At 41.6% G+C, this 69,288-nt stretch overlaps 1 protein-coding gene across 1 annotated transcript; it reads right to left on the minus strand.

The window, feature by feature from the left end:
• Window positions 1-26,349: 26,349 nt before the first annotated feature.
• On the minus strand, window positions 26,350-58,275 carry TNFSF11 (TNF superfamily member 11). The gene is made up of 5 exons (XM_059377463.1): window positions 57,734-58,275; window positions 50,703-50,870; window positions 32,018-32,060; window positions 31,839-31,937; window positions 26,350-27,865 (listed from the first exon to the last, which is right to left on the minus strand). The coding sequence occupies exons 1-5, from the start codon at window positions 57,965-57,967 to the stop codon at window positions 27,444-27,446; spliced, it is 966 nt and encodes a 321-aa protein (XP_059233446.1). The 5' UTR covers window positions 57,968-58,275; the 3' UTR covers window positions 26,350-27,443.
• Between the last annotated feature and the right edge of the window lie 11,013 nt (window positions 58,276-69,288).

Here is a 69,288-nt window from a genome sequence, read left to right on the forward strand (position 1 = left end):
GTGTCTGGCCTCACCCTCTCCCCAGCTCTGTGACTTGCACAGACTTTATTCGGTCAATTCCGGTGACAATTGATCAGGGAAAGGGGAGAGAGCAGCCACCCAAATCTCATCTACCAGTTGAATTGACTTATGATTTGAGCAAATTTGTCGTGAAGACTTTTTTCTAATATAATTGAGTTGTATTAGAAAGTGTCGCTCTCTTTTTTAAGCTCATCACTAGTAATGGGGGGAAAACAAAAGGAGACTGGTCAAAAGCAGGGAACAAAGCCTTTCTAGGGTCTGGAATGTACCAGTGAATAACTCATAATGTGAATAATTTTTCTGTAGTCTGTATAAACCTTTGTCTAATGGAGGTGGTTGCTTGGCCTCTTCAGTTCTCTTCTGCCCCTGTAAACAAGAAGCCGGAAGCACTGAACCTGAAGTTGCAATCTATAGTTTTCTTGCTCTGAATAGTGGGCATGTGGCGAGAGATTGATGAACTATTAAAGATAGTCGAGAAGGAATTCTCTTGCATGGCCAATCTTTATGTTATTGTATTTTCTGTTCACATTTATTTTCTTCTTCAAGCTTCAAATGAAAGTCATTAGAGGCAGAGATTTCATCACTGGGTGTAGGTCAAAGGACAATTGACTTTCTGGTATATTCCTTTTTTGGGCAGTCAGCTAAAAGATGCCAGGTTGGGGGTGTGTGCTCAGACATGATTTGACCAGGCTCTGGGAAGAAAACTGAGTTCCCTTATGCTTATCAGTGATTTATTGCTACTTGAACCAGAACTAGCTTGCCTGCAAAGCTACACTTACAGCTAGGCCATTGAGTCTGACAGGGCCAAAGCAAAAATTATTGATGAAAGAGTAGGGACCACATGTGAGAAGTTTATTCTCTGCTTGGAATTTCTAGATGTGCATGCAAGTGGCTCACACAGAACGTTTACACCCTGCAGCTTTCTCTCGTCAAAGACACAGTGCTTCGGGCTGATGTGTGGCGTGCAGTACAGGGAATTCCCAGTTTTCTTTCCTGCCATTAAGGAGAAATCTTGTAGACATTTTCGTTCTTGTAAGATACCTTCGCAGGAATTCAGTTTGTGGTAGTAGTGGTCCGCTTTGCTCGTAAAGATTCTGGGAGAGCCAGAGAAACAGCATGGTCCTTGTCTCTAAATGTCGAAAAGAAGAATCCTAAAGTATTCAGTGATTTGCTTGAACTCGTTTAGTTGGGAAGAGATGATCACAAGCTAGACCAGAGTTTTCAAGGCCTAAAGAGAACTTCCCAGTACTTTTGAGCTTTTGCATAACTGCGTCCCATTTCATTCATTCCTCACTCACTCAGTAATCCATCCTGTTTGAGAACTGCCATTGACTATTTGCCAGCTGTGTTACGAAATGCTTTATGTGCATTATGTCATTTAATCCGCACAGCAACACAGAGGGTGTTGATGACACCGGTGCACAGTGTAGAAAGTAGTTGCAAGCGAGGCAGATCTGAGCTGATTCCAAAATCCATATTCCAAACCAGCATAAATCTTTGTCTTTTTTGTCAGGCTGAAACAATAACTTTCCACTTCTCTTGTGTTGGTGACATATTTTTTCAAATAACAGAATTTTTGAAGGGAACTTGAAGGCATTTTAAGATTTAAAACTGTACAAATTAAGTTGGAAGTCACTTAGATATCAAAACTAGATTATTTCCATGTGTCACAGATTCCAATGAGAGTACCCACAGTTACAATACCATTCACCTGGCAGATCTTCAACCTTGGGTCAGTCATTGTCTAAACAGAACAGTTGCTGCCCTGCCCAAGAGAACAAATTCACACATACTCCAAGAAGCACTAGGCTCTCTCTGATGTTGCCTTGTTCTGTTGTACCTTGTAAATTATAAGGAGTAAATTAAATTTACTCCTGTAAGTCCAGAGTAAATTATGCTCTGCCCAATGTGTAGCCACTGATGGTCCTCATTGCGACAGGGTATGTTTTTAGTTGTCACAGAACATTTTTTTGACAAAAGGTTGATAAAATTTGACGACCTACCTAAGAACGTAGGAGCGTGCTCCTGCAGACCAAATGAAAACCACTGGAAGTAAGCCAGGCGAGCCCTGCTCCTTGTGTTGCAGGGCAAGCAACACGTGAAATGATCCTTATCAAAACAATGGTCTTACTAAACAAATGCAAAAAGCCCAAGTTTAATAGCTGAGTTGGCTTAGTGGAGAGGCAAGACATTTCTGTGTGTGACTTCTAGCTATAGAACCATTTGGTCAATTCATGAAGAGAGTAAGAAATGCCTTCATTGCTTTGGCATCCCCCTTTCACTCTTCATCCTAGCCATGATTTACAGTTCAGTGATCCTGATGAGATACATGATGTTATTGAAGATTGAATGATGTCTATTTTTAGGATTTATTTATTATTTATTGTCAGAGAGAGAGCAGGGGGAGAAGATGAGGGAAAGAGGGAATCTCAAGCAGATTCCCCACTAGGTGCAGATCCTGATCCCATGATCCTGAGATTATGACCTGAGCTAAAATCAAGAGTCCCCCTTAAGCAACTGAGCAACCCAGGCACCCCTTGAATAATGTCCTTTGAGGCAGCACAACACAGTGGGATGGTGAAGACTTAAAGACAGTATAGCCCTTTAAATTATAGAACCTTGAAATTCTTGGGACCTGGATGGTTTTGTGACATTATAATTATTTAATGTCTCTGAGATGCCATTTCTATATCTGAAAAAAAAAATAGAAGAAATAATGTCTACCTAGTAGAATTGTAATAGGAGTTAGAGTCAAGTGTGATGTCTGACAGTAGAGTAGGTTTTCAAAAGGATGCATAACTGATCAAGTGAGAGAATGAATGAAGTGTGATGGGTTCTACCAGCCAAAGCTCTCATGCCCTGTGTCATTCATTGTGATCATCTCTTCCTAGCTAGGGGAGTCCAAGTAAATCCCTGACAACTGGGGGAACTGTTCGTATTTAAATAACTTGAATTTTTAAAACTTTAGGATTTTTCTCTTCTACATTTATAAACAAGGACCAGCCTGTTTCTCTGGCTTTTAAGGGATCTTTATGAACATAGTGGATTACTAATAATACATATGGAGTTCCTTTGAAGGTAACTAGCACAGTAAGTGATAGCAATTCTATTATAACCTAAGGGTGAAGGCATTCCTAGGTGTGAGAACATCTCTGGGTTTGGGGTGGTGATCAAAGACAATAAAAATGTTCAGTGGGTGAAATGATTCTGAGAACAGATATTCTGAACAGCTATTCTGGATTATTTTTGTATAAAAAAATTAGAAAGTACCAACAACTCTTGGTTAGTTAACAACAGTATTCAATCCTTTATGTGTACAAAGCCTCTGGATGTAGGATGGAAGAAATATAAAAGAAATAAGGATCATGATGACTTCAGAACAGTTCCCAAACAACATAAAATGCCCTTATTTTATAATAAATAGCATTTTATAAATATATTGTGTTTTACATGTATTTTATAATATATGTTACTCCTATGCGTAATATATATGTAATGCTGACATATATGAAAATATACCATACTATAATATTGTAATACATACATTAAATATATTATTACATACATTACTATAATATTGTATATTATATATATATATATAATATTCCTGTGAGATTAGGCAATGCAAGCCAAGTGGCTGTTTATTTGACAGATATTTACTGAGCAACTACTACATGTCAAGGGCTCAGCTATATGGCTGAGATTTGATGATAAGGAAGGCATATCTGGTCACTGACCTCCCTGAGCCCAGAGTTTAATGCAGGATAGAAATAGAGAGCTTAGGACAATACATGATGTGATGCTAGGAGTAGAATAGAATATTGCAGAAGCACAGAGGAGACATACGTAACCCCTGGAAGGTGGGAAGGTCAAGGGATTAGGGCAGACTTCTTGGGAGAAATGATCTCTTGGTTGCAATCTAATGACTGAATAAGAGTTACCAAGGTTGCAAAAGATGGAAGCATGTTCTAGGATATCAGAACAGCATATTTGGAGAACCAAAGATAAGGGATCTAACTAAATGACATTTGAGAAGATAAAAGATATTCAGTAGGTAAAAATATTGATGCAAGAAACCTACACATGAATGTTTATAGTAGCTTTATTCATTATCACCAAAACTAAAAAGGAACCAAATGTCTTTCAGTAGGAGAATAGATAAGCAGACTCTGGTATACCCACACACTGGTAAATAAATAAACAAATAGATAAATACACAAATAAATAAATAAACAAAAAGAAACCCACTGACAAGCCATGAAAAGACTTGGAAGAACCTTAAATTCATAACACTAAGCCAAAGAAGCAACATAGCGTATGTTCTAACTATGTGACATTCTGAAAAAGGCGAAAATATGATGATAGTAAAAGGTCATTGGTTGCCAGGAGCTTAAGGGAGGGGAAGGTTGAATGAGAGGACTCTTGGGTCAGTGAATCTATTTCATATGGTAATTTAATGGTGGATACATGTTTTTGTACATTTTCCAAAACCCATAGAATATACAACATGAACAGCAAACCCTAATGTAAACTGTAGACTTTAATTAATGACAACATATCAAAATTGGCTCATCAATCACAAAAGTGAACCACAATAAGGCAAAATGTTAATAACAGGAGAAACTATGTGTTGGGGTAGCAGTTAGGGGTATATGGGAACTCTGCTCAATTTTTCTGTAAACCTACAATTGCTCTAAAAATTAAGGTCTATTCATGAAAAAAGACATTCAGTGAGCTGAATTACGGAGTGCCAGAAAGGGTGTGTTTGCAGGGGTGGAAGGGGTAGGGAATCATATCTGGAGAGGAGATTGGGAATATAGGCATTTTTCAGATCATGAAGGGTCTGTGAGTCATTAGACTTGGCCTAGAAAGCAAGATTTATCCTTTGGATGGTTGGATATAGGGAGAGAAGAAGAGGATTTTGAGCAGATTATGGTAACTGTTTTTAAAATTAATCATAACAGCCTCATATAAAATGTAAAAAGCATGCTTGCCAAAGAAGCTTCTTAAAGAGGGAGAAAATGTAAGCAAGTTCTTCAAGAGGCCATTTCTCCTCCTCTAACTGCCCACTTGGTTGGTCTTGGTGTGCTTTAGCAGCTGTAAGAAGGCCTCCCCTGGTAATTATTCTTCTAGTTTTCCATGAAATGTGAAGTATTTTGATAGATGTCCAGCGCATGTTGAACAGGTCTTATGGCATTTAAAGATAAGAAAAAGCAGTTAGAGCTTCCTCAGGCATTTATGTGGTCTAATGCTCTTGGCTTTGAAAAAAACTGTGGCTATTAGGCAACATATTAACAGTTAAATGTGAGGAAGAAAAATGAGGAATCTATGCTTATTTATCTTTAAAAGAAAATAGTACATATTGGTGCCTTCATTATAAAAATCATATATATGCAAAGTAAAAAAGTGGAAAATATGGAAAGACACAAAGAAGAAAATACAACTATTCATAATAACACTATTCAGAAATACATGTTTCAGTACTCAGCTTTTCAGGTTTTTTCTATGCACACATGCCTCTTAAAAACTTTTGAGTTCGTGGGGTACCTGGGTGACTCAGTGGGTTAAGCCTTTGCCTTTGGCTCAGGTCATGATCTCAGGGTCCTGGGATCAAGACCTGCATCATGCTTTTTGCTCATCTGGGAGCCTGATTCCCCATCTCTCTCAGCCTGCCTCTCTGCCTCCTTGTGATCTCTCTCTGTCAAATAAATAACTTTTAAAAAATATACCTAAATAATTTTTTTCGAGTTCACTATGTGCTTATTATTTTGTTTTGTTGTGTTTTTACCTGAGCAATTGAGTTTTGGTTTTTTTTTTAAGATTTTATTTATTTATTTGACAGAGAGAGATCACAAGTAGGTAGAGAGGCAGGCAGAGAGCGAGAGGGAAGCAGGCTCCCCGCTGAGCAGAGAGCCCGATGTGGGACTCGATCCCAGGACCCTGAGATCATGACCTGAGCCGAAGGCAGCGGCTTAACCCACTGAGCCACCCAGGCGCCCCCTGAGCAATTGAGTTTTTAGGGTAGTTTGAAAGTACTGTACAAAAAGACCCCGAACTATAGTGGTTCTATCAAGATATAAGCTTTCTTCTCCCTCATGGATAAATGCAGAGGTGGACAGACATTCTTGGGGAGCCAGGCTGTGCCCAGCCCTAGGGAAACTGCTCCCTAGTCCAGGTGGGTGAGGCAGGCCTGACAGCCCCCATCCCATTCCAGCCAAAGGGAAGGAGAGACAGAGTGGATGGAAGGCCCCAGGAATGGCTCACTTCTCTTCTGTCCACATGTCATTTGCCAAAATTTAACCACATGGCTACGCTTAGTTAGAAGGTAGGCTGGGAAATGCTGGTCACCCATTGCCCAGCCACAGCGCTTGCAAAACCACAACATGGGAGAGATTTTACTGAGTGCCAGGAGGACTGAATACTGAGGACAGTTCCAGCCTCTGTCTCAAGTCCCCCAGCTACAAATCTGTGCCCTAAGAATATACTCCTGCCCCCAAGGAAACAGCCTAAACAGGCTTCCAGTTATTAAATCCAACTCAAAGTTTAAGAGTTCTGGGTGACCTCAAGTCTTTTCCATCAGGGTTGAAGGTGCCCCGGTCTGGAGACATTTAAACTAACAGGCAGGTTTTCCGCCTCCTTCTGCATAATTACTCTTCAGTCAAAGAAACAGAGCTGCTATAAAAACTCCTCTTTTGGAAAAAAGGGTGAATGGGACGCAGAATGGTTATCGTCCTTAAGAGTGATGACATCTCACTGGGAAGGAACTATGACAAGTCTGCCACGGCGAATGACAAAAATTCATTGGCCGACAGACACCAACCGGTTCCCCTCTCTGGGAGAAGTTCCTTTGTCCAGTGACCTCTCAGAGACTCTGCTTGTCTATTAAGTTCTGTGGCCACAGCTACAGCGAGTGTGGGAGAGCCTGTCTTCCTTGGGGATGCACGACTTTCCCCGGGGGGTTGCTTTGGGGATCAGAAAATTACAAGCTTTTGCAGGCCAGGTTTGTGGTTTCTTTGATCACATAGTACTTTCAAAGTTCTTAGCCATTTTCTGGACTACTTGCTACCAGTCATTTCCATAAACATGTCAGGATAACCAAAGATATTTTCTGCATAAATCTTAAGTGTATGAGCACTCATTTGTTTACTCATCTCTCGACTAGGACTATTTCCTCTCTAACTCAGTAGCAACTTGGAGGCCATTGAAAATAACAGGGTTGGATGAGTAGACAATATGCCTAATTCTGTATTTGCCTGAGGATTGCCTCCTAGGGTTCCAATAACAGCAAGCCCTGGAGAAAGGTCGTAGACCCAGTATTATTGCTTTCTGTTTATGGTACTGAAACAGTTCAGTTTCCCAGCTCCATGAGGTCTAAGGGACTGCTAGTCAGTTCAGACTGTGGTCCCCCCATACAGGGGACATCCCCATCTGAGCCCTTTTCCCTTTCGTCTCCATCGAGAAGCTGACAAAATTCTTGCTAGACTTCACCTCTCTCTTTTTCATTGCCTACTAAAAGCACCAAGGAGCAGCTGACAGAAATCAACATACTAATTTTGTGTCACTGTTTCCTCCAGAGCTTGAGGCCTGGTAAGTGTGTAAACTACCTTCAAAGTATTACAGGCACCAGTTTTGTTTTGTTTTAAGATTTTTTTTTTAAATTTATTTGAGAAAGAGAGAAAGAGAGCATGGCCAGAGGGAAGGGCAGAGGGAGAGGGAGACACAGGCTCTCCACTGAGCAGGGATCCTGATGGGGGACTCTATCCCAGGATCCTGGGATCATGACCTGAGTCAAAGGCAGACGCTTAACTGACTGAGCCACCCAGGCGCCCCTCACAGAGACCAGTTTTGCCAAATGTGCTGGGATTTGATAAAAGTCTCCAGCTTCTCAAACGTTTCCTTGCTGCCTATCCCATGACTGTTAAAGGATCAATTTTAAGCACAATTGATTCTAATACAATTGTTAAAAAATCACATACTTATTAAAGTGATAGAATTTACATTTTTGTTACCCCTGCAGGATACTACTTCTGATACCAAATTATGTTTTGTTATGATTCAGACTAAGCTACTATTACAAAAGACCCCAAAATATAGCATTACAAAACAGATTGAGAACATCTTTATTGAACAATTTTCATATACATCTCTGGATAATTTAATTAAGAGAGATATACTTAGAAATGGAAATGTTATATGTGAACACTTTAAAGGACTAATTGCCCTCTAGAAAGATTGCAGGAGTTTGTAATTCCAGCTGCAGGATATAAATCTGCCTCCCCACATAACTTCTAATACCTAATTTTTTTTAAAGATTTTATTTATTTATTTGACAGAGAGAGATCACAAGTAAACAGAGAGGCAGGCAGAGAGAGAAAGGGAAGGAAGCAGGCTCCCTGCGGAGCAGAGAGCCTGACTCGGGGCTCGATCCCAGGACCCTGGGATCATGACCCAAGCTGAAGGCAGAGGCTTTAACCCACTGAGCCACCCAGGTGCCCCAATACCTAATACTTTTATATTTTAAAAATCTTCCCCAATTTAACATGTTCTTGCTTTCAGAAGAGATTTTTTACTACAAAAAATGAAATCCTGAACTACACATATTTACTGACCATCTATGTATAATACTTTCACTGAAAGACCAAGCCAAATAGAGTGATTTTTTGAAGAGCTCTTCTTCTTCAAAGGAAATGTTTTGGGAGGAGAGAAGAGTCAGGTTGGAGAATCTTAAATAAATTTATGCTGTGTATGTCCGTGTGCAAACTTGTTCTCTGATTTAAAAAATAAATACAATCTCATTATGAGAAATTTAGGTGGAAAAAAACCAAATATAAATAAAATGAGAAATCACTCCAAATTACACCACAATAGAAAAATCACCTTTTAATGGTTTATTGTCCAACTGTTCTTCTTCCTGAGTATTTATACTTACATTCATATTCATATTATTTACACACTTTCTTTCTTTCTTTCTTTCTTTTAAGATTTTATTTATTTATTTGACAGAGAAAGATACAGTGAGAAAGGGAATACAAGCAGGGGGAGTGGGAAAGGGAGTAGCAGACTTCCTGCTGAGCAGGGAGCCCAATGTGGGACTGGATCCCCGGACCCTGAGAACATGACCTCAGGGGAAGGTAGACACTTAACAACTGAGCCACCCAGGCATCCCCACACACTTATTTTCTCGATGCCTATATCGTTTTAGATCCTTTCTTTTTTACTTAAAAACTTTTAAACATTTTTTTATGATATTAGAAATCCTTCAAAAATCTTCAAATGACCACATTATATGGGCTATAAATGAGCAGAAGTTGTATTTTTAAGTACTTATGAAAGTAGCAGCAATTGAACCTAATCACTGAAAAACCTAATCATTTGAAAAATCAAATAAGGTCAGCAGTATTATAACCCTCAAAGTGACAGACTTAATTACTATACCCAACTCTTCATCCCTCCCTATAGAGTAGTGGTTCTCAACCAGGGACCAATTTTGCCCCCTAAGGAACATTTGGCAGTCTGGAGACATTTTCAGCTGTCATAGTTATGGATGGGTTGCTAATAGCTAGGTTGTAGAGGCCAGGGTTGCTCACTGCTAAACATCTAACAATTCATAGGCCAGCCCCTCCTAAGAAAGAACTATCTGGTCCAAAAGGTCAGTAGTGCAAAGGTTGAGAATCCCTGCTGTGGAATCCTAATCTTAGCTGTGTGGTATTTTTTTACATCTTGATTTGAGATTTGGTCAGTGTGATTCGCTTTAGACAAAAGAGTGAGGTGGAAATTACAGTGCAACCTTGTCTTATGAGTTTTCATGTTTCCCTCTTGGGACTCTTCTAGCACCACATAAAGTACCAGCTTGTCTCTCCCACTAGGATAAGCAAGGATGAGAGACTCCTGGGGCGGGGCCACCACTGGGCACACGGATCTCCAGGGAGGAGCAGAGGCACCCAGCCCAGCCCACCCCCACTCTGGTCTTCACAGAGCCAACTCCAGCCAACCTGCACTCATGGGAGCTATGATAATTAATGAGTGCTGTTTTAAGCGACTGAGTTTGGGGGCAGTTTTTTATTTAGCAATAGCTAAATAACACATTAGATGAGAAAACTGATTACTCCAGGTCACAAAATTAAGCAAGCCAGCCCCATTTCACACTCAGATCTAGTTGTCTCCAAAGCCTATTCTTAACCTTGAGACTATATTGTTTTTCTAATACCATCATTATTATGATTATACCATAATCAATCAATACCATAATCAATCAGTATAATGATTATACCATAATCATTCTTCTGTTGGATAACTAAGTTATTTCCTGTGTTTTGCAGTTGTAAATAACGATTCTTTCTTTTCTTTTCTTTTCTTTTTTTGTAAATAATGATTCTTTGGTAACCATCTTTTTTTTACATGTATGTTTATCTTCCCTTTTGATTACTCCAGGCTAGAATCTCTCTGTCAAAGGATATTGACTTTTTAAAGAACTTTATGTATTTTGATGGAGTAATTTTTTTAATAATATTTTTAAAAGATTTTATTTATTTTTATTTTAGAAAGAGACAGAGAGAGCATGAGCTGCTTGGGGGTGGTGGGTGGGGGGAACACAGGGAGAGGGAGATAATATCCAGCAGACTCCATGCTGAGCACAGAACCCAAGGCAGGGCTACATCCTAGGATGCTGAGATCATGACCTGAGCCAAAACCAAGAGTTGGTCACTCAACTGACTGAGCCACGCAGGCACTCCTTGACTGTGTAATTTTTAAAACATATTTGAATTATCCAAGTAATTTTATTAATTAAAATAGTCTTAGTAATCAAATCACAATATGCATCTGTATGAAATCATCATATTGTGTACCTAAAGCTTACATATGTTCTATGTTAATAATATCAACAAAGAAAAAAATAAAATGAACCTCCCCAGTTCTATTAATTAAGAATTTATATAATATAGCTCATAGCCAACTTTGTAATTTTAGATAAAATATACAATGCATAAGAAATTACTCGTAGGCAATATTTACAGAATTTAAACTGTGGAAGCTCACAGTTCTGTTAAAGGTAACCACGCAGTTTCATGCAAGATACAATGTGTCTGTGCTTCTAAACTATATTATGTCTCATTTGCTGCACCTACAGTCAAACACAAGTTTCTTCTTATGACTGGAAAAATGCAACCCACTTCTATGGAAATTTATTTTGAGGAACCATTTTTAACAATAAATCAGGACTAAAAATGTTTTTTTAATTAAAAAATGGACCTGTCTAAACGAGGCACTCCCTGAAGGGGAAGTTACCAACAGCTGGATGGCAGCACAGGAGTTAAAGCTGACTAGAGGCTATTGTTTTTCAGCCATCCTGTGTCTAATAAAACGCACATCAAACACAGTGGCACCTGAATAATGTTACTTTGCCACTGCAACCCTCGGTAGAAAAAACAGACAGATTGTAAATGGCTCCCTAAAGCCAGCATGTGACCCCAGTGCCTAAGGCAGGATTTATCAGTGTTTATTTTCATTTAGCATAATGCCTTCAGCCTTAGAACATCAGCGCCAAAAGGGTAGTGGTCAGCAAAAAGCAAGGCATGGAAAGAATATCCAGGTCTCCCTACAAAGGGAGGGACAAGGAGGCTGAACAGAAGTTGGGAGGCTGGTAACCTAATCAACGTTGTTTGTACACTGAGACTTGGCTTGAATGCTGCTTTAGAACAGGTCGGGGGCTGCACCAAGCCCACCCCCAGCAGCCAAGCCAGTCTTGCAGGGCACCCGAGAGCAGCATGGTCTCATGGGGCCCTGCCCTCAGCCTGCCTGGGCCTGGGGATCAATTATTTTGTTTTACAGCTGACAGTTGGTGGATCATCGGAGCCTGCACTGGAGCCTGGAGTGTCTGCTGAGCCAGGGTCCCACCTGCCTCTGCCTCCCCTCTCCTGTCCCTTCTGGCTGCTTCATTCTCTCCCACTCTCCACCGGGGACTGCTGCAACCCCCACCCTGAGGACCAGGTCGTGGGAGGAGGGGAAGCCCACTTTTGGCCCTTGGCCCTGGAAGGGGAAGAGCAGGTTAACATGCCCCATTGTCATTTTGTCCTTGACCCCTGTGTGGGAGGTTCTTGTGGCTCTTGCACCCTCTTCTCATACAAGTCACTAAATTTCCTATTTTGGTATCGTCCGTGGTCAGAGAGGTCTGGTCTGAATGTTGTCTTCCTCTGACTGGTTGCTGCCACCTCTCTTGTCTGTCCCAGCAGCGACGGACCTGTCTGTTCGCTCACTCTCTATCCCTCTAACCCCACAGCCTTGAAGATAAGTCCGTCATTCAGTTAAAGTGCTAGGATCTTCATTTTAGAATGCAAAAACTGTACCTAGAGGTTAAATGGTGTGTTGAGGCTCACGCAGAAGCAATGATGGAGCCTAGACCTAAACCAGATCTTGTGAGTAATCCAAATTCAAACCCAGTCTCTTCCCACTGCAACATCTGCTGAGGCCCTTGATGTTGATAAATGATGCTGAAGCCTGGCTTCCATCCGACCTCTCCTGTCTAAACATAATGACTGCATTTTGCTCTCATTAACTTCTGCCATTGGCGTTTAGCCAGGATATGCACAGAAAATGGGAGACCGTGTACATCTGGCCATTGTGTCTTACATAACAGAGTTTTGAGGAGTGGCCTCCAGTGTATAACCGCCCGGGTTTGAATTCAGGCTCTGCCACTTGCTGGGTGCCCTTGGCCAAGCTGCTGAACCTTTCTGGCCTCAGTTTTCCCATCTATAAGGTGAGGGTAATGATAGTAGATATTTTGAAGAAACGTTAGACTTGTTGGCACTCAACAAATCTCTCAAACATGTTAATTATCATGGTATCATAATATGTAATTATCATTATAATACGATCTTCTGCTATTTTGCAGCTTGGCGGGGGTGTATGAATTCCCATATGTCCTTACCACGTTTAAACATTGGCATTTCAGATGCTGAAATTTCACTTTGCCGCAGTAACCTTCTGCTTGCTCTCCCCACACTCTTCCCCTCCCCCCCTGCCCACCCTGGATCTCTGCTTAGCATCTAAGTATCATCTGGTAGCATGGTATCGCTACCATGTAAGAAGTGTAAGGCCTTGGAATGGCCATACCATCAGGAAGCCTAGGCCATTTTGAGAAAGTATTTGAAGATGCTCTAGCCAACAGCCAGCATCCATTGCCAGACACAAGTGAAGATATTTCTAAATGATTCCAGCCAAGGGGATGCTTTGTGCAACTACTTTTTTTTGGGGGGGGGTTGTTATGTAGCAGTGATAACCAGAACAGTGGTGTCGATTTTGAAGTTATCAAACACAGATTAAGCCGTGTAAAAAGTAGAGAATGGGGAGAGGGGAGGGGAGAAGTTCAGCCAAAAAACTAGAACTTATGAAAAGGAATCACATAAAAATTCTTGAACTCAAAAATAAATCACTGAAATGTGTGTATTAAAAGGGTGAGCTGCAGGTAGGATGCTGTGGGGGCTAAGATGAGCGAGCTAGGCAACAGGTCAGGAGGAAACATCCAGACTGACGTGTGGGACCAGAAAGGATGGGAAAGTACGGAAGAGCCTGGGGGTGCATTTGGTGTGGGACCAGTAAAAAGGTCTAATAAACTTACAACTGGCATCTGAGAAAGGGCAGAGAGAGAGAGAGAGAGAGAGAACACGTGAAGAAGCAGGCTTGGGAGGATAAACAAAAAGAACCCTCACAAGGGGCTGATCATTTGACTTCTGTATTCAGGTTCAGCGTGGTGTGAAAACAGGGGTGTTCTCCAGACCTTGAGCAGTGACATCCAGAGCTCAGAAACAACCGAGAGCTAACATGCAGGGGGAGTTAACGACGTGAGGAAAGAATCTGGCGTCTGAGGGATCCAGAGGAGAAGACTGAGATAACCGAACTTGACTGAGACTACTGAGGACTGGGTCGAGTTCATCTTTTAAAAAATATCAGTGACCCTTGGAGCCTGAGAAGAGATTCTCAGTAAAACATTTACTGAGTAAGAAGCTTCTGTTCCACAGAGAAGATAAGGCTCTTGCTTGTCTTTAGGCTGGCTTTGAAAGAGCTTCCTGGGACAGCTAGACACCCTCCAGATGCTGCCTTTTGGGTTGTCTCTTTACCTTTAGACTTTTTTTTCCCCCCCAAGATTTTATTTATTTATTTATTTAAGAGAGAGAAAGAGCATGAACGGGGAAGGAGCAGAGGGAGAAGAAGAGAGAGAATCCTAAGCAGACTCCCTGGTGAGTAGGGTGCCCTATGAGGGGCTCAGTCTCATGACCCTGAGATCATGACCTGAGCTGAAAACAAGACTCAGACCCTTAACCGACTGAGTCACCCAGGCGACCCTCAGTACCTTTAGCCTTAATTTTTACTCTGGGTCAAAGATAAGATTTGAGAGGAAGATACAGAGTACTAGGGTCTAGGAGAGCACGTTGACTTGACATGAATGAAGATTCCTTCATTCTCCTTCCCTTCCTCCCGTCCTCATTCCTTCTTTTTCTTATTAAATATTTTTTGGGCAGCTCCTCATCGCTGGTCACTGTGCTGGGTCCTATGCCCACAATGGTGAATAAGACACAACAGTCGCTATAGTCGTGAGGGGAACACACATGTACATAAATAACTATGGTTCAGGCTTTGAGTCCCTGAAAGTCCCACAGGGGCCCAGGAAAGGGGCTGATGGGTTGATGGCCTTGAGAATACAGAAAGCTTCAGAACTGTCGCCTCAAGGATAAGGAGCAGATCTGAGATGCGGATGGGGGAATGTCTGGCCAGAGCAGCGCGCACACGCAGAGGTGTGGATGCACCTGCATACCCCTCAGAGCAACAGCTGCTGCTTTGGTGTGACTGGGGCACAGTGTGGAGATGGCACAGGGCAGAGATTTCAGGGGGAAAACTAGCAAAAAGAGGGTAATGCCAGTAGCTATTTTGCACTTAATCTGTTGGTGCAGAGAAGTGACATAAGGCTTTGGGATGAGTGAATGATGTGACTGTAACTGTGTTTTAGAAAATTGTTCTGCCCAACACCATGGAGGAGAATTGAGAAAAGCACGGAGGTGGAGATTGCTTGGGAAGAACAGACAAGGGCTTGGCCACATGCACCTGCTGACCCAAAATTGACAGTTGTCCCATTGAAATTGTTTCTTAGCCTATTAATGACCAGCTTTTGCAGTCATTGGGGCCAGTTGTGCAGCTGATGCAAAGTGGTTAAGTCATGTAGGAACACAATGTGGCTGCTGATCTCATAAGTAGACAAACAATTTGGAAGAACAAGTCCTCAATAGGGCTTGTGTTAAGAGAATAGAAAGCTTTTATACTGGATCCTCAGTTTTGGCTTGAGTAGAAAATTTAAAGAGGATTTCAGATTTCAGAAACGTGTGTGCATGTGAGAAGCCCAGCCCCAAAGTGGTACTTGTAAGGCAAGTCAGCAGAATGGCAAAGGTTCAGGTGAAGGTCACACAGCTGTCTGTGGGTAATGCCCAGTGGAGTTTGCTCAGAGAAATCTTCCAGTTTGAGTTCTGCACACGAAAGTGGCATAAAAATCCTTAACAATATGGTTTTCCATAAGCTAAGCCTATAGCTCTCTCTCTGCTCTCGTCTGACTTCTGTCTAGAAGGCGGTTTGTGGGAATTGGAAAACTTACTTTCTGTGCCCTTGGGAGCCCCGCAAGGGCACCAGCAGAGCCTGGCCCGATTATGCTTATTATTTCTTCCCTTAGCATTGTTTATTGGAATTTGACGCCTGGACCTGCTGTGACCGTTTTGCTAATGCCAAGAGGATGAAGTCAACACACAAAGGAGACCAGATCAGAGGGAACCATAAGAAGCAGATTTGGAGCCTGATTCACTGCTGGATTTCTTATTATGCAAGGAAACAAACTTCCTGATCTCCTGATTATTCAAGCCACTTTGAGTTCAGGTTATCTGTTTTTTATAGCTAAAAGCATCCGAAGTTATACCCATCAAATACACATAGGCAACACACACAAAATATCTCCTCCCTAACCAACCCTCGCTGTCTGAAATGCTTCTCCTGACCCTTTTTTTCACTGGGGAATTTTCTCTCTACAATATTTGCATATCTCTGCAAGATCCTCTTTAAATATTTTCATTTTTCTAAAAATTAGTTTAAATGTTGCTTACTATTTTATTGAGTCTTTACCAAATGCTAGACCCTTGGGGCTGTGAGGATTTGAGGTTAAGGGAAGGGGCCAGTGGATGGGGCTGGTCTTTAAAGACTTGCTTTCAAAAAATGAAGAATTATCTAGACCACGGTCTTCTTGGACTCCTCTCACTTTCACCACTAGGCTCACCACAGGCTGATTGACTCCACCAAGAGGAGTGAAGAAAGCAGAGAAGTACCCAGTGGATTAGGAGAACAAGGTGGGTTTAGCCCTGAGACTCTAATTCATTGCTACTTGCCTGCAAGAAAGAGAAAGTGATCCACTACCAACTGTGATTAAGGTGTACTTTTTTTGCCTTCCTCCTTTCTCTTTCACTTTAGAAAAGGGAAAGGTTGGAAGAGATAAATTCAATCTCTAGAATGTGAAACCAGAGTTCAATAGGAGAAAAAAATTGAAATATTAAATCCAAGTAGAATTAATTTAAAGACCTAATGTGTTACCACTGAGAACGGGGTATGCACTGAGCCCATGACCACTAAAATCTTGCCCAGACGTGCTTGTTGGTGTGGGGGTAGCACAGAAAGGGGTATGCATGAGCTGGAGGAGGAAAGTAGCTTCAAGGAAGATACTAGATGCCAATCAGGTCAAATTGTGTAGTTGGTCTGAGTAACCTCAAGAACAATGGTCCTATCCGATCCATATTACAGTTTATTCTTCCTGACATGTTTGCACATCTGTTTTACTTGAGATCTCAAGAACACAAGACAGGTGATGTGCTATGATTATTTGAATTTTGTGAATAAAGAGGTGGAGAAAGATTAAGTTATGGAACAATTGTTGAAGAGGCAAGTCTAGATCTCTATTCTCCCAACATCAAATTGGCTAACATTTCCACCTTGTCATACTTCCCTGCCTTGGGATTCTATGTAAGGAAGACACTATACCTGAGAAAACTCATCATGCACAAGTGGCTTTTTTTGGCCCTTTCTACCTCTCACCCAATTTTATGTAACCCCAACGAGAATGGGGACAAAAATTCAAGGAGGTGAAAATTAAGATCTGCATTACAAATACTGGGCTGTGGGTGCTCACAGTTGACAGAAGACACAGGTAAATTCATTGGTCGAGTGTTCAATAAACCTGTATTGAGTTCTTCTTTTCCTCCATCATCTGCTAGGCACCTTTGGGAATAGAATAGAGGCACACAGAACACACTATTCTTATACTGAAAGGCACATACTCCTCTTAGAAGGCAAGACCAAGACCTAGGAAGTAGTCTAAAGGTGATAAGAGATAAGAGAAATTGGGTCATAGATTCTGTGATTAAAATACAAGGAACAAGGGGTGCCTGGATGGCTCAGTGGGTTAACCCTCTGCCTTTGGCTCGGGTCATGGTCCCAGGGTGCTGGGATCGAGTCCCACATCAGGCTTTCTGCTCAGCGGGGAGCCTGCTTCCTCCTCTCTCTGCCTGCCTCTCTGCCTACTTGTGATCTCTCTCTCTCTGTCCAATAAATAAATAAAATCTAAAAAAAAAAAAAAATACAAGGAACAAGAGGAGCTCCCAAGGAAAAGCATTAAAGAGATTACATGTGGATACAGCCCTAGCATAATGCTCAATATATAGGAGGTTCTCAAACCTTCCGGCTAAACCTGAAGGGTTAAAAAACTTGACTTGCTATGGCCCCATATGTGATTTTTAATCATGAGATGAATGTTGGCATTGATTTTGTAAAAGAGAAGAAACAAATCTAGATATTTCTTAACCATCAATCCAGGCAAAGAAAAATGCATGAAACTGCATTAATAGACTATTGATAATCTTTGACAATTTGATGTAATACAATCCATTATTATTAACTGTGGGAAGACTAAAGACTACAGTGCTGTGTTTTACAGAGCCAGATTGGTTAGGCTGGAGGGGCAGGTGCTGGAGAAAGTTGAAATGTAAGAAGACAGAGATAGAAAGAATATATTTACTTCTCTGTATGCCAGGAAGGAATTCATTTTGGCCCCAATGGGCAGGTTCTTCTAACAAAAAAACAGCTGGGTGACTGTCGGTTAAGTGTCTGACTCTAACAGCTATTTGGGAGGGATTGTGATGAGCTTGAAGAATCCTTTTATGCAAGTTTGGGCCAGATCAGAACTGTTCAGGATGGCCCAGAGAAGGCTTAATGCTGCCACCAGCAGCCCCTCCTCTGCCCAGTCACATACGTCATTCTCCTTTCCTAAACAAAACTTGAACAGATGTTTTTAAATATTCTTTTAAAGTGGGGTAAATTTGTCTAACCCCTGTGGTGTGGGACATACAATCTAGTAAAACCAAGGTATTGAACGACTCGTTCCTTGCAGGTGCACTAATGATCCCACAGATCTCTCTAAGTCCTTTATAAAAACAAGATTATGTCATATAGGACTTTTAAAAAATAACTTAAAGGCTATAGACATTAATATTAACCATGCACAACAAATTCTGAGGGATTTGATTGTAACGTACACATAAGAAATGTTTTCTAGCCATGTTTCCCTGTTTTCCTCCCTTTAGCCATGGTGTTAGGCCAGAAGCCTACTCCTCTTTTCAGTCCAGGAGATGCTGTTGCCATTATAACTTGTATAAATGGATTTCTATGGGCCAGTATATGAGACTTAAATAAAAATTCCTAGGGGTGCCTGGGTGACTGTCGGTTAAGTGTCTGACTCTTGATTTTAGCTCAGGTATTGATCTCAGAGTCATGAGATGAAGCCCTGTGTCAGGCTCCCTGCTCAGCCAGGAGCCTGTTTGTCCCCCTGTCCCTCTGCCCCTCTCACTGCTCTTCCTCTTATATAAATAAATATTTAGAAAAATAAAATTCCGGAGCGCCTGGGTGGCTCAGTGGGTTAAAGCCTCTGCCTTCGGCTCAGGTCATGATTCCAGGGTCCTGGGATTGAGCCCCGCATCGGGCTCTCTGCTCAGCAGGGAACCTGCTTCCTCCTCTCTCTCTGCCTGCCTCTCCATCTACTTGTGATCTCTGTCTGTCAAATAAATAAATAAAATCTTAAAAAAAAAAAAAAAGAAAAATAGAATTCCTAGGATTCAAAACAATAGTGTTTATTCTAAAAGAGAGCCTTTATCACCAGCCCTTATATCACAAATAAGAACATTCAGCTTTGAGTTCCTTTTGACAGTGGAGGAAAACAAAACCAACAACAACAACAAAAAAACCCAAAACACAAAACTTATTAAACATCCCTGCGGTTTATAAGGATACCATCTTTGCCCAAGCAGCTTGCAGGCTGAGGGAACATTTCAATTAACCTGTCTCTGTCTGTCAAGTTTACTCCCTTGTCGAGGGCAGAAACCAAGGTGAACAAGTTGTCAAGTCATCTTTAAAAAAATTAGCTCTGAACCTCTGGGGTTTAAGGCATTCAGGAAAACATTCTCCTTCTTTGAAACTGTCCTGATTCCTCATCTTGTCTTCTGAAAACAGGAACTCACAGAGCCATCAGAGGCTAGAAAAGGCAAGGAAGGATTCTTCCTTAGAGCCCTGCTTGTGCCTAGATTTTTAGATTTTTTTTTTAAGATTATTTATTTATTTGAGAGAGAGAGAGAGTGAAAGAGAGATTACAAGCAGGAGGGGCATCAGGCAGAGAGAGGGGGAAGCAGGCTCCCCACTGGGCAAAGAGCCCAACACATGGCTCAGTCCCAGGACCCTGAGATCATGCCCTGAGCTGAAGGCAGATGCTTAACTGACTGAACCACCCAGCCATCCCTAGATTTTAGATTTCTGATTCCAGAAATAAGTAAGAATAAGTTTTTGTTGTTTTAAGCCATCAAGTCTGTGGTCATTTGTTACAGCACCTACAGGACATCAGTTCAGTATATCGGTCTTTCATACTGTCAGGGACAGGGCGACATGGCATGTCATGTCATTGTGTCCCTGACAGGATGTCAGGGGAAGATGGCGGCTTCCCGACTCTTCCCCGCAAAGGGAGCTCATCTGCCTGTCAGATCCATGCTGCCTGGGAAACGTGGGCCTTTGGAGCTTCTTCCCATCCTGGGGCTTCCCAGTGCCTTGGCACTGCCTACCTCCCCTCCCCGGCAGCTGGGATCTGACCCTCTTCTGGGGGTCCTGCCAGTTTTCTTTCAGAGCTGAATCCTGCTTGAGCCCCTGGTCCCATCTCTGAACTGACTTGGAGTCTGACCCCAGGGTGCATTACCCTTTCATTCCCATGGGCCAGATACTCCTCACCCCTCATGCATCACTGACCTGTGCCTGAACTTGGGTGGGATTTGTCTTTTGGATCATGGGCCACTTGTGTTGGTGATTTTGTAGGAGAGAAGGGGATGGAAGGTGTTACCTCTGTCCCCAGGGTATAGCTGATGCTCTATGGTTATCTCCTTTTTCGCTGTTAGAGATAATGTCTCCCTGAACTTGGGGATTTAGGTAAAGTCCTCTAGAGACCCCTCCCCTATTTCATGACTTATCCTCATTTAGGCATTTTTGTTAAGTCTCACTCATTATTTGTCCTTCCCCTAGAGTTATATGTAAGCTTGTCTTTCTTACCTATTAGGGTCTAGGATGTTTTCCTTCTAAATTTGAACACACTACTTTTTCTTTTTTTTTGAAGATTCCAAGTTATTTTTTATTTTTTTAGAGAATGAGAGACATGGCGGTTGGGGGGAAGGGCAGAGGGATAAATGGGGGGGGGGGGGGGGTCTCAAGCAGACTCCCTACCCAGCACAGGGCTCAAACTCACAACCCTGAGACCATGACCTGAGCCGAAATCAGGAGTCAGACACTTAACCAACTGAGCCGTCCAGATGCCCCCCAAGTTATTTATCTTTTATTTTTTTTTAACAAGTCTTTTCACCCTTTTAAAAAAATGTAGTTGGCATACAATATCACAATGTTACGTTAGTTTCAGCTGTGTAAGATAGTGCTTTGACCAATATATACCGTTCTGCTGTGCTCACCAAAAGTGTAGCTCCCTCCTGTCGCCATATGGCACTATCACAGTATCATTGACTATATTCCCTGTGCTGTGCCTCTTCTTCTAGTAACTTATTCATTCCAGAGCTGGAAGCCTGTGTCTCCCACTCCCTTTCACGCATTTTGCTTATCTCCTATCTCCCTCGCCTCTGGCAACCATCAGTTTGTTCTCTGCCTCTATAGATCTGAGCCTGTTTTTTGTTGAGTACCATACTACTTTAAACCTGACCTCTGTGTCCTCAGTGCAGGCTTCCCTGCCCAGAGAAGTTTTAAGGATGCCAAATCCAAGTATCAGCACCTTCACCCTGAGATCGTGACTGAGACCCCATGCCTACCTCTGCTCTTGCTTCTGTAGGCTCCTCCATTCTGTATTTCACTGTGTTTGGGCAGATGCTGCCTTTCCACTGGCTTCCAGCAGAAAGGCAATGAAAACAGACTTCTAAGGATGCTGGTCATTTTAGCAAAGAATTCAGGGTCATGTATATGGTTCTGATCTCTCATCCCTGCTGCCCTTCCTGCCATCACCCATGTGACTGCCCCCAGCAGAATCCCCCCACCCCCAGCATGCAGACCGATCTTCTTACTAAACATCAGCCCTGCATGCTTCCCTGAGCAAGGCTCCATGAAGCTGGGCTGCCTCCCTCTGAGCTCTGAAACACTGGGAAAATAATGTTTTCTCTATCTGGCTCCATGTCCCATTTAATTCCTAATCCCTAAACAAAACCATATTTTCCATTGGAAGGAAGAAGTAAATGCAAATCCTGTTGTGGCTATCAGCAGAACCAAGATGCTCTGGTGCAGGGTGGGGAGCAGAGAGGGACAGACATCACAGGAAGGAGAGGTGCAAGCAGGCACAGAGCACCCTGTTCTAATCCCAACATGGTCTCGTAAAAAATCAATAGCTAATACAAACACTTCATACTTACTCGAATCCAAGTATGATTTCCTTCCCTTTTCAAAGAAACAACCCATCACTGTGTTAGATACATTCAACACCACCATTGCTCATGCTTCTATTATGGCATTCATTTACTTCAGTTTAGTTATGGTTTGGTTTCCAGATATTATTTCATTCTTGAACTCTAGGTCCCTCGATAATGTATGGGTTGAATACGTTTGCCTAAAATCTCATGTTCACCCAGAAACTGTGAATGTGACCTTATATGGAAACAGAGTATTTGCGCATGTCGTCAAGGTAAGATGAGGTCACACTGTCTTAGGGTACTATCTGAATCCAATGACTGGTGTCCTTACGAAGAGAGGATGATTTGGAGACAAACAGGCACATGGGTAAGTAGGTTCATATGACAATAGAAGCAGAGAATGTACCCACACGTCAAGGAACAAGACTGCTGAACCCATCAGAATCCTTGGGAAGGATTCTTCCCTAAAACCTTCAGGAAGAGCATGATCTTATCAACTCCTTGATTTCAGATATCCAGCCTCCTGAACTGTGAGAGAGCAAATTTCTGTTGTTCAAAGCCACTCAGTCTGTGTAATTGTTGCAAATCCAGCCCTAGGAAATTAATTTAATATCCATCCTAGTTCTCTTATAATATAAGAGTGCCTTGCTCAGTGTAATGTAATGTAAGTGCCTTGCTCAATATGACCGTGCATGGCAGATATAGACAAAAAGATAAAAATATGTGATTGACTCTGGGGAGTTAGGGTGTAGCAAATGGGATGGGGAGATAATAATAGTGGCTCCAATTTGTCGAGCCCCTCCCATGTGCCATCTTCACAACCTGTCAGTGCAGGTAATTGACTCCTGCTTCATAAGGTAGGAAACCAAAATCCAAATAGGGGCCACCTGCCCAAGGTTACCAGGCAGCAGAGCTCAAACTCCAATCCTGGATCTAGCTGACACCCAGATTTGTAATCTGTCTTCCAAAAGATGTGTACATTTCATGAGGAGATTTCATCCCATCAACAGAAGATTTTTTTTAAGTGAAGCCCAATGTGGGGCTTGAACTCATGACCCTGAGATCGAGACCTGAGCTAAGATCAGGAGTTGGCTGCTTAACCAACTGAGCCATCCAGGCACCCCCTGCCCTACCAACATAAGATGATTAAGATCAGATCTTTTAGAAAATGAAGCTTGTGCAGAATTCATAGAAAAGGGGGAAATATGGGTTTTCCCAAGATGGTGACATACCATGATTTTAGGACCCTCATAATAAAGCTTAAAATATGTTTGTTTTTTGTTTTTTGTTGTTTTTGTTTTTGAAAAAGAAATTACTGTCTCTGAAGCCAGCCCTGATCTCCAGGTTCTTAGTTCTGGATGCTACCAATGGAGTAAGTAACTTCTAGCTCATTCCTTTGCCAAAAGGAGGGGACACCTTCAAATTTTCAAAACAGAAGATTCTACAGGATTTCTCTGTAATCATTGAAAGCCAGGAGCAATAGAAATAATGAATAACTGGTTCATATCCGATAATATCAAAGAGATTGTCACCACAATGGCTGGAGTACTGGTCAAGAAGCTCCTGAAAAGAAAACAATCACAGCAAAGGAGAGGGGAGGTGGGAGTAAATGATTAGGAAATAGAATTTTTCAATTATAAGAGTAGAAGAGTTGAGGTATCATAAAAGTGTTACTAATCAAAAGGATAGATTTCTGTTTTATAGCTAAAATCTAACACGCACTGTGTACAAATTTTTTTATTGTAAAAAATGACACAAGCCTAAATCATCATAATGTGAATCAATAACTAATTAGCATTTATAAATGCAGCTTCTGGGAAACATATTTCAATTTCATAGCAAGGACATTAGAGAATCGATTCACAAAGCCAAAAGTGAAGCGAGCACATGCTTGGCATGCCCCAAATGACTCCACGGGCTAAATGTGCAACTGCAAGCTGAGTCAGAGGTGTGTCCCCAAAATGTACAGGTGGAACCCCATGCCACCTTTCCAAGCCAAATCAACAAGTAGACACAGAGAGACAGAATGAGCTATGAGGTGCTCAGGTTTCCACTAGGGTCCCTGGGGAAATGGGTCATCTTCCCTGGGAACTTTTCTACAATGGCCTGGTGGAAACAAATGAGACAAAAGGAAATAGGAGAGGGAGGAAAAAAACTCTACCGAACAGGAATTGCTGTACATGTAGTGTTTTAGAAAGATGCCAGTGTGCATGAATCTGATGTATTTGTAAAAGCTCAGGAAGACGGAGGACCTCAAATTTTGCATGCTTTCCTTCCTTCAGATTTGGCATGTGGTGGGAAGATGGAAAGGGGATGTTTACTAGGAGCAGACAATTCCATTTGCCAGAGCATCCAGTATGTGTTGGTTTCCTGACATGATCTAGTCACTCCTTTGCACATTCACTTAGTTGTTGCTGAGTGTTGACATATCTGGTTCTGTCTCAGTCAGACGCAGCAGCCTCCTTCTTCTTCAAAGGCCACCAGGAAAATAAAATGGTCCTCTTGAGACAAGGGCCAGGGATTCGGTGCAGGGGCGGGGGCGGGGGGCGGTGCGGGAAAAGGAATAGAAAAAAGAAAAAGACTAAAACCCATAAGAGTAGAAGTGGGAAAAGGGATGAATGAGAAGTAAAAGAAGTAGTGCATGTGTAGTAATGTGTGAATGGGAAAGTCGGGTATTGAATCCTGCTTTTTCAATCCTTCTACTCAGATCCTGGAAAGCCTTGAGCATCACTAGAAAAGAAGCTTTTTCCATACCTCCATACCCTCGGCATGTCCACTTGTCACAGTTGACTCCTTTCAAACCCAGTTCATACCAACATTTCATTAAGTCATAGATTCATTCCAGCAAAGCTCTAAAAATGCCTCATCTACCAGGTTGCTAACTTATGCAAATTTAGTCAGGCTGAATTTTCAAGGTTTTCTATGGAGGGTTGCCCATAGCATGGCAGACCAACCACCATGGTAACTCCCGGGTCTGGCTGGTGCCACCATGTACTGTCTCACAAGATCCTGGGTTCTTTCCATCCCTAGACTTTGAATTTTAGCTCATCTTTGAGACATTGCAAGTTAGTTGCCTCTAAGTTGAAAAATAGTGATGGATATTCTACTCTATATCCACTTTGGGAGCCTTACACCCGACTCATATTCAGCCCAATTTAATTTCTAGAACTTCTGTGAGTCCCAAGGTTGGGTTCAATGACCCTCTCTCTGATGTCACAGCGTACTCTATGTACCTTGGAGCTTACCTACCACACCCTTAGGATGCTCCTCCCCACGAGAATGGAAACTCTTCAAGGTCAGGAAGAGTGCCCTAGGATCCCCAGGGCCTGATACGGTGCCTAGCACATAGTTGGTATTCAGTGAATAATGTGGAACAAATGAATGAATATCATTCACCTGTGGAAATGACAGAATCACATTATAGTAGCCAGGGCAGCTAATAAGTTTCTTTATATAACAAGATTTCGTGTCACACACATGAAATCTTGTATTGTTTTGTTGGTTTTTTTCTTTTTTTTTTTAAAGTTCTTTATAGAACAAGATTTCGTGTCAATGGAGAGTGGAGAAATTCTGATTGCATATAAAAATTCATTTTTCCTTAAGCCAAGGCTCAGCAATTGGAACATGCAATATTTTGTGCCAGTCTACCTCAGACTTACTTATAGGTTTAAAACAATAGGTATATTTTGGACAATGATTGAGTCCTACAATCATAGCTTTGCTGTTTAAAATGTGTAATTTCTTCTTTAACATTTGCTGTTTCTTTCCTCCTTCCATTCTTCACAACCATCAAGAAACATTTATCCACAAATGTGAAGTGCCTTAAATTATGGCTTCCCGTGTCTTCGCAAGTTGCTTGTTTTCTGCTTTCTCCCTCACGTGAGTAACCAGCATGGGTTGGGACAGCTCCCCCACATAAATTCCCATGAGGTCGGGCATCTAGTCCGTTGTTAATGCTTCCCCACCATGGCAAGCTCTCAAAAGTTCAAGGGCTCCCACAGTTCAACTGTCCCACAGGACATTAGGAACTAGTGTACAGCACCGATAATTTCTCAAGAAAGATGCATAACATAAACTGTCTTTTTTGGAGTGAAGAAGCCTTTATTTCCTATCTGGCTCCATTCTTGCATACATATCCTTTGTAAATTATTTTTCAAATTTGGAGGTTCATTAATTTAATTGAATCTCTTCCGAATTTTTAATTAAATCTGCAGTTCTCCCAGTAACCTTTGGAAAGATGGAAGCCACAACAGCATATTGGAGAGAATGGGATCACAGAATAAGACAGACATGAAAGAGAAGCACAACATCACAAGGCAGGTCTTCATATAAATTTATTTTTGTACCAAAAAAATTAACATTCAAAGGCAATGTTTTTACTGTACAGTATAAAATATCATCTACCACATTAAAAATGGGATTTTTTTTGCTAGTAAGCCACTGATAACTTTTCCATAAAAAAAAAACCCAACACAAAATTTACAATTTGCAGCACTTGTAGAAAAAAAACACCTGTTCAATAATTATATAAATACTCTTGACAGATTCCAGTAGCCCATTATGTATACTTTTTGGCAATGTCAGCTTTCTAAAGTCAATTAGCTTCTAAATTTGAAAGGCACCTGGTGGCCAACATCCTGCTTATTATTCAAGGCAGCCATTTTAATTTTTTTTTTTGCACAGACTTGACAAGTCTGAAAAATCTATTAAGTTAAAAAGAGTAAAGAAGTATAATACAGTTGATATTACCAAACAACATTTTTTTCCCCTTAGCTGCAAGTTTTCCCCAGGGGATTTACAAAGTGCACCAGTTAAATATGTATGTACATTTAAAACATTAAATATGTCAACAGCAAGACATTTTTAAATATTTTGAATCAAATACTATGGCACAAATATAATTTACAATACTTTGCACAGAAAACATTACATCTGAAATATAACTTTAGATATTATATAAAAATACATATATTTTCTCTCCTCGTTAGAAAAAGTATTTATTTGAAGGTTCCAGCATGATGTAACCATTCAAAGGAACTTAACCCTTCAGATGGTCATCAGTTGGCAATTAGACGACCCCCTCCCCACATGAAGCACATAACCACAGGCTAATCTGGTATAATTTTAGGAATTCATTACAAAATTTAAAAGCCATTATGTAAGAAAGTCTTTAGACTGTAACAATCTTTACTCCAACTTCTCCCATTGGCGGTAGATACACATGCTCGCGACAGAGTCAAAAGCATGGAAAGAGTCTCCTTGTACCATTGTGGGTCATACCCCTTAGTAGTCTCACATCTATATACATCTTTCTTGGCTTGTTTAGAACTTTTCCCCATACATCCTAGGAAATACAGAATAATGCTCCACAATATGGGACTCAATCTATATCTAGTCTTAGCCTTTTAATGGGACTCAATCTATATCTAGAACTTTAAAAGCCCCAAAGTATGTGGCATCTTGATCTGGATCCAATAGTGAAGGGTTGGATACCTCGATGCTTATTTCCTCACCAGATCGTAGCTTAAAAAATCCTCCAACATTTATGGAATAAAAATGGAATTCAGAGTTCCCTGACCAGTATTTGGTGCTACCTCCTTTCATCAGGGTATGAGAACTTGGGATTTTGATGCTGGTTTTAGTGACATACACCATCAGCTGAAGATACTCTGTGGCGAGGTCTCCTGAAGTTTCATGATGTCGAAAGCAGATGTTGGCATATAGGAAATAGAAGCCATCTTGGTTGACTATTAGTTTTCCATTGCTGAAAGTCATGTTGGAGATCTTGGCCCAACCTCGGTCATGGTACCAGGAGGACAAACTCACTTTGTGGGAACCTGAGGACAGGAAAGGCATATGATTTAAAATCCACCCCCTTCAATGAGAAGGACATCCTCACGATTCCATGAGGCTGAAGAAAAGCGTAACTGTTCTTGTTCCAAAGGTAGAATACTTTCTCAGAATTTATTTTCTAAAAGGGCAGAAATACATTAAGATGGCTTAGTGCTCTCTGCTAGGCCCCTGAGAGAGTACAAAGACAAAAACTTAGTTTTCCTTCCCTAAAGGTGCCTACAGTACATGACAAATGGGTATGGTATGTGTTCAGTTAAGAAGAAAGTCATGAACCTTGAAAATAAAGGTGCAGATAATTGCTATGAGTATTCAAAGGAAAGAGAGTTCTTCCCAGAAAAATCAAGAATGACCTTGTTGGATTGTTACGGAGCCTGAGAACTTGAAATGGAAATAGATACAGGATTCAGCCAACAGAATCAGAAAGATCATTTAAGGTTGAAGACAGAGAGTAAGCCGATGGCAGTTGATACAGAAAAGCGAGACAAGCATAGGAAGAGAACTTCCAGACTTTGCTTGATTCAAATATTCCCAAATCCTGTTCAAGGACGGTTTACTTCCTGAAGTCCAGAGGAGGTCACTAGAGCGAGCCTGAGAAGCCATTAAAGATACTGCGGCCTCCACGACCCACTTTTGCACACTTCTTTCTTTTTCATTGGAGGTCTCACCTCAGGTCATCCAGATGAAACCATCCAGAGTGTAAATATCCCCCCAAATGTAAATATCATTCCACATATAAATATCATCTCAGGGTTTCAAGTGAATCAAGAGGCGACTGCAAAATTATTCATCACAGTCCCACAAACACTAGTGAAGTAATTCCTCCAGACTGGTAAATAGCCACCTAATCCATTCACAGACCAAACAAAATTCAAGATGTTTCCCATCTAAAATTATCCCATGTTTCTCTTTTCTTACCTTCTTCCTGTATTCAGTCCTTCTCTCAACTCATGACTTGTCTTAGAGTTTATCTCCAATGATGACTCTTAACAGAGAGAAGCAGAATGACTAAGGTAAAGTCTGCCCTCTCAGTGGGTTGGATCTGTTAGTGTTAGACCAAGGGCTAAAAGGTGCAGATTGGACAGGCCAGAAAAGAATAGGCAACAGGGAGAGGAGAAAAGACAGGAACCTTGACCACATACCACTTCCACCATTAGCTAGTCAACTGGAAGGAGTCCATATTCCCTACTAAACACATCTTTATTTTTATTCATCCACTCATCCATTCACCAATTCATTTAGTTGATCAGTCATTCAGTAAATATCTGTGTGGGGGTTTCTATGGGGATTCACTCTACCCATAATTAAGAATTTTATCAAGCAGTATACCCTTGAGGCACTTAGCACTAATAGTGGAGAAAATAAGAAATAGGCATATTAATTGGAAAACATAGTATCTTCACTGCTGCATGTCCCACAGCACTTGGTTGAAGTTCAATTAGGCAACAGCTAAGTGAGCGTTGCAGAAATGAATGGAGACCAGGGGCACTGAGCCCAATGGGGGGACACTGGAGCCAGAGGATGGGGAGGACTTCAATTAAATGTGTATGAGCTGAGAAAAGGGAGAGAAGGTAGTGTCAGAGAGCAAAACTGTTGGAGCAAAAAATGGAAGGCACACGGCGTGCAGAGGGTTAAAGGGAGGAAAGCTATCAGTGCGAATGAATGTGAAAACTCAAGAATAGAGAAGAGTGGAAGACAAGGAAAGAGAAATACACTGTGATCCAGTTGAGTTTCCAAGACTCAAGCCTGGGTTTCCATGGCTAACAAGGTATGCTGACAACCTTGTACCCAAGCCCCTCATCCCCTATGATCAGTGTGATTAGGCGCTAGGGAAGAGGGGTGTCCAAATTTTTAGCCTGAGCCGCCCCCTTAAGAAAGCCTTGTAGTCTGGCTTTGCAAAATACTTCCCAATGCATTTTATTCAGGAAGATTTGCAAATCCATAAGCTAACAGTCAATAGAAGGCAGGCTCTGACTTTTTTCTTGTGTGTAAATAAATATAAAACAGAGGCCAAAAGAACATGCAAAATTAAAGCCACCTTCTTCTGAATAATCCAGTACTGGCCAGAAACTGGGAGATACATGGACTCAAGGAGCTGTTGGCTCAGCCAGAGGAGCAAACGTTATTTTCTTAAATGGAGCATACATGACTTCATTTCACTCACAAACTCAATAACCGTCGGAAAATAACTGGGAGTTTTGCCTTGTTTTTTGGCAATGACTTGATGCTAGGTGCCTGAAGAGAGAGCTTTATAACTAAAACACGCTTGCTATTGCCAAACAGACTTTGGCACATGGTGTAATGTAATATTTATCATATGCCATTTAAAATGAACTGAAAAGATAAATGCAGAGTACGTTCATAGCACAAACAGCTGATCGGTATTAATTTGATTGCATTTGCTAATATGCAAAACAGTTTTCACTCAGAAAATTAGTGTCACTTCAATGGACGGCGCACATCCACATGTGCAGAGAGAAAATCTGTTTATGAAGCAGATCTCTGGGGCAGGAGAGAGGGTGGAGGCAAATGTGCTACCAACCGAGTCGCTGGCTTCTCAATTTCCCCGTCTGCAGTCAGGGAATATGGCTCCGCGACCCACACTATGAGAGTGATGGCTAAATCACTATGAAAACTTGGGTCTTTTTTTTTTTTTTTAACTCCAAGAAAAACTAGCCTTAAACCGTTTTTGGAACAGAGTGGAATATGCATAACCATTTAATAAAACTCAAATAATAGTAACAAGTGGCATTCATGGAGTGCTTACTAGAGGCCAGCCTACCCGTGCAAATGCTCCGACCTAGCCTTGTTGAATCTCCACGGCCATCCAGTGAATCTCCATCCCCGTCAAGAAACTGACACACAAATGATACTTGGAATCTGTATGAGGTCACACAGCCAGTATGTGGTGCGATAGGACCCCATACCCAGGCCGTCAGACTGCAAGCCCCTTCTATTAAGACTGCAGGAATTTACTTCTTACAAAAAAATAAGAACATAAGGGCTCTGAATTTTTTTCCCTCTGACAAAGCCAGCTGGCTACAGGGTAGGAATATGATGGCCTGTAGTGTAAAAACCATGGACTTGGGAATCAACTGGAGTGGAACTCAATTTCTAAACCTACCACCCCTGTGATCTTGAGTAGATAAATTATGTGGAACTCAGTTTCCTTGTCCACAAATCTGAATGATAATCACTTACCTTGCAGGGTTGTGGTAAGAGCAGAGGTAAGGAATACAGTGAAATGCCTGGTACATATTTTATGTTGAACAAATGGCACCATAATAATAATGATGACGTCAACTGACACTCTATTAAATAATGTTCTTTTAACCTTTTGGATGTTCACCTATCCCCACCTATCTGGTAGAGAGTCCCAGTGGGGATTGCATGGTGGGCTAGCTGGGACATTGGTTAGGACACAGCTGGACATCTGTAGGCACAGAGCTCTGGATTTCCTCATTTCTAAAAGATATTCAGCTCTCCAGTGCATTGAGCTAAATTCTTATCCAGAGAAAGTAATAAGCCCTTGGGGAAGGAGCGTGTCTCCCTTTCTAGAGGGCTACTGCCTCTTAAACATTACTCTGTTAAGACCCTACCTGGAATTCTGCAGGACATAAATCACACACTTCATAGGTTGGGGGTGGGGATGTACCAATGTTAGTTTGGGGAAATACAGATGAACATAACAAGGGACTGCCCTTCCCAGTTCTGCAATCTCAACCGGCACCCATTTCGATGATCTGAAAATGAAAAGCAATGACGTCCTTCCTGGCAGAGCTGACAATAACTGTTTCCACAATAGAGATCATCAACTCAGTACCAAACGATCCTTCTTCTGGTCAACAAGTTAAGGGCTCTCAAAATTTTAGTAACCAGCTAATAATAGTTTTGAGTATTTAATTGGACTGGTAAAGGACTCTTGAAATCTTTTTCAGGCTGGATGCAAACGGAACTTACCTGATGGGATGTCAGTGGCATTAATAGTGAGATGAGCAAAAGGCTGAGTATGAGGCTTGCCCCTCCTGGCCAGTTCTAACCATGAACCTTCCATCATAGCTGGAGAGGAGAGAAACCATATTAGCCCCAAGAACACTGACCCTATATGATTTCAAATATTCATGCAGAACCATGCTTACCTTTCTCTGCTCTGATGTGCTGTGATCTAATATGTTGTAACTCCTGAAATGAAAAGACAAAAATCTTTTTAAATATTCACTCTTCTAGTCAAGACATAAGAATTTAGGACTGTTGGACGTAATGATAAATTAATCTTTTTTCCTTCAATGCCAGGCATGTGTAGGCAGTGAAATTCTTTGGTGTTCTAGGTAACTATCAAGAAAAATTCAACCTGGGGTGCCTGGGTGTCCAACTCTTGGTTTCGGCTCAGGTCATGGTCTCAGGGTGGTGAGAAGACCTGTGTCAGGCTCCATGCTCAGTGGGGAGTCTGCTTGAGTTTCTCTCCCTCTGCCCCTCCCCCCACCTGTAGGCTCTCTCTCTCTAAAATAAATTTAAAAATCTTAAAAAAGAGATGTTCATCCCAAAGAGTTATGTCCGTATACTTCACACACATACCATCTAACAAAATACTTTGGACAAAGAGGAAATAAAAGACAATGTACATGATAAAACCTAGAATAATTAAACATACTTAAGAATTTGTAGCAGATACATAAATGAAGATGAAGTTAACTAGGAAAATAACAATTACCACAAAATATATGACCCTCTTAAATCTTTAGGGAAGCTCTTTTTATGTCTATTTCATTAGTGAATTCCTGCTACCACAATGAAGTTCAGTTCACAGGAAAGTGAATGATGCCTAGCTCCCAATGGTTAATTTTTTATTTAAAAAAAAAAATCAGTGTATTTAAAGTACTGCACAGGAGACTAAGAGCTTTTACAGTATCAATAATTAAGTCAAAATACTTCCACCAACAGAGGTTGAAGAAACTCAAACCAGGATGGGGTGTCTGGGTGGCTCAATCTGTTAAGCGTCTGCCTTTGGCTCAGGTCATGGTCCCAGGGTGCTGGGATTGAGCCCGGCCTCGGCTCCCTACTCAGCAGGAAGCCTGCTTCTCCCTCTCCCTCTGCTCCACTACTTGGCTCCTGCTCTCTCTTTCAAATAAATAAATAAAATCTGAAAGAAAGAAAGAGAAATTAAGAAAGAAAGAAAGAGAAAAGAAAAAGAAAAATAGAAAGAAAGGAGGGAAGGAAAGAGGGAGGGAGAGAGGAAGGAAGAAAAGAGGGAAAGAAACTGAAACCAGAAAAAGAAAGAGCCCAAGTTTGAAAAGAGCACAGGTAATTGCATATCTCTATTTGAGCCCTGAGAATGAAGGATCTGATGTGTAAGTAACTGCATACCCGTTTGAATCCTGACCCCACCTACCACTAACTATTAAGATGGAGTGGGTGAAACGTCAGTTCTAACGTCAGTTCAAATCCCTATCAGCCACCTACCTGCACTAAATATATTAATAGAACCTCTATCATAAGGCAGGAGGTTAAGATTAAATGCATGTAGGCACTTAGCAGAGTGTCTGGTACTTCAAATACTTAGATACTAGAAACACTCTTGGGAGATTCCTAATTTCTCTGTTATTGGGATGGCCATCCATACTAACCATTTCCCACCCCCCTGCCCCCAGCCCCATCCTGGGATGTTTAAAAGATTAGCCATATAACCTAAGTTCTTTGAGTATCTCAAGAGAAGGGCTTTGAGATAGATGATAGATAGATTGATAGATAGATAATAGGTGAATAGATAGATGATGATAGATAGATAGGGGCAAACACAACTTCAACTGTTAACAACTGGAAGGATTCTAAAAACACCATTGATTTTTCTCTCTGCCTTCAGGACTCCCAAGAGAGCTAAGAATCTATTCTATTTTTTAAAAATTTTTAAAAAAAATTTTTATAAACATATAGTGTATTATTATCCCCAGGGGTACAGGTCTGTGAATCACCAGGTTTACATACTCCACAGCACTCACCATAGCACATACACTCCCCAATGTTCATAACCCCACCACCCTCTCCTTACACCCCTTCCCCTGTCCCCCCAAATCTATTCTATTTTTAAAGACCCTTGGAGGAGATAGCACAGCTGTTTTCTGTTACCTAAAGAAGTCACAGTGTGACTACCTTTTACATCCAGTGCTCATCCAGGGCTGCCTTCTGCCCTTGCCTTGGCCCAGGGTACTGCCCTACCAAACGCTGGAGCATTGTTTGTAGGAAATTCTAGGCAAATTGTGGCAGCCCTTTTTGAGTGGTGCCATGCAATGGCCCTTTCCAGGCCTTATTCTTCCCTCTCCATCCAAGATTTATTGTTCTCCGTAGCTGATCTCCAATCTCCCAATCTCTTCTTGTGACTTCTAGATTCCCAGTGGTACTCTGATTTCTGGAATTTCCTGGTTTAGTCTCCCCTGTATTTATAACAGAGATTTGTAGATGCACAGTGTGTATTTATACATTGTGTGTATCCTTACATATTTGTATATACAGTGTATCTTTATATACCTGTATATCTTTACAGCTTTATATAAGTGTATGTATGTACATGTACAATGTATCTTTATTCATTATATATACATTTATAATAGAGATAAAAATTGTATATATATTTATACATTTACAGAATGTCTTTTTTTAAAAGATTTTTATTTATTCGACAGAGAGAGACACAGTGAGAGAGGGAACAGAAGCAGGGGGAGTGGAAGAGGGAAAGGCAGGTTCCCCCATAGAGCAGGGAGCCCCATGCAGGGCTTGATCCCAGAACCCTGGGATCATGACCTGAGCCGAAGGCAGATGCTTAACTACTGAGCCACCCAGGTGCACCTACAATATAATATGTCTTTATATATACTGACTCTCTTATATATACAATGTTTCTTTACCTGATTATTATCTCTTAAAATTTTGAAATAGGATCCTTGATGACAGATTAATTCAGGAATATAAAGCTGCCCTTCATTTTTCCCTCTAGGCCCGATTTGTCTCATCAAAGGGAAGAGGGAGGAGTGGGGGAAGAAGCAAAGCTAAGTATGGTTTATGTCTCCAAATGTCTGCTTCGTGCTTTTCTATGGAGAAAAACACACCTTTTATTGAGAAACACAATGGGAAAGCTTATGTGCTAGCTCAGTAGTCCTCAGACTTGCATGCATCACAGTCTACCAGAAGGCAGGTTGAAACCGAGTTGCTAACTCAGTAGGTCTTGGGTAGGGCCTGAGATTCTGCATTTCTAGCAGGTGAGCTAGTGCTGGTGGCTTATGGCCTCAATATGAGAACTGCAAAGCCTCTGACATCCACGAAGATTTCAGAGATAGGCCAATCTGACACTGTGTGAAGGTTGAGACCCAGGCAAAAGCAGCAGCTGACTAAAGTCACTGACTAAATGAAACGGGCAAGGAAAGTTTGTTCTTTCCCACCTGATAAAAAAACTTCTCCCTGCCCACTTAAGGAGTGGCTCCTAGGTCAGAACTGTCACAGAAACTTTTCATTACAAGAAAATTCAATAACCAGGACCATTCAGAAGCACTTTCAATGACTGCTAATAAAGAAAACAAAACAAAACACAACAAAAAACCCAAATATCAAAAACAAAACAAAACAAACAAAACAAAAGAAACCCTAATGTGTCCTGATCAGGACGAATTAGAACTCTAACTAGAGACCCCATCATGTAATGCTGCTTTTGTGTTATACCCAATCTTAGGTACCCCAAAGTTGCAATCCCTCTCAAACCCTATAGAGAAGTTTCCTTGTGCAAAGGCAGTACATGGTATGTCTACGACCTGAGGCTACCAAAAATTGTACTCTTATTATCTGTTCCTGTATCCCTACCTCACTCCCAATTTTTTGAACTCAAAATGATATGCATAGATGTCAACCATAAACAGAACATTTTTCTAGGACTACATCTTGGGTGCCCAGGCCCCAACTCCACTTAGTCCAATAATGACTTGGTTTTTTTTTTTTTTTTAAAGGAATCTCTCCAGGTGGTTCTAATATAGGGCTGGCATTGACAAACATTATTACTAATTGAGTTCTCCCATGAATGGCTGTTTGGTGATGTCTGTATTTGGCCATAGATTTATTATATTCTCCCAACTTATATATATATTCCACATATTCATGCTGAAAATTAAATAATCCCTTACACGCACAGCTAACAGAGTATTTTCCATTATATTAGCATATTTGATTCTTATTAGAATCAGAGGCTGGGTAATTATCACTACGCTGATTTTTCAGACTGGGAAATAGAGGCTCAGAGGACAAGGGCTCTCCCCATAAAGCTGGGACTTCAACCTCTGCCCCTGACTCCTCTTTCAGAGCTGTACGTCCCTGTCCCTTTACAAATGTCACCAAGCACATGCCTGAAAGCTGGCAGAAAAGTCTCAATGGTCCATCATGGGGCTCAGAACGTGCTACCCCAAAATATAAGGCCTCAGCCTATTGAATACTTAAAGCTGAAGGAATTTGAGGAATGGCAGGTGCAGGAAGGACCCTCTGACTCATCTTTCTCCTCTGAAGCAGGTCATAAGACCCTCGCATGAGAGGTGCTCTTCTCCTAACTAGCGGAAATGAGCATCCTTAGCTTCAAGATGGAAGGACACTAAGAAGAACTGGGAGAAACAGGCCTTGTTAAGATTTCCCCAGTTTACTAACCATAGCTTAGACTCTTCTGTCGTGTCACATTTTTCCCTGCACCTTTCCATTGTCCATCAAACCTAGTATAAAAACCAGTCAGGCTAACCATTTCCTCAGGTCTTCATTTCTTTAGGAAACATACATTCAATGCATGCATATGCTTTTCTTTCTTTTTTAAGATCTTATTTATGTATTTGACATAGAGATAGAGATTACAAGTAAGCAGATGGAGGGAGAGGGAGAAGCAGGCTCCCTGCTGAGCAAGGAGCCCAATTCGGGGCTTGATCCCAGGACCCCGAGACCATGACCTGAGCCGAAGGCAGAGGCTTAATCCACTGAGCCACACAGGCGTCCCTATGCTTTTCTTTTATTCATCTCTCTCTTGTCGGTCTAATTTATAAAGCTCCAACTGGAGAACCTAAGTGGGGAAAAGGGAAAAGATCTTTTTCCCCCTGGATGGCACCTGGATGTTTAGTAGGTTAAGCGTCTGCCTTTGGCTCAGGTCATGATCCCAGGGTTTGGGGATCAAGTTCTGAACTGAGCCCCCTACTCAGGGGAAGAGTCTGCTTTTCCCTCTATCTCGCGTCCCTGGTTGTGATCTCTCTCATACTCTTTCTCTCTCTCTCTCTCTCTCTCAAAAAATTTATAAATAAAATCTTAAAAAAAAAAAAGATCTTTTTTTTCTTCCCCTATGCCTGCCAAGAAATCCTTAGGGGTTTTTTTTCCTCCCTGAAGTAAAAAGTCTAAAAGGAGGCTTATCTTCACTGGAGATCTGACTGCCAAGTCCCTGCAGGTTGTCTGGAAAATCTGACAAAAAAGAGCCTTGACATCAGGAAATATGGACTCAGAATTTCCAGGGTCTTCAGAAAACAGGCTCAGAGCCCATGTTCAGGGTTTGGCTGCTGAAGTTCCCAAACCAGGGGCCTGCAGACCCCATGACGGGCATCGATCTCCAACTGTGACTCTGCCGAGTCCACACCACAAGGCAGGAGCTACTCTGGTTTGTCATTTTCCTCAAAGAACAGATACTTGGCTATGTATATGCCAAGCATGGATCTTTCTTGAATGCCCCGTAATATTTTTAATTTTCAAGATTATAGGAAAACCCTTCTAAAGGAGAATTGCAACTTCACCCCAATTGACAATCCCATTTATTTTCTAAGCAGCACATTTGCATTTATTTTCATCCACTTTAGTCCTCCACTTCTGTCACACTAATTAGAGTGTCTTAAAATGTACGGTTCTTTATTCCCAGATCTTATCATTCAGACATTGCTTCTGGTTTCTTTGAATTCAAAAAGTTCTGATCATCTAATCTGCGGAAAACACTACAAAGAATATCCCAACTTCTCTCCTCTGAATGAATTATTCAGATGAAAGAGATCTTTTTTTAGAATATTATGTGTGTTTATCTTATTTTAAATCCAGTTGTAAGTTAAAAAAAAAGTTCATCCTGTGCATATGTGGTCTACACGATCATAAGGAAGAACAGGTAGCTTTGCACACCTCCCAGCAAACAGCCTTTAGCAGGAGCCAGAAACAGTTTCCAAGGTGAAAAGCTGGGCAGAGTCCTCCTTGCAATTCTCTTGAAGGTCTTCGCTAAGAGCCACAAAGAGAACCCGATAGTTGCTCCTCAGGAAGACCAGCGATCTGCCTTCTCAGAATACAGCATGCTTAGCAACTGTTACATGCAGGGGACAAAAAGAATTGCCCCCTCCTCCAGGTCGTAGGTTTCTATGACCTACCCCTGACAACTAGGATCATTACCTAGAAGTTACTAAGAAAACTCACATGAATGAATGAATTCATGTTATGGTCACACTGTAACAAGTAGTCTTCTCAGCAAAATTATGCATTTTCAGCAAAATTAAGCATAATTTGGACCTCAATTATGATGGCTTCATTTAACCCTTCAAAACAAAAAGGAAAAGCTAACTACTGATAGGCAGCCAAAGAAATTGCTGTCAATAAAATGGAAAAAGAAACCCTCTGACATATTGCCACCTAGTGGACACCGTCTAGCATTGACTAGCCTGGGATACCACAGCCCTCCTTTCCAGATTGGAAATTGCTATAGCCCCTACTCTAAAGTCTAAAAACAATAGAGCTGAGGAAATTTCACAACGTTTAAAAAATCTTCTTATTGTGGTATTTTCCTATTTAAAGTGCACTAACTTTTCATCTTTGCTGTCAGAGTACATCTGAATAGACAAGAAAACAACCGATATAATTTTGTTTTTTATTTCGACTTTTATTTCACCCATAGAAAAATGTTGCGATTTCACAATTTCTCCGCCAGGAAAGAAAGCACACAAAAGATCGATGTGATTGCGTAACTGTGGTCTCTAGGATTGCTTCTTTTCAACTTCTCCCGAACTCAACATCCAAGAAGCCCAATGCCCAGAGTGTAGTAGGGTGAATTTGAAGAGTGCAGACCAGGTCTTCAGGCTATCGGCACAGGCTCTTTCGAACATCTTCTACAATGTTTTAGGGTCTTTCACCAAACATAGGGAGGTGGGAGACATCTCAGAACTGGCTCAATCTTGATAAATCAAAGGCACTTAGGAGAGATTGTACTCTATAAGAATAAATACAAACACCTATGAGTATTTTCAGCTCCTCTGGGGAGTTATGAAAATTTTGCTCCGGGTAATTTCAACATTGACAGCAAATGTTAAGCCTGCTTTTGCAAATTCAGTTGGACCACTGCCCCAAACCAGACTTCAATAGCATCCCGATTCAAGAGCGAATGTTATTAAAATGGCCTTATTTGCTTGATTGCTGTGTTTTATAATCTTACGAAATGACAGGAGTGGATTGAAGCTCCCACTGAGGACATTCCTGGCTGTAAAGATTCCCCGAAAAGGTCAAGTTGCTGGAGGTTGAGCTTCTGAGACTGAAAATCCTACTGGGTGTGGTGACGTGAATTGTGCGATCCAGGCGGTGCCTGTCAGTCGGAGCCTGTCAGTCAGAGCCTGGAAGAAGCAATTTGTACAGCCAGATGCTTCGGAAACCACTGGCACCCGCTCATGGCTGAGGTCTCAGGTGGCTGCCTCCCTCTGCAGATAGGCAGCTGCAGGCACATCTGGCTGGTTGAACAAGGTTTTAACACCCCGTTTGCCGGATATAATACAGGGTTCATTCACTTGTTAACATATGTAATGCATTCGTTTTAACATCTTAATGATACCCTTCATGTAATTCTTCTCCAACCAAGTTACAAGAATAGTGTATTCATCAGCCGAGTTAGCACATGAATGCCTCACATGGGTTGTTGCTGAAGATGAATAGCCAGTTTCGCATTCTTGCAGAGAAGTCCTGCGGACTTGGACTTGCAGCACGTAAACAGTAGTGCAGAGAGCCTCCCCGACTCTCCACCAAGTGCAACTGCCTTCCTTCAAGCTAACAGGGTTTCTCATTAGGATCATGATAATAGCCTCCTCCCTCCTCTCCCAGTCTCTTGCTGGCCTCAAACGGACCCATTGCTGCTGGGGCACAAGGAGGGCATGGTCCTTCTCTGAAAATTCTGCAGGAGCTGCCCACAGGCCTCAGGAGCAAGTCCACATTCCTCCCTTGGGCTTCGAAGGCTTTGCAAGGTGTCTTGGTTTCTGCTTCTGGCTCCCTTGCTATCCCTCCCCGAGCCCCCAAACTCGACTCCTGAGGCCACTGTGGGGCACCCCATGTGCCGGCCACCCAGAGCTACTTATAGTCAGTCCCCACTGCAAGTATCCTGCCGTCCTCTTCATACCGACATGGTCTCCAAGTGCTCTCTCGGAGACAGGTCTTACTGTCTTATCGGTAGCTCGTCTTTATTTATAAAGTTTTTTATTTGCCTGGTATTCTTGGTCTGCAAGGGACAGAAAGCCTACCCACTCACAGAAAGGATACCCAGGTGTTGTGCAGCAGCTAAACGGACAGCATTAATATAGATGTCTCGGCCCCTTACTTTTCTCCCTCCTTGTAATCCACAGGATGTGGGGGGACAGTTTATAGGCACCTGGATGAAGAGGGGACCACGTAGTTCCTCATGAACTGTCCGTGGTAACGGTTTAAAATAACCTCAAAGTGAAGAACTTCAAGAAGGGGATCCACTGAGCATGCTGTCAGCTGAACACATGTCGGAAGGGTAGAGCAGAGCCTGCAACACTGTCCTCCAGGGCACCAGGACAGGAGAGGAGCAGTGGTGAGGTGGGGCGGCTCCTGAACATCACCCACCCCCCCCGGGGGGGGGCGGTCAGGGAGAGGGAGAGGCAAGGGGAGGAGGACTGGCTCCAGGGGCCCAGCTAGCAGCAGGGGGAGGAGCCCACGGATGGGGCATTGGGTCCACTAATCCTGAAAGGAAGAGCCATCTTTGATTCATTTGCAACTCTACATTTTGATCCCTAAAATTCTTTATTTCTTAATATAAACTACTGATTCACAGAATTCACCCAGACTCAAAGTTTTCTCAACACAGATTCTATCCATAGCCCATAACCCCAGCACCCCACCTCTTAACCTCTTAATTTGTTTTCCTTCTTAACTAAATCAGCCACCACCAACCCATGACCACTTCTGGAAATTTCTCAGTGAAGAACTTTACCAAGACGTGCATTGGTGTCCTTCCACCCAGGCACAGTCAGCATGGGCTCGTTTCTCCCGGAAGAAGTCCACTGATTGGAAAAGACACACTTTTGCAAACAGAGAATGTACTCTCCCCTCCAAAGGGCTGAAGAAGAGCATGCCCTTGTTTTCCTAGAACCGAGTGATGCTTTCCTGGCAGTGTGCTGGCTATGCTGGGAAGAGAAAATTAGTTTTTATTGTTTAACCTTCATGGTTTAAAAGAGAAACCTTCTGCCACAGTTAAGAGTCTCCTAGAGTTTTCGTAAAGTAGCCTTATGACAGCAGCATTAGTCTTCATAAAGAGCCCAATCTTAGAATGTCTTGCACTACAGTACTCGGTTACAAAGTTTAATCTAAGGGCCCGGTGGAGTGACTGCGGCGTGCGTCTTGCATGAGGTGTGCTATTTACCCTGTCTCTGATTTCTTCTGCCACTTAAACAGTAAAGCCCCTTACACTGGCAGAGCTCTGACCTTCACAGAACCTTGTAGGCTCTGAAAAAGGCTCACAAACGCTCACAAACCCTCCCCAAAGTATTGAATTGCTGGGAATACGATGCTAAGGGGAACAGAGGTACCAGGCCAGCCTCTGTGGACAAATGAGGCCAGGAAGGAAGGGACAGGGTGGCCAGTTAGGGTCCTCTAACCTTAAGATCCTTTAATGCGTTCATGCCCCAAAGGCAGAAACTCACCCCTCCAAGAAGCAGGACAAGCATCACACTTGGGAGTGACCTCCAGCCCTCTGGGAATCTTTCTGGCAGTAGCAAACAGATAGCCATCGGACAGCACCAAGAGCAGGCATGAGCAGAGCTCACTACTCTTTAAACGGGTTCTTCAAACTTGCACTGAGCACCCACTGCATGCCTGTCACAGGAGAGAAAAACTAAACCTCTCCCAGTCCTGGAAGGCTCACATTTGAGTGCGTCAGCCCCACACCAGGCTCCTGCCATGGATGCCCTGTGTGACAGGACTGAATAAAGCTCTGAGCACACACAGGAGAAGCTTTTAACCCAAAGGTAGGCAGGCAGGCATCAGTGGGGTGGGGGTGGGGGTCTTCTTTAAGAAGTAATGCCTGAGCTGAATTTTGAAGACAGAGAATCAATGACATGGGAAAGGCCTAGAATAACATATAAAGGACCGCATGCAAATGCCCATTTTTCATTCACTCATCCATCCATTCCACAAAGTTTACTGATGGCTGCTGGGTGGGGGAGAGCAGGCATCCTACGGGGGGTGCTAAAGATGCTGTGTTTCCAGGAGAGATATCATCTTTGCCTTCACTGTGCTTTGGGTCCCAGCAGGGAAGCGGAGTGGGGAAGGGCGTAGACCGGTTAGAGAACTTCTAGCATTTTACCATGGTAGGGCCACTGGGCACAAGCTTGTTGTGTGATGGAATGGCACACAACATAATGAGCCTGGAGAGGCAGAGAGGCTGGAATGAGGGCTTCCAGAGCACAGAAGACTCTGCATTATATGTTCAGCAGCTCAGACTTTATCTTGTTGGTTACCAGGGTCCACCAAAGGATTATTATTAAGCAGGAAAGTAAGGGACATGTTCAGATTTACATTTTAGAAGTCACTCAGCTGTGCAGAGAATGGACTAGAGGTAGTGAGACCAAAGATGGGGTGGCCACCTGTAGTGACCCAGGCAACAAATGGTGCTAGTGACTCCTGCATTAAGGTGACAACAGTAGGGACTAGGTAGCAGGAGCTGGAGGTTCTGTGAGGAGGCAGAGTTCACAGGATGGGAGCCAAGTCAAGAGTTAGTGATGGAGAGTGTGAGATGATCTTCTAGCTTCTGGTTGGGGTGATGGAGATGATGGTATGGTCCTTCACCATGAAAGGTTCAAGCAGATAAGAAGCAGGCATAGGCACCGAGAGAAAGAGGTTCCAAGCCCACCAAAACTTTGGATGAATATGAGTCCCCTGATTTATAGTCATCATTATCATATTTACCACCACTGCCACCAACACCACCAATACCACCACTACCTAGTGTCCTCGAAGGGCAAAGACTGGGGAGTAGGGCAGCAGCCTTATGATGAGGAAGCAAAGTGAGATCAGAACTCTCTCAGACCCTGAATCTCAAAAGGTTCAAACAAACATCTGTCTCATCATCTGAGCTGTAGACAGCTCTCTGCAACTTTCAAAACCCACTTTTCCATACCACAGCCTTGTGCCTACTCTTCCCATCCACCACTAAATTCACCAAAGGCTTCCCTGTACCCTGCTGGCTCTCACATCTTCTTAGGATGCTTCGTATACCTCCTTGGTCCCAGGGGCTCTCTCCTTCCCACCCTGAAGCCTTCCTTTAAAAACAGACTAGTCTTTCTCAGAGAGGGTTTCTGAAATCACAAAGTCTACTCCTGAATTACCAAAACTTTTGTGACCAATCTGGTTTATTTGCTTATTTTTTTAAGCAAGGTCCCCAAGGGATTCTTAAGATCAAGCAGGTTTGGGAAACACCATTCTAGGGAATATCACTCTCCAGTTCCACACGTTCTATCTCCCCTAAGATGAGCCACTCTGTGGGGAGCAATCCAATCTCACCTTTGCTACCTTCCCTTCCAGCCAAGGACCCTGAGTTTTATCCACTCCTAAAACTGTAGGTCAAGATCCCCAACCACACAATTAGATGCTCTCTTCCAGGTATGTCTTTCCTTATCTCTACCTCTTTAAGAATGTTGATCCAAAATATCTTTTCTTCCATCCTGGGATACTTCTAGCACACAGATAAGCCCGTCTCTGATGATGCCACTCACTGTTACTTTCCTCTTGCAAACCCTCCTACCTTTTGCCCTCGGTCTTCCTAAGATTGAGCATATCACAGCCAACAGCCTATTGTTGGGCCAAAGGCAGTAGTAGATGGCCTTGGTTTTGTAGGAAAATTCTGTGGGTCTTACTTCAGCTTTCCCATAAAGATAGTTTTCATAAATGCTAAATATGATTGGGGTTGATTGAATTGCAGTTTCCAAAACTGTTACGGCGCAGAAGAAATCCCATTGGAAAACCACTACATGACTAACATCTTGATTTGGGAACACCAGTGTCCCCAAACCCCAAGTTTCCTTGTGGGTTTACAAGAAACTTGCTTGGGCTACATATGCATATACAAAGGAAAAGTGATAATGAATGGGGTTTAATTTTCCCTCTTGTGTTTGTTATGTGTATATTTAACTAAAAAGCAAGTGAGAGATAATGGTATATAACAACTCTAGAGAAATGACGCTAATGATTACAATTCCATAAGCAGTTAAGATCTACTCAAATTTTAATTGATTTCTTATGTACTTCAGTTTTTAAAATGGGAATAGTGTCCTTGTAATAATTGACATGAGAATTCTAAAGGATCAGCTCTCTGTATGGAGAACACAAGCACTTCATCAGATAAACTTTTTGGCTTTAAATTAATGTTCTTGAATCCATAAAACCTACTAAAAACTGGGTAGGTGACAATCAAGTTTCATTCAGAGGTCCCATATGTGGATCTAAACAAACCCTTGAAAGCTCCTTCATAAAATGCATGCCGTTAAATCCACTTTTAAACTTCTCTCTCGCTCTCCTGGAATCCAAATAATCCTGAAGCACTTTAACCCTTAGAAAACAAAATCTTAGCCGGCCCAATTATTCATAGACTTATGTATTCATGGAGTTAACTCTGCTCGAATGGTGAGCCTGCTTTCCTGCCTAAACAGGGTTTAGTGAGTATTGGAGACTGGCCACTGTCCTCCAGAATGCAGCCTCTCCTCTTCCCAGTGAGTGATGGGCAAGCCCCTTCCTCAAGCCTTGGTGCAAATGGCTCCTCAGCCCAGAGATAACATTTTGTTGCCCCCCTTACAGCCAGGTGTGGTCTTATGAGTTACTTCCAGCCAAGAGGATGCTACTAGTGGTATCTCAGCACCCAGGTAACCCTCTTGGCCTTTTCTATCCCTTGTCTCTGTCTGGAAATGGCAACAAATGGAAAAGCCAACTTGGGCCAAGAGACGGAAGGTAGGAAGGTACCAGCTGATAATAGAGGAGCCTCCCTGTTAGCCCTGGCCAGCTCACCCCCGGATTCTTGCACAGGAGAGGAAAAAACTCTGCCTAACTTAGTTCATGAATCAGGGTTCTCTTGTTACAGCAGGTAGACTGTGACTAATTCCTAAGGGATCAAAGCATTGAATATCTTTGGGCACACCATTCTTCATAGAAGGAGAGAGTTCTAATTTACACTGTCAATCCTGTAGGAGATGGGACCAAATATTTACTGGTCCCCAGAGATTAAAACAAGAATTCCAGGTAAGCATTAATTGTTCAATAACGATGGCTTTGGTTTTACTCCCCATTTTCCAGTAAGCCTTTGGAGGCTCGGAGGCTTCCTGAGTCCAGAAAATGATGAGTCAAGAATATGCCAACAAAAGATAGCTATTCGCAGTCATTATCATCTTTGGCTTTTCATATTCTATAGTGAAACTGCAGAGACCAGAGGAAAACGTGCCTAAAGGGAGAAGTCTGGATGGAGAAAACTTTCAACAAAAATCATCTGTACTTTTGTATCTATACTGAGGCCTAAGTGCCTCACGTTACAATATTAATTATAATCAATCATAACATTGGTGAAGGCATCAGATGAATGAGAACCAGGCTAGTGGTTGATTGACCCAGTCTTCTTTAAAAATAGAAGTTCACAGAGCTCCATAAGTCATCAATCATTTATTTGTTCTTTTCCTTCATTCTCGAGACTATGTTACGTGTGACATATTCAAGTGTGAGCACAATAGCTGTAGTTCTTGTCCTGATGGGAGTTTGCAGATTCATTCTGTGACCTCTGTGATTGTATGGTTCTTTCAGGAAAAAGTTGTAATGCTCCCAAGCATTTGTTACCACTAGATGGGTTTTGATCCTTCAATAATGATTGCGACCTCACATGTAATTTTGTTTTACGGGTTCACTCGATATCTATATTAACTGAAGTATTAAATAAGATATTCCTGTATATTAAGTACATTATAGAAGAGTCACAAAAATATTTTAAAAGCTAATATTAAAAAATCCACACACATGTAAATCTTTATGCTGCCTTCCCACATCCAGGGGGGCACTCTTGAGTATCCCCCACTAATCTCTCTCCTCCACATCATTCTTCAAAATACTTTTCATAGTAAGTTTCAGGAAGTTTTTCACCGACAGGTACTCCATGTGAAATCAACAAAACAGCATCATAAAATCACGCCGAGTCACAGCAAGGAGTGCTCAGAATGTATATTTAGTGCCTAAACACATGGTTTTTCACCGAGACTGGCCGAAAGATCTAAGGGTCAAGTACCCCTAGCTTGAGCCTGAGCTCACCACTCCACTCTTCAGGCTAGCAGAGGCCAGAGAGGCTGCCAAAGCTGGAAACAAGAATTGCTTTATAAATTGGACACCATATTTGTGCTAGTGTTTTCTTTATTGCCATAGACTGTTATGATAGACTTTGTAAATTGTGGTTGGTAGGACTAGATCACTAAGAGGCTTTCAGAGTTCTGTGCTAAAGTGGAAAAAAAAAAAACAAGAAAGCCTAGCCACAAACAAAAAAAAGGGGGAAACACAGCATTACTTGTCTGACCAAAGACAGGCTAAGTAAACAGCACTTTTGCACACATATAATGTAGTATTGTGCTTATGTCTAGCATTTGTTACCACTAGATGGGTTTGATCCTTCAATAATGATTGCGACCTCACATGTAATTTTGTTTTACGGGTTCACTCGATATCTATATTAGAACTAAAACTAAGATACAGACCTACTTATGAATGCCAGATACATCCATTCTATTTTCAGCATTGGCAAGAGAAATGTGAAATCTGATTATTTTGGCAAGATGTAGAGAATGTCATATTAACCGATAATTCTCATCAAAGGACAACACAGCTGGCAAATCACTATTTGGCGAGAGTAAGAGAAGAGTAAGTCCTTGGATATAGGAGAAGTTATGGCAACAGGCCTAGCACAGTAAGTGCGTTTAATAAACACGGCTTGATTCTAATGATAAGGTATGGGTAATGTTCGTCTCCTTCCTAAAGATCCTCTTGTCTGGGGGAAAAAGTGACATCTTCTACCTCCAAAGACACATGGATATATCATGACAACTCCTTACTCCTGGAAAAGGATTGCCTGTATGTAATGTTATTACCAATGAATAATGGGTAAAATCTTATAGCTCAACAACAAAACAATGTGCTATTAGCAAAATAAAGTTCTCCTCATCCTATGAGTCATACTAATCTGTAAATAAATAATACGAATTATTATTAATAAATAATGCTAATCTGTAATTATACTGTAATAATACTAATCTGTAATTAAAACCGTGTGTCTTTGGGGCACCTGGGTGACTCAGTGGGTTAAAGCCTCTGCCTTCGGCTCAGGTCATGATCCCAGCATCCTGGGATGGAGCCCCACATCAGGCTCTCTGCTCAGCAGGGAGTCTGTTTCCCTCTCTGCCTACTTGTGATTTCTGCCTATCAAATAAATAAATAAAAATTTAAAACAAAAACAAAAACTGTGTGCCTTTAATGAGAAGAGTTGATTATTCTTGTCTGCCCACAGATCTTTATCCTTTGTCTGGCCAGGTACTGAATCTCTTATAACGGTGTTGCTTATTTGGAACGAGGCACCAAATCTGCAACATGCTCCTAAAATAGTGAAAATTCTGCCGTTATTGCTCATTTTAAAGACAAACTGGTCTGTCATCCTATCTAGACAGTCACTTAGAAAGTGCATAGGAAATGGGACAAAGACCAGGTGTTAAGTTCTGATCAGGCAGGTAGGGGCAGAAACTGAGGCAAGAGAAGTGGCCCCAAATACTCTCTCTAGCTGGGCTTTGTCTTCACTTAGGACATGAGGTATGTCTGTTACTTCTTAAAAATGGTAAACAAATCCTTCCAGTGCCATATTTGAATCATTCAGACTATGCCCACTGATTTAACATAAGGTTATACTGTACTAAATTACATGCACACACACATTCACACCCATCCCATAAAATCTACTCTGTGGTGTTTGGTCTCCCACAGATCAGGGCTTTGCATAGGTACGTCTTTACTTTGTAAATGTCTCTGTAGATTTTTTTAGTATTATCTCCATAAGCTTTTGCCTGTGCCTTGTTCAGTTTATTTTTAGGGCTGTTTAAAAAATATGAATGGAATTTTTCATTTGTTTTCCACTTGTTTGGAATGGGGACAGCTAGTGATTATTACTTACTAATTTTTACAAATGGATTGATGTTGCTTCCAGTCTTTTAGTTCTTTCGAGTTTACCCCAGTATACAACGCAATCTTTGTATGCAAATCTTGTCTTCTCCATATATGTGTGTGTATATATACACATATTTTCTTATTTTATTTCCTTGTGTGATTACATTAGCTAGTATATTCTGAGCAATGTTAATGTGGGGGAACTAGGCATCTTTGTTGTGTCCCGACTTTAAGAAAATGTTTCTGTTTTTCATCATTAGCTAACTTTTTGTTTGGGATGTTTAGAAAAACATCAAGAATACATCCGGTTCTGTTTTCTAATGGATTTTAAACATCAGAAATAAATATGAAATCTTGTCATTCTCTTCTTTGGTATCTACGAGATGCTAATATTTTTCTCTCTTGACCTGTTCAGATGAATTACTTTTGTATTCCCCTAAATAAAAGTTGATGATATCTGTTTTTCTTAATATTTTTTTATTTTCAAATTATTTTGGCTGATTCTGCTTATCCAGAAGAAAACCTGGAGGATAATTTTTAAGAATGAGGACACCGGTGAAATTAACAACTTATCTCTTCATTGTAAGGAGGTACAATGTGGGACACAGAATATTAGGAGACGGTCATTTACTTAACCAGAATTACCTGAGTTAGGGGTTCAGTTTTTAACTACTAGATTATCTCTAGTATATCTAAATCATTGTTTATAGATAGATAACGCAGTATTTGGGAGATGGGATAAGAAAGTAGACCAATGAAAATGAAACATAAAAGAATAAAAATGAATAGATTAGCAGAGTTGCTGTTTAAATAGCTCAAATATTAAATAAATACATTAAATAAATAAAAAGATCAAATTAAGCCCACAGTTTAAAATATGTATTTGCTGCATAAAGCTAAGCACCTATATACTAAATTATAACAAAAATGTAATATTTATAACCAATATGCTCTTATAGATATTAGAGCAATATATATTTCTTGATTCTCTGATGCATTTTTTTATATTTTAGTAACTCTGAAATTAAGATGCAAACAGAATCTATGATGATCATGTTTAATATATTTTTTAAGATTTTATTTACTCATTCATTAGAGACAGAGAGACAGGCAGAGGGCGAGGGAGAAACAGACTCCCCACTAAGCAGGGAGCTCGATGAGGGACTTGATTCCAGGACCCCAGGATCATGATCTGAGGCGAAGGCAGTCGCTTAACCCACTAAGTCACCCAGGCACTGCTGTGTTTAATATTTTTGTCAACTTTTCTTTCTTTTTTGTGATGCATGAAATACTAATGTAAGTTGAAAATTGGTGGTATCTTAGATTTGACAAAATACAGCAAATATCAACTTCATATACAAAACAGCTTCATCTCCCAATCTCTACCTCTGGCACATACCCTTTTAAAAAAAAAATGCTATTATTATCTGCAGATTTTTAAAAAATAAACTGAATTAACATGTAATTTAGATTTAACAAGTTTGACAACTTTAGGATTTACCCTAAGATGATCAGAGATAGCCCAGAGAGTTGCAAACTAGAGGCTGGGATAAAGGAGTCGATACAAGAATTCACACACAATGTGTGTGAGCAGACACGCACTGGAGTCACTGGGTTCTACCCAGCTTTTGGTGGAGTCAGTAAGGAAAATAATTCCACCGCTGCCAAATGCTCAAGTGATGTTATTCAGAAAAGCAGAACACAGTTATTAATTGCAGTGTTTCTCACCTGGAGCTGTTGGTGTAGGAGGAGTCACAAGTGTCCCTCATCCCCACCTCCTCCCTTCTCACTCAGCTCCCATGGAAAACGAGAAGACGGACACAGAATCTCCCCTTGCCCACCACATCACTTCCTGCCCTGCTTGCTAACATCCTCACCACGGGCGATAACAATGCACCAGTTCCAATTATTCTGAACAGGGTCCTGGACCAACACATGTGGAATAGGAGATCCCACCTTTACAAAACCAAATGTCAAGGAAATAGCTATGAGTCTTGTAAACTGAGGGAATGGTTTCTAGGGCAGGCAATTCACACCAGCAAACTGACCCAGTGAATACCACCAACTATCGTTGTCCTCCTCCACTGTATGGATTTAAATGTCTCCTCTTAACAAAAAAGAAAAAGAAAAAAAATCTTCTGCCAAGAATATGTGCATGAAAGTCCCCGGTCCCCATAATAAGCCATTACCAACTTCAAAAGAATTCTACTAATCTCTTACAAAAATTCTCTGCAGCTCTCTTACAAATTATTAAAATGAAAAAGAACAGAGTCAACAACACTCAGCCAGTATTAATTTTCGTTATTAGCAGGGTCACTGCGGCCCTTGACTTATATTCCCATGTGGACTCACCTTTTGTACAGCTGCTCGGAAGGCCTGTTTAATGCTCTTACACGAATCAGGTATTAATTTTGTGTCTTGACTCTCCAGAGTTGTGTCTTGCAAATCTGGGTTTTCGTGGAGTTTGAAAATTCTATTAATGCAGTGAGTGTCATCTTCGGATATTCTATTAGGATCCATCTGAGGAAAAAAAAAAGTCACAACGTAGAGTAATTATCATTGATCATTCCGCTCTTTAATAAAGCGTGACCAACTTAAGGACAAAAAAATTCTTTCTTGCAAGAGTCTTTATGTCCTCAACAATTAATAGTGAGTACAATTACCCTCACGTTGGTGAAACATTGACTTCTAATTCATTTTGATGAAGAGCGATGATTCACAACACAAGTGTATATGTGTGAATTGTGAGGAAATGATCAAAATTGTCTGCCAATGTGTAATTCTCATTGGGGGAGGGTTGAGGATAATCACATGGGGCCAGTGCAGGTAGAGTAAGCTTTTTCTCTTTAAGTCATACCCAGCATGCTAGATAGGGTGATGAAACTCACTTGGATACTCGAAGCATGAAGCCTAAAAAACAGGTGAAATAAACACCATCGTTAGCCACCATGTTTGTCTGGCTTTTTTTTTTTTTTAAACTAAATATTTTATTTATTTATTTGACAGAGAGCGAGTTCACAAGTAAGCAGAGAAGCAGACAGAGAGAGAGGAGAAGCAGGCTCCCCACTGAGCAGAAACCCCCCCCAATGTGGGGCTCAATCCCAGGACCGTGAGACCATGACTTGAGCTGAAGGCAGAGGCTTAACCCTCTGAACCACCCAGGCGCCCCTCGCCTTTTTTTCTTAATCAATGTATATTTTAATTAGCCAAAGAAGGGAGGGAGAAATCCATTTCCTAGGGAGCCCCAAAAGCCTAAAGCCAGAAGCATAATTTCCCTTTTTGTTGAAACTCTCATCCATGTTTCTTAACCTGGTGTGGGACGTCTATTGGAGGTGATAGTTAGTGTTACACGGGGTGAAGCGGGCTGCATGGGGTGAGCAGGCTATATGGACAGATACTGGTGGGGGGGGTGAAAATTCCTCTAATGTCAGGGATTGTTCCACCCAAAATATCCCCATTGAGTTGTTAGCTAGTTGTCTGCATACACATCTTTTTTTTTTTTTTTTTAAAGATTTTATTTATTTATTTGACAGAGATCACAAGTAGGCAGAGAGGCAGAGAGAGAGGAAGGGAAGCAGACTCCCTGCTGAGCAGAGAGCCCGATGAGGGGCTCCATTCCAAGACCCTGGGATCATGACCTGAGCCGAAAGCAGAGGCTTATTAACCCACTAAGCCACCCAGGCGCCCATACATACACATCTTTTTAAGTATTACTCTTGAAATTGTCTTCCCCCTCCTCCCAGGGTTCTGAAAAACCCTTGTAGCAGTTTTAACTGCCAAGTAAAGTGTAGAGATAATTAACTATCAATTGTCTTAATAATAATTGTTTAACTGATTGTCATCTTCTTTCAAAAATTCAAGGTACCTCATGTGTGTTAGCTCATTATTAGGTACAAACCAGATGAAGAAAGGAACAATTGTAGAAGTTTATAATATAAGTTCAGTGAATTAATACCAGCTCTCTCAGTGCCTGGTTTATCTTAATGAAAGTAATCAAAAAGATGCACAGGTTTATTAACCAACCATCAGAAATAAACTTGTAAGTACTCTACCTATATCTGAGATTCTCGAAATGAATGATAACCTTTCAACACATGTGCACCCACTAATACAGATTCTCTTATTTCAGTCTTGCATATGGGAGAGGTGTCCTTCACAAAGCAAAACTATTTGCAATCCGTATTTATTTCTCATATTTTCTTTAAAATAATCAGCATAATTCAGAACATGAGAGTTTTTATATTAGGAAAGATTTTCGATCACACTTTTTTTTTTTTTTTAAGCTCACTTAAGCCACTAACTTTCCCACAAAATCAGAGCAGCCTGGGCAGCTGATATGAAGGGTCACTGGGTTCAGACCTCAAGAAGGAAGAATCATGCCAAGGCCTCAGTTGGCTCACCACCAGAAATTTCTGAGCTACAGGAACAATGCGGAGATTGGAGGGAAATGCCTGGGGACCCTGAAATTGGTTGAACTCCAGGCCTGCTGACAGACTAAGGGCCATTAACCAGAAGCAGTGTTGTCTACCATGTTGTCGCTACTCAAAGTACAGTCTGAGTACTTGTAGCTTCACAGGCTCACCTGGAGCTCCTTGGAAATGCAGACTCTGCACCAGAGTCTTGGAAAGGCAGGTCCCTGGCATGCTGCTTGGGAATCTGCATTCTAACTACATCCCTAGTCCTCTCTATGTACATGAAAGTTTGAGAAGAAATGCTTTCAAATATCAAAGGTACAAATAGAGATTTTCTGCTCGTAAAATGTCTCGAAATTTCTTTGGAAAACAATTTTAATTTTTTTTTTCATAAGCAATAGTAGTTAGTACAAAAATCTTGTGACAATCATGATGACTAATGATCGGATCCAAAGAAATGTAACACAAAGATTTTGTCCCCTCTCTCTTAAAAAGTCTCCATACCCAGAGGCCACCTCCGGCCAACAGAACCCACATCCCTGAGGGCAGGCGCCAACTAAATCTCTCTAGCCAAGGGCTTCAAATGTGCGCTGGAGAACCATTGTTTAGGAAGGTAACATGAGAACTAAAACATATATAAAAATCATCAATTGTTTTCCCAAAAGGAATCATGAAAGCATGGCATCATTAATTTCAATAATTTATTTTGTCTACTTAAAAGCCATTTGTTAGAAATGTCTTGTTAACCTGCAACCAAACATCTTTCTTGCTCCAGTGTTTGTAGCTCCCCCTTCCCAAAAATGGAGACCAGGAGAAAAGAGAGGAGTTGAGTGGAAACCAGCAGACCACACACAGCAGTGGGAGTGGGGTGGGTGAGGGGACTCTGCTCTGCTCTTGTCTCCATGCTGGGAAGACCCCAGGGCAAGGTGTGGGGCATTCCATAGTGCTGGTCCAGTAGCTGAACCAAGGACTCTCCTGCCCCACACCCTCTCCCCAGAAAGGGAATTTGCATGACTGAAAAATATGCTACTTTTTAGTCTAGTTTAGTTACTCATTAGATAACTTCCACATTGCAAATTTCTAGTGTTGTAAATCATTTGAAAAGTTTCTTCAGTAAATTGAACATGCCAGGCCCTGGGCTTGATGCTGCCAATGATATAGTGAGCAAAACAGGCAATTCTTCCATCCTTGAACTTACTGTACTCAACAGAAAAACGAAGAAGCTCATAAAAAAAAAAAATTCACTGTAAACTTAGTTACAAATGAGTTCATTTTACCTAGAAATTTCTGAACATCTATAAACCTTGAATATCTGATTTAAAAGACTTTAAAAATGCATTTATCAGATGATGCAGTTCATACGAAACTAAAGTCTTTAAAACAAAAAAACTTCCTTGAAATGTAATCATGTGTAGGGTTAAATGAGGCAGGATGCTTGACATTTGTGCTACTTGGTTATCTGTATTCTCAAACAGGCAGCCTGCACATCAGAGTCGAAGTAGTGACTGCTCTCTGGTTGGGGGAACAAACAGCCAGGGAGGTTGGTGTGCATACTCGGGGTTTAGGGGAAGGAGTTCAAAGGGGCCACAGAGATTGAGTTTTCTGAAAACCTTATCATGTAGCTAAACTCCAAACTTTGAATATGGTTATTTGGATGTTAAAAAGAAAAGAAAGAGAGAATACTACACGCATACATTTTACAAACAACTTTTTGGAAGGTTTTTTTTCCTTCTTCTTCTTTGCAAACCAAAGTATGAATACTATGTGGTAAATATATAGCACAAACCGCATGCTATTTTTTTCTTTGGCAAGGTTGGTGGAGGAAAAGCCAATCTACTTTAGATCTAGTACTTTTTTTTTCTTTTCAATCTGGGCACAGGCGATCTGCAAACATTCAGGAGGCTGATTCATTTTTAACTACTCAAACAGGAGTTGAGAAGGGGAAACATTTTTTGAAGTCACTGCAATTTTTACACTATCCTGGACATTCTTCTAAATGCATATAAAACTAAATAAACCATTTTTTTTTCTTGAAAAATTATATAGCACCCCCCCCAAAAAAAAACAATAAAACAGGCTCCTTTTTCTCATTTGTTTACTATAAACTGCAAACATATTACTAGATCTTAAATGATTTTACTCTAATCTAGATGCATTTAGAAACCCCAAGTAGTTGATATAACTTCAGTGGAACTTAAAAAAAAAAAAAATCTCTTATTTGGTACCAAGTTCTAATCTAAAGGAGTTGATATGAGTAAAAATGAAAAATGTTACATTAGTGATGGCTCAAAATGAGTGTATTCTCTTAGGTAGAAGAACTTTGAAAGGCATACATAAAACTAGAAAGAACTGTAGAATGAAATCCCACAAACCTATCACCAAGCTTCAACAATTATCAACCCATGGCCAATCCTATTTCATCTATAAGCAAGAACTTCCCTACCCCGAACCCTCCCCACCTATTATTTTGAAACAAATTCCAGACATCATAGCATTTCACTTGTACCTACTTCGGAAGGTATCTGTAAATGATTAGGACTCCTTTAAGTATCAAAGGTAGATACTATATACTCAGTAAAACGCAGCCTCATTATGTGTCTTCCAATGAACACACTGCTCCTGATATTACTTCTTCCCTAAAGAAGACACCCCTTTTAAAATGCAGTACAAAAACGGGTTTTAGGAGTCATGGCTAACATATTTGGCACAAGCCTTAGAGAAACCCATGACTGTATCTGTAAAATCTGATGACATTAAATCTGTAAATGAGGGTGCCTGGGTGGCTCAGTGGGTTAAAGCCTCTGCCTTCACTCAGGTCATGATCCCAGAGTCCTGGGATGGAGCCCCGCAGTGGGCTCTCTGCTCAGCAGGGATCCTGCTTCCCTTCCTCTCTCTCTGCCTGCCTCTCTGCCTACTTGTGATCTCTGTCAAATAAATAAATAAATAAATAAATTTTTAAAAAACCTGTAAATGAGAATTTTCCAGGTAGGCTTACTAATTGGCCCATTTAGTTTGGAAAGAACTGTTGAGCACTTCATTACTACTCATATAACGTCAAGATGGCTAAATTATGGCAAGTGATTATCAGACAGCCCCCTCGAGTCTACCAGACCATGAATAATGCCCTGGAGAAGCAGAACGTCTGTCCTAAGTGTCCAGCACACCACTCTTTTTCTACATGGCCACACCCGTTTCCATGGTTCCCACCAATCTAAGCTGTTTATCTTCCCTAGAGCTCATTCATTTCCCCACTGCTCTTTCGCTGCCGAACACTTACTTTACCATCACTGCTACGAAATGTCATATCCCTAAGGTGTTAGAAAAGAAAAAAGGAGTAGAGAACACTTACATCTTCTGTCCTTTTTTTGAATGCTGCTCTCCTGTTTGACTAAGAATTTTACGTCTTTTGTTATAGGTCCCTCCATTACCTACCACTGTGCGATGCACATAGTAGGTGGACATTGTATGTTGAGTTCATGATCCTTAACTCACATCCCATAGCACTTAATAGTCTCATCTGCAGTGTAGACCCTCAGTATATACAGATTGTACATGGGAGGAGAAAACTGGGTGGGAACATGGGTGAACCACTCATTCCTGACGGAAGCAACCTCTGATGAAAGAAAAACATTTCATCACTTTCATATAGAAGTGTGTAGTCTTTGTTACAAAAGTTTTTTTTTTTTTTAAGAAAAAAATCTCCATAAATAGAGATTATTTTAATTAAGATGCAAATACAAGTGTCCTAAAGTATTGCTCATAGTATTTCTACCTTTTTAAGATGTAGGTAATCAGATTTGCTCTGTAAAACACAAAACAGTGGATAATAAATATTTAACAAAAAGCCTATGATTACAAGTAATGGAGTTCAAGACTCTGGACTATGTCAAAAACCCATACAATCCAAGCAATGCCATATTTTGATGCATCCAATTTGGTTTAGTAATCACCTTTGAATCTGAAAACCAATGGAGTCCAAACCCAACTCTCTTTTCCCATAAAAAAAAAAAAAATTTTTTTTTTTTTTGCACAGTCAGCCCTCCACTTCCTCTGAGAAAGAGTTCACAGCACCAGACAAGAACATTTGAATGAATCCAACCAACTGCACTGCAATTTCCAAGAAAACACAAGAGCATAAACCACCAGAAAGCATAATATTACAGATTTACCCCTTCCTTTCTACTATCTTTCCCTGCAGTTTCCCAGCCCTCTTTCTCATCTCTTAGCAGTTTACTTACTTGCTAGAGGGCAGCGAGGCTGTGTCAGGGGTGAAAACTTCACCACCATCACACACACACCTTGCTTCCTTCTTCCGCCCACCTCAGTGGGACGGCACAGGGTCCTTCCCTCTTCTTTTACCCCTGACCCACTACCAGGCTGCTCTGGCCGCGCTGTGTCCCTCGGCCCATCTGGCGCCCTGGGCATCACCACCGGTTGCTTCAGGGGCTGCCTGCAGTGCAAGCACCGCACACGATCTTCCCTCCAGCGCCGCTGCCCGGAGTCCCCCGCCACCGCCACCACCACCACACACACCCCTGCAAAGCAGCCAGCCCCAGGACGAAACCCTCTCCAGGTGGTGGGCGGGAAGGGAAAGGGTCGCCGCCTAAGCTCTCGATTTTTTCCCCAAGTGGATGTTCAGTTCATTCTTAGCTCCAAATTAATGGAAGGGTCTGTAGGGGGAGCGTGCAATCATCCATTAGAGGTGAGCGGCCAATGCTGCATCGCGGGGAAAATTCAAACGTAGCAGGAGCCCAGCCTCCGCCCGCTGCGGGGCAAGGGCGGGAGCGGACAGTGGAGGCGAGCGCGCCGGGCCCCGCGCGGGGCTGTCCCCGAGTCGGACGCACCCTCTTTGGAGTCACTTTCCCCTCCGGCATATGCAAGATTGGGGGAGCCGAGCCGGCGTCCAGACTCAGTTTCCCACAGGCGCGGGAGGGATGAGGTGGGCGGGCCTCCGGGGAGGCCGGCACTCACCTGAGCTCTGAAGTAGAGGAACAGGGCGACGCTGCAGACCACCTGGCCCAGCCCCAGTCCCAGGAAGGCCACGAACATGGAGCGGGAGGCGGCGGCGGCGGGCTGGTGCGGCGCGGGCGGCGCGGGCGGCGGGGGCGCGTGCAGGGGGCCCTCGTGCGGGGCGCCCGAGCCGCCGCTGCCCATCTCCTCCGAGCCGCGCAGGTACTTGGTGTAGTCTCGGCTGGCGCGGCGCATGGCGCTCGGCCGGCTGGCTGCGGCGCTCGCCTCCCTGGCTGGCGCCCTCCCTTGCCTCTGCCCGCCACCAACTCCAAAGACGGCGCGGAGCCGGCGCGGGGCCAGACGGGCCTCGACGTGGGGCGCTCGGAGCCGGGCGCAGCTCGGGGGGCGCGCGGGCGAGCGGGCAGGCCGCCCGGCTACCCCAACTCTTATAAACCGCTGGCGAGGGCTGGCCTCGGGAGCCAATCAGCCCCGGGCGAGGCTGCCTCTTCCACTCCCACCTCTGGCTCCCCTTCCTTCCTTTCTCCTCCCTCGCGTTCTTACTCTCACTGAATGGCCTCCTCCTCATCAGCGCTCTCAAGGGGAGAGGGCTGTGGGTTGTTCTCGCGGAGCCAGACGCCACTAGCTAGCTCATCCTGAGCTGCCAAGAGATGGGCCGGGGGTGGTGGTGGGGGGGGGAGATGCAGAGGGGCCTCGGTATAAGGATAAAGGTTATCCTTATCCTTATCCTTATCCTTATCCTAAGGATTAGGATACAGGCATTGTGCCAGGCAGTCAGCCTCCCAAAGCTTCAGTTTCTCCTATAGAATTAAGAAAGCTGGACTTGGTGATCTCTTGAGGGATCTCTTCCTACTTTCCATCACCCCGAAAGAAATTCAGCCAGGAATATCCTTGGGGATCCTGAGAGTGCAGCCTCTATCATGACTCTAAATATAGGTTCCAAATTATCTTGGCAACCTTAGAAAACCAGAACTCCTGCACCAAATCCCTTTTCTGCACCCTCGTAGAGGCTTTGAGTAGGGCAGTTTTGAATGTGGGAGCAGAGAACCTGTAGGCGCCAACTCTGAGCTAGGAAATGGAAGCAGTACAGAGAGCAGGGTAGGCTCCAGTAGCTTCCTATATAGGACCGTCTATTACATTCCGACAGGGTTTGTCACATGCCATTCCTATTGCTTGACGGTTGTTTTCCTTCAGTGTCCTAAAGATAAGAGGGGTGTACACCAAGATGTAGGGAGCCCCAGGAGAGCTCATAACTGTGAATGGAGAAAGAGGAATGTTCCACAGGTTTGAAAGTGTAAGTGACATGTTAGTTCATCCCTAAAGAAAACTTTCACAGGTTTTTAGAAACCCTCTTTTCTCTTTCTGCATCCTTCTCTAGTGGGCCATTCTCCAGGCAAGATTTCTCACAAGTGACACAACCCTGGGTTAGTAAAGCTCGTGTGCTCAGGTGAACACTTATAACACAGCACATGTTGAAGAAGAGAAACTGGGTTGGAATTTAAAAAGCATCTGTACAAATGAAATGGTTTGTTCAAATTTTTTAGAAAATGCTTTTAGCATTTATAGGTGTATGTATAACAAGTTTGGTAGGAAAAGAAGGGGAAAAAATTTTTCATACTCCAGTGTAGAATAATTAACATGATTCTTCTACTCCATGCAGACCTGGGCCTCTTCGCTGCTTTTTGTTTGTTAACTTTGAGGATAAGATGTTACTTTTCCTCCTCTTTTTCCTTTTTATTCTTCTTTTGGAAAACAATTCTGTATTTCAACTTTTTGGTAAATCTTTATTAGGATCAGTGAAATTTAAAGTGCATTATAACAACTAAACCCCGGGGCTTATGGGTGGCTCCTTAATTTCAGCTCAGGTCATGATCTCAGGGCCCTGAGACTGAGCCTTGTGTCAGGCTTTGCAATCAGAGTGGAGCCTGCTTGGGATTCTCTCCCCCTCCCTCTCTCTCTTCTCCTCCTCCTTCCTCGGGCAAGTGCATGCGCACACGCTCTCTCTCAAATAATAGTAATAGTAATAATAACAACAACAACTACTAAGCCCACATGACTTCTCTGTAATCCCTTCGATTTTTTCCAGTGTTTTACACATTTTTATTCCTTGCCATCATGATCCTCAGATTACAAGAGGGACCCTCAATCTCATGTTCGGATATGTTTGATGCAGTAGCTTCATATATTAGACCCATGTTATATTTGTACAGAATTCTTCATGTGATATTCCTACTGCTTGGGACTTACGTTCCTTTAGTACCTAAAAGATTCCATCTCACTGTATTCTGGCAAATGCATAGGCTGGAGTGGAAATTAATGACATTCCCCTTGTTGCTTCTTTGAAGGTAATGGACCTTTCTTTATTTGCTTGTTCATTCGTCAGCATTCCACATCTTAATCAATACATAAACCCCACATGCTCAAGAACTTTATCTGTACTATTCATCTGTATATCCCCATGTCCTAGAATGTTGCCTCGTATATAGTAGGTGCACAGTAAATATGTGTCAAGTAAAAATATGATTGATGGAGACTCTGCCACCACCCCAGTCTAAGCCACATTGCTCTGTTTTGTTTGTTTTCCTAATTAATCATGTTACCTAACTGGTCCCACTTCCTCCAGACTTGCTTGCCTCTCAGCATATCTGCGCACACTGAATGGGATTCCCTTTTAAAGCAAAAATAAATATAATTTCCCTATTTCCAACCCTCTAGTGGCTTCCAAGTGTCTTTGGTATAAAGCCTAAACTCTTGAGATAGACACCTCCAATGGTCCTTCACAATCTGGCCCAAGACTCCTGTTCTATATCAGCTTCGAAAATTACCCTTCACTGTGGTGTGTCTCCCTTCTCTCCACGACTGGGTGATTCTCCTACTCATCCTCCCTCTTTCTGCTCCAGTATCATTGCTCCAGGAGTCCTCTCCATGCCCCTGACCTGGGTGGGCTCCTTCTGTTTTATGCCCCCACAGCACCCTTAACTCCTCCTGTTATGACACCCATACACTCACTCAAAGATACATTCCTGGAAACCCACGATACACCTAATGACGCAGTGATCAAGATAAGCAGGCAGCTTACAGTCTGGAGGGAAGGAAACATATCAAACAAATCATCAAATAATTAACTAAAACTATGATGAGGGTTCCAAAACCAAAGTGCAAGAATGATGAAAACATTTTAGTAATGGTGGTGGCGGGGGGTGCCAACCAATTATCAAGAGTCAGAACAGACTTCCCAGGCAAAGATAATGATTAAAACTAATCTCTGAATAATAGCTATTGAGGGAGAGAGTGACCAGGGATCTATCTTAGGCAGAGAATCGTTATGTTATTATAATTCTTCGTTTAATACATCTTCCTAATTGAACATGTCTGTCTTACTGTGAATTCATATATAGATTTATTATTACCTTAATACATCAATTAAGTAGTTACTTAATTGATAATTAAGTAATAATTAAGTCAGAGCCCTAGTGAACTAAGGTATTAAGAGATGTCAAAACCAAAAACACTAGTGAAGATTCAAGTTTATGACAATACTCAGCTACATTCAACACGACTACATCAACATTTTTCTTGCTGCATTTCCTGGTACCCTGGTGTATTAAGACGAAAATCCTTTGGAGTCAAGGGATGATTTATTGGTGCATGTAGTTGAAAAATGTAGCATTAGGTCTAGATTCAGGCATGGTTGGACACAGGTCTTCATCAGATGCCTTTCCCTTGAGCCAAGGGATTGAGTTAACCCAATTGGAACCTATGGGCTGAGAGGAGAGGAGAGGCAACTCCCAGAGGAAAATTAAATTGCAGAGATCAAATACAAAGAATTGATGCTGTGTTACTGGGCAAGCAAAAATACCAGTTACTCATGACCAGTGACTCTGCCAGGTCAGTGGTGTTCACGTCCTTTGGTTTCAGGACTGCTTTCTATTCTTAAAAGTTAATGAGGACCGCAAAGGACATTTGTTCATGTGAGTTGCATCTGTGAATATTTGGCATAGTAGAAATCCAAACTGAATGGTTTTTTAAAAATCTATTAACTTGTTAACACAGTAGGGTTTTATTTTAAAAAGTCATTTATAGGGCACCTGGGTTGGCGGTGGTGCCTTCACTCAGGTCATGATATCATGGGTCCTGGGATCGAGCCCCGCATTAGGCTCTCTGCTCAACAGGGAGTCTGCTTCCCCCCCCACCCCGACGGCCCCCCGCCTGCCTCTCTGACTACTTGTGATTTCTCTCTCTGTTAAATAAATAAATAATAACCTTTTAAAAAAGTCATTTATATTTTTTTAATTAGGGAGAAAAGTGGCACTGTTTTACATTTTTTAAAATCCCATTACTATCTGGCTTATCCATTTCTGTATTTAATCTGTTTTAATACTGGACATCCAATGAATCATGGAACACTACATCAAAAGCTAATGATGTACTGTATGGTGACGGACATAACATTAAAAAAAAATACTGAACATCATAGAGCCTCTAGAAAATGCCACTGTACCTTCTTGGGAGAATGAAGAGGAAAAAGGACCATAATGCTGTAGTATTATTAGGAAATACTTGTCTTTTAAAAAAGATTTTATTTATTTATTTGCGAGAGAGAGAGAGAGTATGAGCAAGGGGGGAGAGGGAGAAGCAGACTCCCCGCTGAGAGGGAGCCCAACATGGGGCTCCATCCTGGACCCTGGGATCATGACCTGAGCCAAAGGCAGACACTTAACCAATGGAGCCACCCAGACAGCCCACTAGGAAATACTTCTGACTTCACAGAACCCCTAAGAGAATCTCAGAGACTCTTAGGCATTCCCTAACAACACTCTGAAAATGACTGCTCTAGATGTTATTGACATTCCCTTAAATGAAGGAGATGGTCCCGTGGTCAGATTAGCTTGGAAATAAAATCGGTTGGCTTTTGTTTAATGCAGATCTTATCAGTGGCAATAATGTACAAAAGCATCTTGCAAATCTCCAGAAAAGGGATTTGACACTGATTTTCTAATTTTCTAGTTTTGCCGGGGAGGAGGATGGGACGGGGTGGAGCACTTCATATATCAAGGGTTTAATGAACAAGATGTGGTAAAAACTTGATGAGAGGCATCTGTGGGCCCCAAGTGGTCAGTACAATACAAATGGCCCAAGTGCCAGTACAATGGCCAGCAGGCAGGGGGACATCCAGAGACTTATGGAACAGGATAAGGAGAGAGAAGACACAAGACCATAGAGGACGCAGAAGACTGGCAATTTGGAGAAGAGCATTCCTATCCATTTTAAGGCTGCATCTGCCCACACAAAGCATTCCCACAGACCTGAAGCTTTCAGTCCTTGCTAGGGTTTTGTGGAGTCCCCTTCAAGTCCACTGGCTGATCAGATGGCGCTCAAGCTCCTTCCCGTGTACCTAGCAATTTCTGTTCCTCCTTCCCTCACTGCTTCTTTCCACCCTCCAGCCTCTCACCCTTATGCCTCAGCAACACAGAATTGCTTGCACCCTCCCCTTTCTTAATTCTCTACCTCGGGTCATTCAGTCTCTTCTATCAGGATTGACCTTCCCTGAATTTTTCATCTGATTACAGGCTTATCTTCAAACACACAGCCAAACCCCTTTGTCTTTATGAAGCTTTTCTTACTACTTTTCCAGAGGCCGGGCATCACTTCTCTATGATTCTTTGTTACACTATGTGTATAGGTCGTCATAGCTCTGAAACTTTTTTATAATCCTTGATTTACTTCTCTGTCTAACCTACTAGGCCGTTAGCTCCTGAGGGAAGTTATCTTTGTTTTCCTACGGTCTTAACACGCTGCCTCAAGAATGTTTGTAGAATGAATGAAGAGATAAAGAAAAGAATATGCAGGACAAATACCATATGATTTCACTCATATGTGGAATTTAAGAAACAAAACAAGTGAATAAAATGAAAAAGAGACAAACAAACAAAAAACCAGACTCTTAACTATAGAGAACAAACAGGTGGTTGCCCGAGAGGTGGGGGGGAGCATGGGGGAAATAGGTAAAAGGGATGATAGGCCCTGAGTAATGTGTAGAATTGTTGAATCACGATGTTGTACACCCGGAACTAATACAACTCTTTATGTTAATTATACTGAAATTTTAAAATCATAATTAAAAAAATAAAATAAATTTAAAAAGAGGAAAAGAATATGCAAATGATTCGGGCATTCTAATAACAGAGGGCTGCACTGGGGAGAAGACTGAGTGTTAAAGAGGAAAGTCCCCAAATAATGCCACTCTCTCAATCTCTGTAAATATTTTGATGACCTAATCAGATTAGGAAAATGTACACAGCCAACTTACAGGTATAACATGCCAGCACAATAATGAAGAATGCATTTTTTACTGCTAATTTTGTAAAATCTTTATATCAAGCTTATAGGACATAATGAAACTTGAATTTGAGTGACTTTCAGATTTTATGTAATTATATAGCAGCAGTTCTCAAACATTTTAGTGTCAGAAAATTTTACTCTTAAAAACCAGAGACCATCCCCCAAAGCTAAATTTATTTATTTTTTTTAAGAGAGAGAATGCATGCTTGATGGGAAGGAGTCAGAGGGAAGGGGAGAGAGAGCATCTTAAGCAGGCTCTAAACTCAGTGTTCAACGTTGAGCCCCACACGGGGCTCAGTCTCCCAACTCTGAGATAATGACCTGAGCTGAAATCAAGAGTCAGACACTTAACCAAATAAGCCACCCAGGTGTCCCAAAGAACTGAATATTTTAATGTAGGTTATAGTTATTAGTATTTACAATGTTAGATATTTAAACAGAGACTTTTTTTTACTCTTTGTGGTAACAACATGTAACATATTTTATGAAAAATGACTATCATTTTAAGAATAAAAGTATTGGCAAATAGAGTTGCATTGTTTATGTTTACAATTTTTTTTAAAAGATTTTATTTATTTAACAGAGAAAGAGATCACAAGTAGGCAGAGAGGCAGGCAGAGAGAGGGGGGAGAAGCAGGCTCCCTGCTGAGCATAGAGCCCCAGTGTGGGACTCTATCCCAGGACCCTGAGATCATGACCTAAGCCAAAGGCAGAGGCTTAACCCACTGAGCCACCCAGGCACCCTACAAATTTCTTTAATGGAAGACAACCTTATTCTGTACACTCCTGCATTCATTCTGATGTGATACATTGTTTTTCTTGAAATGAATGAAAAATATAGTTTCACACAAACATATAATTAGAAAAGGGAGGAATATTTTCATTGCCTTTCCTGATAATTGCAGAGTTCTCCTTTTCTACTATACTAAAATTCAACAAGTGGTCATTTTTTAGCCAATATTTGCACTGTGGCATCTAAAATCTTCAGTGAAGTTTTCTTCCTCCATTACAATAATATCCATTGGTCTATTTTTTTCTTTGAATGCATCTCTTCCCCAGGAATGACTTTGTAATATCAGGCATGGCCATTTGAAAAACATTCATTCACTGAATTCCACAGATCTTCCCAATGTTTACATATTTCATTATATAATACCCCAAACTCACATTCAACTAATATCACCACTGATGTCATCAGAACATTTTTTATTATTGGGAAGCCATTAAGTTCACAGTGGCCATTAGGACTTTTTCAAAATATTGCTGGAGAGAGAGATTTAGAATAAGCACAAAGCAAATATAGCCTTCAAGATATTTGAAGCAAAAGCTGCACTGAAACTAAAGCTACAACCCAGTTTGACTTTTGATTGGATGGAAATCCTTTTCACCTTAGCTGCCTGTTAATATCTACATTCGTTCTTTTATACGTAATGCCTATTATGCAATTTTTAAAATTACATGACATGATAGAAAGCTGGACTGTGGGTTCATAATCAAGAAGGATGGAAAGCATCCAATAGAAGTGGACCAAGAGATGACCCAAGTATTGGAAATAGTAGGCAAGGATTTTCAAGTAACTATAATAATTATGGTAAAGAAAAAGAGGGAAAGGGTAAAGAAAATACATAAAAAGATATAAAATTTCAGCAGAGAAATGGGATGGTTTAAAAATAATCAAGTGAATTTCTATAAAATAAAAATAAGACATCTGAAATTAAGAATTTGTTGGGTGAGCTTAATAGCACACTAGATACAAAAAAGGAAAAAAGGGTTCATGAATTCAAAGGCTGTTCAACAGAAGATTGCCAAAATGAGGCACAAAAAGGAACAATAATTAGAAAATAAGACAATATATCATTAGAAATATGTGGAACTTCATCAAATGGTCTAACATATGTGTAATTGGAGTTCAGAAAGAAAAGGAAAGAAGAGGGAAGAAGCATCTTACGAGGAGATTATGTAGAGAAATTTCCAAACTGAATAAAGACAGCAACTCGTGGATTGAAAAAGTCAGAAAATCCCAAACAGGATATACACAAAGAAATCCACATTTAGGCACACAACATTCAAACTGCTAAAACCAAAATATAAAGCCAGCCAGTAATCTGTATTTTTCTTCTCCTTTTTCCTGGAAGTCTCATGTGAGTCTCATAATTTCCTTGTTAACATTTATGTAATAAAAAAGTTCTCTGGTTACAGGTCTTCAAAACACACTGTTTGCTAATTAGATGAAAGAATTGGTCTACTAATAAAATTTTTGATGCCATTTGAAGTTGAATCTTCTTCCCTCTCTCTGCTTAGAACTACCAGTGTGGAAAAATGTCCATGGGCTAAAGGAGCTGTTGTGTGGGTGGTGTGGAGTGGGGAGTGGCAAAGGACAGGAAAGGTCTTATTTAGTACAGTTATAACCTAGGCTGGTGCTCTTTGGGCATGGTGAATGAATATTCAGAGCTAATTATTTCATGGCGCACTCTGATGCTTTCTTGAAAAAATTCCGACCAAAATCATCTAACCTAAGTTCCCTCTCCCTTAGATAACTATCCCCTCAGTTTCTGCAGCTAATAGTATATCCCCTTTTCTTTCTTCTGGCCACAGCCTGTGTCTGGCTAGAAGCCCTCTTGGATAAAATCTCTTTAAGTATTATCCTCAGACTGTCTCCTTCTTGGCTGCCCACATCTTGTCCCCAGTACACACTCCTGCCTTGTTGTCAATGAAAACATATTTTGCTCCCAGGACAGCTTCATCTTAGCTCTGCCAACAGACAGGCAGCTCCAACCACAACCATTTACTTTTAGTCTTCTTAGACATCGGAGAAATCCCAGTCTCTGTCATCTCATACTTTAGAACAAATATCAAACTCTCCAACTGGTCCCTCTCAAAGCCTTTCTTATAAAATCTCTAAACAAACAAACAAAAAATAACAAAAAATAAAAAAATAAATCTCTTGATTACTTCATCCTCAATCATTTCTATCCTTAGTCTAGTTTCCAGGTTCCTTCTCTACAAGTATCTTCTCTCAACTAGTCTTGTCACCAAGTATTTTGGTCCCACTTTAACACACTGTTGCTCAAGGAAAGAGCCACTTAACCATAGAGGGTAATTAGTAAAATGTGCTCTGGGAGCACAGAAGAGAAGTTCTTAACCTAGACTAGCGAGTTCAGGAAAGACTTTTTTTGGAGAAGCCATATTTAAGATGAGACTTGTGGGATGAGTAATAGTTATCCAAAACTAGTGAAAACACACATATAAAGGCCCAGAAACAAAACAGGATGCATTCAAGGAACTGCAAGAAGTTCAATATAGCTTGATCACACTGTGAGGAAGGGATAGGTAAGAATGAGACTAGAAAAATAAGCAGATTGAATCACCAAGCTTTTGCCAGTCATGATAAAATTTTTAATTTTATTCTAAGAGCAAGGGAGAGCCATTGCATTTTTTTTTCCCCTTCAGAGAAATGGCATATTCTGATCTGCAATTTCGATGCCTTGGCTGCAATGTGGGGAATGAGTTTGGAGGTGGGTAGTGAAAAGAGATGGACAGAGCTGGCATGGAGGCAGGGAGCTGGCTAAGAGACCATTGCCAAATATAGGTAAGAAGAAACCACGGTGGTGGCAGAAGTGGTGGGGGGAAGTGATGGGTCCCAGAAGCATTTAGGAAGTAGAGTGCATGGAGTGTCGTAGCTGGCTGGCTGTGGACGGTGAGGAAGAGGAAGGACTCTATGATGCCTCACAGGTTTTCATTTTCTGCAGAGGGATGCCCTTTACTGAAGGGAGAAATCCTGGAGGAGGAGCAGGTTGGATGAGCCCCATGTCGCACCTTAGGTCTGAGTGCACCTGTGAAGTTTTCTCTGTCCCTTCTGTTTGCTCTGTTGACTCTTATTCAACCATCAAGTCGCAGTCCAGGTAATATCGCCTCCTGGCTTTTCCCACATCCCTGGATTTTTCTAACAGCCCTTCCTCTCTTATTCCTCACTCACCTTTAGCTTGTCATCTTCTTCATTACTTCATTACTTCATTTCTTTAGTGATTTCATCTGTTTACAAATGACTGTCCTCCCAGTAGACCACGGGAGCCTTGAGGACATTATTGTATTCATTATTGCATACTTATCACCTAGCAAAATGTCTGGCAAATATTAGGCACTTAATCATTGTTATTGAATAAAGTGGTCCTTTTAATCTTAAAACATTGAAACAGCAGCACAGATGCAAAAATACATATGATGAGATGTTTCTGGGTGAATACATTTCAGAAATGACCAGTATGGCAGATACCATCTTTATCACCACCATGATGAAGGTTCATTGCATACTCACATGCAAATCGGGCACTGTTAGCCTTCTAGGAAAGGTGGAACAAAAGGACTAAAAACTAAAGATATTCAAATGGGACTTTGTTCAAACTAGTATGTATTGGATGCCTGAACAAATGTCATATCCATTCTGAGTGTAGACTTTATGTTCTTTGTTATACCAAACTGACTCTCATGGGTTTTGTCAAAGGTCCCCCATGCAAAACAGAGGATAGAAATAAGTGGTTATTTAACATGCTTGCATCCGTGCTATATTATAGAGTGAAAACTTTAAAACTCTGTCCTAAAATGAAATGGTTAAAAATAGGGACTCTGGGGCCATATGTCCTGGGATTAAATCCAGGCTTTTCCATTTACTGGCTGGGGGACCAAAGTAATCTTATGCCTTTATTAGGCCATTGAAAAAATAAAGAAAGAAATGTTTACCTTATGTTATGGATACAGTTTGAATCATTGTATAAAAATCCTTAGAATGGTGCATAATGTATGCATGTTACATTCTTTTCATTCTTCTTTTTGTCCTTGTTATGACTATGACTATTGCCCAGCATCACTTATCAGCCATTCAGATTGTTGTCCACATAGATGCACTCTACTTAATAGTAATTAGAAATTTTAGAAGAATACTCATTTCAGATTCTTTTCTTTAAACAAATCCTGTATGTATGAAAAGAAACAGCTCAGTGGGTTAAGAATCTGACTTCAGCTCAGATCATGATGATACCAGGGCCCTGGGATGGAGCCCTGCATTGGGCTTCCTGCTCAGCGGGGAGACTGCTTCTCCCTCTGCCTCTGCCGGTTGCTCTCCTTGCTTGTGCTCTCTCCCTCTGTCTTTGTCAAATAAATAAATGAAATCTTGAAAGAAAGAAAGAAAGAAAGAAAGAAAGAAAGAAAGAAAGAAAGAA

This window comes from Mustela nigripes, chromosome 15 (genome assembly GCF_022355385.1).
Source record: "Mustela nigripes isolate SB6536 chromosome 15, MUSNIG.SB6536, whole genome shotgun sequence".
Taxonomy (NCBI): domain Eukaryota; kingdom Metazoa; phylum Chordata; class Mammalia; order Carnivora; family Mustelidae; genus Mustela; species Mustela nigripes.

Bases quoted from the DNA above. Each gene is read 5' to 3' on its own strand.
- TNFSF11 (XM_059377463.1), bottom strand. From the start codon at position 57,967: ATGCGCCGCGCCAGCCGAGACTACACCAAGTACCTGCGCGGCTCGGAG. The intron at 50,871-57,733 runs GTGAGTGCCGGC...TTTTTTCCTCAG, and splicing joins TCCTCTACTTCAGAGCTCAG to ATGGATCCTAATAGAATATC. The intron at 32,061-50,702 runs GTGAGTCCACAT...TTTTCATTTCAG, and splicing joins TCCGAGCAGCTGTACAAAAG to GAGTTACAACATATTAGATC.